The sequence below is a fragment of the Mobula birostris genome, chromosome 25, assembly GCF_030028105.1.
Source record: "Mobula birostris isolate sMobBir1 chromosome 25, sMobBir1.hap1, whole genome shotgun sequence".
Lineage (NCBI taxonomy): Eukaryota > Metazoa > Chordata > Chondrichthyes > Myliobatiformes > Myliobatidae > Mobula > Mobula birostris.
This window is the reverse complement of record NC_092394.1, coordinates 28,578,380-28,650,468: the sequence shown is the minus strand read 5'-3', so window position 1 is coordinate 28,650,468 and position 72,089 is coordinate 28,578,380. Positions and strand designations below refer to the sequence as shown.

The 72,089-nt window shown below is 42.1% G+C and overlaps 1 protein-coding gene across 2 annotated transcripts; it reads left to right on the top strand.

The window, feature by feature from the left end:
• The first annotated feature begins 19,623 nt into the window (after positions 1-19,623).
• Positions 19,624-68,922, top strand: LOC140187713 (protein ABHD15-like). Of its 2 annotated transcripts, XM_072243288.1 has the most exons (4): positions 19,624-20,776; positions 21,903-22,058; positions 64,031-64,383; positions 67,232-68,922. In XM_072243288.1, the coding sequence occupies exons 1-4, from the start codon at positions 20,318-20,320 to the stop codon at positions 67,764-67,766; spliced, it is 1,503 nt and encodes a 500-aa protein (XP_072099389.1). In that variant the 5' UTR covers positions 19,624-20,317; the 3' UTR covers positions 67,767-68,922. The 2 variants fall into 2 exon arrangements, with proteins under 2 accessions (XP_072099389.1, XP_072099391.1); XM_072243290.1 differs by lacking the exon at positions 21,903-22,058.
• Positions 68,923-72,089: the final 3,167 nt, after the last annotated feature.

Below are 72,089 nucleotides of genomic sequence, written 5' to 3'. Positions count from 1 at the left end.
ACGAAGATTATTTTTTAGCTAATCAGAACGATAATGTTCTCACCTGTTTGTTAATAAGGACAAGTACAATGAAAGTCATTGCCAGAATGACACAAGAACATAGGAATAGAAGAGCAGGAATAGACGAATAGCCTGTAATGCCTGCTCCAACATTCACCAATTCATTCAAAATCTTCTACCTTAACATCATTTTCCTGCACTATCCTTCAGTTTTCTTCCTATCCAAAAGTCTGTTGATCTCTGTTTCAAATGAACTCAATAACTGCGCTCCACAACTTCCTGGGGTAGATTCACAACCCTCTGAGTGAAGAAATTTCTCCTCATCTGACTTGTGAATGATTTGCCCCTTGTTCTGAGAGTGTGACTCCTCGCTTCTGGCTCAGTCCATGGAAAAAGATCCCCTGCATCTATTCTCTTGAGCCCCATAAAACTTTTTGGAAATTTTAATGAAATCTCTTCTCTCTCCAGAGTGCATGGTCCTGCTCTATCAAATTATCTTCATACTAGAACCAGTCAGTGAATCTCTGCTGCACACTCTTTATGTTAACTACTGTATATCCTTTCTTGGGATTGGTAACCTATATTGTATGCAGTACACTGCCTGCTTGCTGCACCTGCATAACTTGTGTACAAGGACACCAGAGTCCATTTCAGCATCAATTCTACACAATCCTTCACAACTTATAAAATACTCTGCCTATCTGTCATGTACACCAAAGTGGATGACTTTATATTTACCACATTATAGACTAGGATCCTTTGGAGTCTGCAGGCCTCTCCTTCAAATGTTCTACCAGTATGTTGTCACTAGTTCAACCTTCTATGCGGTGATGTGCTGAGGCAATGGCATCAACATGGATGATGCCAGCAGTCTCAATAAATTGATTAGAAAGACTGGCTCTCTTATAGGAGTCAAACTGGACACACTGGAGGCTGTGGTAGAACAAAGGACCATACGGAAAATCTAGGCAATTCTAAACAATGTTTCTTACCCTCTGCATGTCACCTTGGCTGAACACAGGAGCACTTTTAGTAATAGACTAAGACAACCTTGCTTCTCCAAAGAGCAATATATGAGGTCATTCATACCCTCAGCCATTAGGCTCTATAATGCATCAACCCATAGCCGGGGAAGTGATGATCCCCTCCTGTTAGACTGTTTGAGGTAACTTACTATTTTTAATTCTTTCTTACTTCTCTTCTAATATTTTTATATTTGTATATCTGTGCACTTGTAATGCTACTGTGACACCGTCATTTCGTTTGGTATCAGTAAAGTATCTATCTCTCTACCATGTTCTTGCCCAATTACTTCATTTGCCTATATCTCCTTGAAACCCTTCTATTTTCTCAATACTCAAAATTCTAACTATATCATCAGAAAACTAAGAAAAACATTATTTGGATTTCTCAGCCAAATTGTTGATACAGATCATGAATAATCAGAATCAGATTTAATATCAGTAGCATACAGTGGCATGCAAAAGTTTGGGCACTCCCGTCAAAATTTCTGTTACCGTGAATAGTTAAGTGAGTAGAAGATGAACTGATATCCAAAAATCATAAAGTTAATGATGAAACATTCTTTTCAACATCTTGAGCAAGATTAGTGTATTATTTTTGTTTTGTACAATTCTAGAGTGAAAAAAAGGAAAGGAGCATCATGCAAAAGTTTGGGCATCCCAAGAGATTTGAGCTCTCAGATAACTTTTACCAAGGTCTCAGACCTTAATTAGCTTGTTAGGGCTATGGCTTGTTCACAGTCATCGTTAGGAAAGGCTAGGTGATGCAAATTTCAAAGCTTTATAAATACTCTGACTCCTCAAACCTTGTCCCAACAATCAACAGCCATGGGCTCCTCTAAACAGCTGCCTAGCACTCTGAAAATTAAAATAGATGATGCCCACAAAGCAGGAGAAGGCTATAAGAAGATAGCAAAGTATTTTCAGGTAGCCACTTCCTCAGTTCGTAACGTAATTAAGAAATAGCAGTTAACAGGAACAGCGGAGGTCAAGTTGAGGTCTAGAAGACCAAGAAAACTTTCCGAGAGAACTGCTCGTAGGATTGCTGGAAAGGCAAATCAAAACCCCCATTTGACTGCAAAAGACCTTCAGGAAGATTTAGCAGACTCTGGAGTGGTGGTGCACTGTTCTACTGTTCAGCGACACCTGCACGAATATGACCTTCATGGAAGAGTCATCAGAAGAAAACCTTTCCTGCGTCCTCACCACAAAATTCAGTGTCAGAAGTTTGCAAAGGAACATCTAAACAAGCCTAATGCATTTTGGAAACAAGTCCTGTGAGCTGATGAAGTTAAAATAGAACTTTTTGGCTGCAATGAGCAAAGGTATATTTGGAGAAAAAAGGGTGCAGAATTTCATGAAAAGAACATCTCTCCAACTGTTAAGCACGGGAGTAGATAGATCATGCTTTGGGCTTGTGTTGCAGCCAGTGGCACGGGAAACATTTCACCGGTAGAGGGAAGAATGCATTCAATTAAATACCAGCAAATTCTGGAAGCAAACATCACACCATCTGTAAAAAAGCTGAAGATGAAAAGAAGATGGCTTCTACAATAGGATAATGATTCTAAACAAACCTCAAAATCCACAATGGACTACCTCAAGAGGCGCAAGCTGTAGGTTTTGCCATGGCCCTCACAGTCCCCCGACCTAAACATCATCGAGAATCTGTGGATAGATCTCAAAAGATCAGTGCATGCAAGACAGCCCAAGAATCTCACAGTACTGGAAGTCTTTTGCAAGGAAGGATGGGTGAAAAATCCCCCAAACAAGAATTGAAAGACTCTTAGCTGACTACAGAAAGCGTTTACAAGCTGTGATATTTGCTAAAGGGGGTGTTACTAAGTATTGACCATGCAGAGTGCTCAAACTTTTGCTTCGGGCCCTTTTCCGTTTCTGTTATTTTGAAACTGTAAAAGATGGAAATAAAAAAGTATTCTTGCTTAGAATATTAAAGAAATGTGTCATCTTTAGACCATAAGACCATAAGACAAAGGAGCAGAAGTCGGACATTCCGCCCATTGGGTCTGCTCCGCTATTTTATCATGAGTCGATCCATTCTCCCATTTAGTCCCACTCCCCCGCCTTCTCACCATAACCTTTGATGCCCTGGCTACTCAGATACCTATCTTTAACTTTATGCCTTTTGGAAATCAGGCCATCTTTTACTCGCTTAACTATTCACAGTAACAGAAATTTTGACCAGGAGTGCCCAAATTTTTGCATGCCACTGTAAGTGTGAAATTTGTTAACTTTGCAGCAGCAGTACAATGCAATATCTAATAATAGAGCAAAGTACTGAATTGCAGTAAGTATATACACATTAAATAATTAAATTATATAAGTAGTGCAAAAAATAGAAAAAAAAGTAGTGAGGTAGTGTTCATGGGTTCAATGACCATTCAGACATGGATTGGCAGAGGAGAAGAAGCTGCTCCTGATTTGTTGAGTGTCAGCTTTCATGCTTCTGTACCTCCTTCCTGAAGGTAGCTATGAGAAGAGGGCATGCCCTGGGTGATGGGGACACCGCCTTTTTGAGGCATCACTCCTCGAAGATGTCGGAGATGCTACGGAGGCTAGTACCCCCGATGGAACTGATCAAGTTTTTAACCCTCTGCAGCTTACTTCAATCCTGTGCTGTAGCTCGTGCATACCAGATAGTGATGCAGCCAGTTAGAACGCTTTTCACAGTACACCTGCAGAAAGTTGCAAGTGTTTTAGGTGACAAACCAAGTACAGGTTTCCCCCGCCATCCGAAGGTAGAGTGTTCTTATGAAACAGTTCGTAAGCCGGAATGTTGTAAAGTGAAGAAGTAATTACCATTTATTTATATGGGAAAAATTTGTGAGCGTTCGCAGACCCAAAAATAATCTACCAAATCATGCCAAATAACACATAAAACCTAAAATAACAGTAACATATAGTAAAAGCAGGAATGATATGATGAATACACAGCCTATATAAAGTAGAAATACTTTTCCACAGTAATTGCCTGCACTGTTCTCCTTAGCGAAAATCTCACGCAAGCGCTCTCGGCAAAAACACAGCGCAAGCGCTCTCGGCAAAAACACAGCGCAAGCGCTCTCCAGTAACCTTTAATCTATGAAGCTGCCAAATCATACCAAACAACACGTAAAAATACACAGCCTATATAAAGTAGAAATAATGTATGTACAGTGCAGTATCACTTACCGGAATCAGGAAGACAACACCGAGCACACTGGTGATGGTGTGTTAGGCTGAATCGTCAGAGGTTGGGTGGTGCAGTGGCCCCCACCCTCTGGGCAGCGAACCAATACCGATCCGCAAAGCATGCAGGGGTCCAGCGGTAGCCGGGAGGCACACAGCACATCTTTAAGAAAAAAGCCAAAATAAACAAGCTAATTAATTAGGTGCTGCCCGGCACATAAATGTCGGCCCAGGTCAGAGGAGATTGCCGATTGTGTTGCCTCTGATTTGGGCCAACAATTACATGTCGGGCAGCATCTAATTAATTAGCTTGTTTATTTCGGCTTTTTTCTTAAGGATGTGCTGGATGCCTCCCAGCTACCACTGCATTCTCCGCGAATCGGTATCTGTCCGCGGCCTGGGGTTTGGGATGGTGGGACATTGGGGTGTCATCTCATCATCTGTCTCCATGAGGGTAGGCAGGTCATCTTCTTCTACGTCTGCCTGCCTCGATGTCGAAGGTCGAGGTTCGTCGTCTGCTGTGGCTGATGTGGAAGGCTTGCTTGACTGCCTAGCCTCGTGCATTTTTAGATGATACAGTTCTTTGTAGCCATCCTGCAAATATGCCCTAAACCGACGTACCCTTTCAAAATTAAAGTCGTACTTTATCATTGCAGCGAAAATCTCAGGTAGTTGCCTCACGTTCAGTTATTGGACGACTTCACTTTCGCTCCGTTCGCTACTGCATTCGGTTTTGATTGTTATCCTTTCCTCTTCCAATTGCATCTGCTGCTCATCTATCAGTTCTTGGTCATGGGATGCCAATACCTCTTCAACATCATCTTCGTCAACTTCCACAAGCCAAACTCACTTTGTCCTTACTTCGTTCACCACAATCGAAACGCTTAATTATGTCTAGTTTTAGGCTAAGTGTAACACTCTTACGAGCTCTTTCAGGCTTTTCCAATACCTTAGAACTCACCTTGCTAATGGCTGCTCACAGGCACATGTTTAAGCAATGCCGTTCCGAATCCGGGGGAGAGCAGCTGTTCGGGGCACGCGTTGCTTTTTTTCTTAACAGTGAAAACACCTTCTGTTAGTGAAAACAGGTAACTAATGTAGGTCTTTCGTAACAGAGAGGTTTTGTAAAGCGAACGTTCGAAAAGCGGGGGACACCTGTATCCTCAAGCACCTAATGAAATATAGCCACTGTAATGTCTTCTTTGTAGCTGTGTCGATACATTGGGTTCAGGTTGGGTGCTCAAAGATATTGAAACCTCCGTGATATTACGACTTCTGGTCCCTCCATGAGGACTGGTGTGTGTTTCCTCGTCCTATCCTTTCTGAAGTCTGCAATCAGTTCTTTGGTCTTAATGACACTGAGCGCAAGGTTGTTGCCGCGACACCACTCAACTACTGGTATATCTCGTTCCTATGCACTCTCTCGTCACCATCTGGGATTCCGCCAACAATAGTTGTGTCATGAGCAAATTTATAGATGGCATTTGAGCTGTGCCTAGCCATACAGTCATGGGTGTAGAGAGAGCAGAGCAGTGGGCTAAGCACTCATCCCTGAGGTGCACCAGCATTGATTGTCAGCAAGGTGGAAATTTTATTTCTAATCCACACAGATTGTGGTCTTCCGGTTAGGAAGTCAAGATCCCTTTGGTTCTCCACTAGTTACACACCCCCAGCCCTACTCCCAGTCTTAGCTTTGAGTACAAACACTATTTCTCAATCCCTGCCAGTCAATTGTTCCCAATTCTGTGTAATCTAACCTTGCTGAATAGCTTCCTGTGCAGAATTTCAACAAAAGCCTTTTTAGAAGTCTAAATACACCATACCCACTCTATACATTATTCAGACATGACTTTTCTTACATTAATCCCTATTGACTATGTTTAATCATATCACTTTTTCAAAGTTTCCTGTTATTTCAATCTTCATTATATATTCCATTTTCTGTACTGCTGACATTGGGTTAATGTAAAATCTACTTTATACTTCATTGTCACCAAACAATTGGTACTAGAACGTACAATCGTCACAGTGATATTTGATTCTGCGCTTCCCACTCCCTGGATTACAAATATTAAATATCAAAAATAGTAAAAATTAGTAAATATTAAAAATTTAAATTATAAATCATAAATAGAAAATAGAAAAATGAAAAGTAAGGTAGTGCAAAAAAACCGAGAGGCAGGTCCGGATATTTGGAGGGTACGGCCCAGATTTGGGTCAGGATCCGTTCAGCAGTCTTATCACAGTTGGAAAGAAACTATTCCCAAATCTGGCCATACAAGTCTTCAAGCTCCTGAGCCTTCTCCCAGAGGGAGAAGTGTGTTGGCTGGGTGGATCGTGTCCTTGATTATCCTGGCAGCACTGCTCCGACAACGTGCGGTGTAAAGTGAGTCCAAGGACAGAAGATTGGTTTGTGTGATGTGCTGTGCCATGCTCACGATCTTCTGCAGCTTCTTTTGGTCTTGGACAGGACAACTTCCATACCAGCTTGTGATGCACCCTAGAAGAATGCTTTCTACTGTGCATCTATAAAAATTAGTGAGGGTTTTAGGGGATAGGCCAAATTTCTTTAGCTTTCTCAGGAAGGAAAGGCGCTAGTGGGCCTTCTTGGCAGTGGACTCCGCTTGGTTGGACCAAGTCAGGTCATTTGTGATATTGACCCCAAGGAACTTAAAGCTTTTGACCTGTTCCACTTGCGCACCGCGGATGTAAATTGGGTCGTGCGGTCCGCTACTCCTTCTGAAGTCAACAACCAATTCCTTCGTCTTGCTGATGTTGAGGGATAAGTTATTGTCATCGCACCATGCCACCAGGTTCTTAATTTCCTCTCTGTACTCAAACTCATCTTTACTCATGATACGGCCTACAATTGTTGTGTCATCAGCAAACTTATATATTGAGTTTGATGAAACTTTGCTGCACAATCATGGGTGTGCAGTGAGTACAGCAGGGGGCTGAGTACACAGCCTTGTGGGGCACCGGTGCTCAGAGTGATTGTAGAGGAGAGCTTGTCCCCTATTTTTACAACCTGGGTCCTGTCTGTGAGGAAGTTGAATATCCAGCTGCAGATCTGAATGCTAAGGCCCAGGTTCCAGAGCTTAGGAATCAGTTTATTTGGAATGATGGTATTAAAGGCAGAGCTATAGTCAATGAAAAGGAGCCTTACGTATGTGTCTTTATTCTCCAGGTGTTCTAAGGAGAAATGTAGGGCCAGAGAGATGGCATCTGCCGTTGACCTGTTGCTCCGGTAGGTGAATTGCAAAGCGTCAAGGTTGACCGGTAGGCTGTGGTTGATGTGTGCCATAACCAATCTCTCGAAGCACTTCATAGCAATTGATGTCAGAGCCACAGGTCGATAGTCATTCAGGCATGCCATCTATCTTATCTGTTCAAGATGAAGCAAAATCTATCAAGCTTTTCCAGAATTTTAAAGTCTTGCAACTAATTTGGAATTGCAGAGAAATGTATACAAGTACTTGTGATCTATCCTCACCATTGTAAACTCCAAACAAATATTTATACATGATGGGACAGTAACCCAAACTCTATGTGGTCCATATCTATTGCTTAGGAGATCATAATCAAAAGATTTATTTTATATTGGGTGAATATTTTAATTTATTTTTGCAGTGTATGACTTCACTAGGCCTTCATTAACATGGGAACACATTGACAAGGATTCTGTTTGTTCCTCGAAATATTCTGCTTTTATCAGGTAGGTCTTTAATTTGAAGGTTTGCTCTATTTCTCCATCCACAGACAATGTCTGCCTGGCCTGCTGTGTTTCACAACCTCTTTTGATTTTAATTCAGATTTCCAGCACCCACAATATTTTGTTTGATGATTTTTAGACATTGTGTCTTTATTTTCATTTGCACTGTTCATAGCATGTTTCATAATTATACCTTTGTTTTTCCCCTGGGTTTGGAGAACTCTCGATCATTTCACTCAGTCTGTCATAGCCCAGTCTTTCACTAACTCAAAGATCACATAAAATAGTGAAATAGTGACTACCTAGAAATCATTTGAATGATCTAAAATATATTTTCACTATAAGTGTGAATAAATATATATCAAGTACCAGCACATGAAAAATTGACCTTTATCAATTTGGTCTCAAGAGTTACTGACCATTCATATCAAGTTCCACATTCAGTAATATTCTCTAATGAGCAAATATCAAATTTGCTTATCTGTTCAAGATGAAGCAAAATCATGATTCCACCTACCCAATCTATTGTCCTGTCTGTCATACATTTCAAAGTTCAAAGTAAAATTTATTAGCAGAGTACATACATGTCACCAAGTACAATCCTGAGGTTCTTTATCGGCAGGCATACTCAACAAATCTATAGAATAGTAACTGTAAACAGGATCAATGAAAGAGCAAGAGCATAGAAGACAACAAACTGTACAAATGCAAATATAAATAAACAGCAATAAATAATGAGAGTATGAAATAACAAGATAAAGAGTCCTTAAAGTGAGCTCATTGGTCATCTATCTCAATAGAGGAGTGTATTTATCCCCTTTTGTTCAAGAACCTGATGGTTGAGAGGTAGTAACTGATCTTGAACCTGGCGGTGCGAGTCCCAGGGCACTGGCAGCAGCAAGTAAAGAGCATGGCCTGGGTGGTGAGGATCTTTGTTGATAGAGGCTGCTTTTCTACAGCAACGTTTCATGTAGATGTGCTCAGTGGTTGGAATGGCATTTATTGTGGATATTGGCCGCTTGTGACAGCACTCCCCATGGAATCTGCCATGACCTTATTAACTGAAGGAGCAAACTCAATCGGGCCACATGAACTTACCCTGCCTCTAATTTGTGTGTTCATAGGGATCATTATTGAATTTAAACCTTTTCTATTAATAACATAGCTTTATAAAACTTGTAAATTTTAATTTTGCTTTGCAAAATCAAAATACTGTTTCTCTTTAGGCTTGTTTTTGGTGGATTTTGGAAGATTTTTGGAGCTTTGTACAAAGATTGGTGTACTTTGTGTTGTTAAAAATCACTTTGAGTTGCAGCATCCTTTGAATTGCTATAAAGCACAAATAAATTGAAATCAACAATAATGACAATAGACAGATTAGTACAAATGTTAGTTTTAATTACTGCTTTGACACAATCACTGTTTTCTTTCCTGTAACTGCTAACAGCTGTTGCCTTTCAGCTTACCTCTGTTTAGTCTTCCAGCCCTTTGCCCCACCAGCACACCTCTGACCAGCTTTTCTTTCCAACAAATGGGAATGATCAGTATTCTGTATCCAATATGAGTATGTTGAAAACTTATTTAGCAGCCTTAACATAATGCAAATGGAAACGTAAAATCTAGGTGGTTGACTTTTTTTCACAGACACAATATTTATTCAGTGCAAAAAAAAATGATTTGCAGCTAAGCTTTGAAGATTTTTTTTAGATTAGATTATGAGGACACGCAGTCCCCTTTTATTGTCATTTAGTAATGCATGCATTAAGAAATGATACAATGTTTTTCCAGAATGATATCATGGAAACACATGACATATCGACTTAAAAACTAACAAAAACCACATAATTATAACATATAGTTACAACAGTGCAAATACCGTAATTTGATAAGAACAAACCATGGCACGGTAAAAGTCTCAGAGTCTCTCGAAAGTCCCATCATCTCACGCAGACGGTAAACCTCCAGTGCCGCTAACTTGCTGATGCAGCATACTGGAAGCATTCGACCACAGTCCGACTCCGAGTCCATCCGAAAACTCCGAGCCTCCGACCACCTCTCTGACACCGAACACCGAGCACCATCTCTGCCGATTGTTCCAACCCCGGCCCCGGCAACAGGCAATAGGCAAAGCCGAGGATTTGGGGCCTTTGTCTCTGGAGATTCTCGATCGCACAGTAGCAGCGGCAGCGAAGCAGGCATTTCAGAAGTTACTCCAGGTGTGCCTCCGCACTTCTCACGGCTGTCTCCATCAAATCCAGATCAAAAATCAATCACTAGCTATGATCTTAACATTACTTTAAACTTTCAATCAATGTGCATTTAGTTAAGAAGAGCTGCATGGACAAACCAGGGAACTACAGGCCAGTAAGCCCTACATCAGTGGGAAACTTGCCATAAGGGAGTCTGAGGAACAGGATATACTTACACTTGGAAAGGCAAGGACTGATTAGGGATGGTCAACATAGCTTTGTTCATGGGGGATTATGTCTTACAAACTTGATTGAATTTATTGAACAATAAGTACTCCTGCTTGAGTACTGTTGGGAGGGGGGAGGGCGGCCTACCTGTGGCTCAGAAGGGAAGGGAGAGGCAGACGGCAGCAGTGATAGGGAACTCTATAGTTAGGGGGTCCGACAGGCGATTTTGTAGACGCAGGAAAGGAACCTGGATGGTAGTTTGCCTCCCAGGTTCCAGGGTCCGGGATGTTTCTGATCGCGTCCACGATATCCTGAAGTGGGAAGGTGAACAGCCAGAGGTCGTGGTACACATTGGTACCAACGACATAGGTAGGAAAAGGGCGGAGGTCCTGAAAACAGACTACAGGGAGTTAGGAAGGAAGTTGAGAAGCAGGACCTCTAAGGTAGTAATCTTGGGATTACTGCCTGTGCCATACGACAGTGAGTATAGGAATTGAGTGAGGTGGAGGACAAATGCGTGGCTGAGGGGGCAGGGATTCAGATTTCTGGATTATTGGGACCTCTTTTGGGACAGACGTGAACTGTACAAGAAGAACGGGTTGCACTTGAATCCCAGGGGGCTAATATCCTGGCAAGGAGGTTTGCTAAGGCTATTGGGGAGAGTTTAAACTAGAATTGCTGAGGGGTGGGAACAGAACTGAAGAGATGGAGGAAGGGGCTGTTGGCTCACAAATAGAAAAAGCTTGGAGACAGTGCAAGAGGGAGGATAGGCAGGTGATAGAGCAGAGATGTGCTCAGACCAATGGTTTGAGATGTGTCTATCTTAATACAAGCATCCTGAACAAAGCAGATGAGCTTAGAGTGTGGAACAGTACTTGGAGCTATGATGTTGTGGTCATTGCAGAGACTTGGATGGCTCAGGGACAGGAATGGTTAATACAGTGCCAGGCTTTAGATGTTTCAGAAAAGAGAGGGAGGCAAAAGAGGTGGGGACGTGGCACTGCTGATCAGAGATAGTATCATGGCTGCACAAAAGGAGGAACTCATGGTTGGATTGTCTATTGAGTCTCTGTGGATGGAAGTTAGAAACAGGAAGGGGTCAATAACTCGACTGGATGTTTTTTATAAACACCCAATAGGAACAGGCACATCAAGGAGCAGATAGGGAGACAGATTCTGGAAAGGGGTAATAATAACAGGGTTGTCGTGGTGGGAGATTTTAATTTTCCAAATATTGATTGGCATCTCTCTAGAGTGAGGGGTTTAGATAGGGTAGAGATTGTTAGGTGTGTTCAGGAAGGTTTACTGACACAACATGTAGATAAGCCACAAAAGGAGAGGCTATACTTGATCTGGTATTGGGAAATGAACCTGGTCAGGTGTCAGGTCTCTCAGTGGGAGAGCATTTTGGAGATAGTTATCACAATTCTATCTCCTTTACCATAGCATTGGAGAGGGATAGGAACAGACAAGTTAGGAAAGTGTTTTTGGAGTAAGGGGAAATATGAAGTTATCAGGCAGGAACCTGGAAGCATAAATTGGGAACAGATGTTCTCAGGGAAATGTACGGAAGAAATGTAGCAAATGTTCAAGAGATATTTGCATGGTGTTCTGCACTGGTACGTTACAATGCGACAGGGAAAGGATGGTAGGGTACAGGAACCATGGTGTACAAAAGCTGTTGAAAATCTACTCAAGAAGAAAAGCTTACGAAAGGTTCAAAAAACTATTAATGATAGAGACCTAGAAGATTATAAGGCTAGCAAGAAGGAGCTTAATAATGAAATTAGGAGAACCAGAAGGGGCGATGAGAAGGCCCTGGCAAGCAGGTCTAAAGAAAGCCCCAAGGCATTCTACAAATATATGAAGAGCAAGGGGATAAGACATGAGAGAATAGGACCAATCATGTGTGACAGTGGAAAAGTGTGTATGGAACTGGAGGAGGTAGAAGAGAGACTTAATGAATACTTTGCTTCAGTATTCACTATGGAAAAGGATCTTGGCGATTGTAGGGATGACTTACAGTGGATTGAGCATATAGACATTAAGAAAGAGGATGTGCTGGCGCTTTTGGAAAGAATCAAGTTGGATAAGTCTCTGGGACTGGATGAGATGTACCCCAGGCTACTGTGGGAGGCAAGGGAGGAGATTGCTGAGCCCCTGGCAATGATCTTTGCATCTTCAGTGGGGACTGGAGAGGTTCCGGAGAATTGGAGGGTTGCAGATGTTATTCCCTTATTCAAGAAAGGGAGTAAAGGTAGCCCAGAAAATTATAGACCAGTGAGTCTTACTTCCGTGGTTGGTAATTTAATGGAAAAGATCCTGAGAGGCAGGATTTATGAACATTTGGAGAGGCATAATATGACTAGGAAGTGTCAGCATGGCTTTGTCAAAGGCAGGTCATGCCTTATGAGCCTGATTGAAATTTTTGAGGATGTAACTAAATTGATGAAGTTAGACCAGTAGATATAGTGTGTATGGATTTCAGCAAGGCATTTGATAAGGTACCCCACACAAGGCTTATTGAGAAAGTAAGGAGGCATGGGATCCAAGGGGACCTTGCTTTGTGGAACCAGAATTAGCTTGCTCACAGAAAGCAAAGAGTGGTTGTAGATGGGTCATACTCTGCATGGAGGTTGGTGACCAGTGGTGTGCCTCAGGGATCTGTTCTGGGACCCCTTCTCTTGGTGATTTTTATAAATGACCCAGATGAGGAAGTGGAGGGATGGGTTAGTAAATTTGCTGATGACACAAAGGTTGGGGGGTGTTGTGGATAGTGTGGAGGGCTGTCAGAGGTTACAGTGGGACGTTGATAGGATGCAAAGCTGGGCAGAGAAGTGGCAGATGGAGTTCAACTCAGATAAGTGTGAGGTGGTTCATTTTAGTAGGTCAAGTATGATGGCAGAATATAGTATGAATGGTAAGACTTTTGGCAGTGTGGAGGATTAGAGGTATCTTGGGATCTGAGTCCATAGGACACTCAAAGCTGCTGTGCAGGTTGATTCTGTGGTTAGAAAGGCATTCGGTGCATTGGCCTTCAATCGTGGGATTGAGTTCAAGAGCCGAGAGATAATGTTACAGCTATATAGGACCTTGGTCAGACCCCACCTGGAGTATTGCGCTCAGTTCTGGTCACCTCACTACAGGAAGGATGTGGAAACCATAGAAAGGGTACAGAGGAGATTTACAAAGATGTTGCCTGGTTTGAGGAGCATGCCTTATGAGAATGCCTTGGCCTTTTCTCCTTGGAGTGTCGGAGGATGAGAGGTGACCTGATAGAGGTGTATAAGATGACGAGAGGCATTGATCGTGTGGATAGTCAGAGGCTTTTTCCCAGGGTTGAAATGACTAGCACGAGAGGGCACGGTTTTAAGGTGCTTGGAAGTGGGTACAGAGGAGATGTCAGGGGTAAGTTTTTTTACGCAGCGAGTGGTGAGTGCGTGGAATGGGCTGCCGGCGACGGTGGTGGAGGCGGATACGATAGGGTCCTTTACGAGCCTCCTGGATAGGTACATGGATCTTAGAAAAATAGAGGGCTATGGGTAACCTTAGGTAATTTCTAAAGTAAGTACATGTTCAGCACAGTATCGTGGGCCGAAGGGCCTATATTGTGCTGTAGGTTTTCTAAGTTTTCTAAAAGATGACCGAGACAATTGACAACGGCAATGCAGTGGATGCTATTTTCATGGACTTTAAATTGGATCCATGAATACATTGGATCCATGGTAAAATAGCAAATTAGCTCTGTGGAAGGAGTCAGAGGAGTAGTGGACAATTGATTTTCAGAAGCCTCTGACCAGTGATACACTGCAGAGATCAGTCTTGATTCTCATGTTGTGCATCGGAAATATCAATAATTTGGAAGATAATGTACGTGGTAACTAAGATTATCAACTTTGCAGATGACACCAAAGTTAGTGGTATAGGGGACAGCGAATAAGCATGTCTAAGTTTACAATAGGTTCTAGATTAACAGGATGGACAATGGAATGGAGGACGGAATTTAACTCGGAGAAGAGTGAAGGGAAACATTTTGGGCAGTTAAATTAGGGCGGGACATACAGAGTGAATGGAAGGGCTCTGGGAAGTGTTATTGTTTAACAAGAACTAGGGGTAGAAGGTTTCCTTCACCATTCTGTCTACCTGTTTTACAAATTTCAGGGGTAGGGGTTTGTAAAACCTGTTTAAAACAGGTAGACAGAGTGGTGAAGGAAACGTATACTATTCTTGCCTTCATCAGCCAAGACTTTGGGATGCCATGTTACAGTTTCCAAATCATTGGATGGGCCACACTTGAGACTAGAGCAGGTGCAGAAAAACACTTACAAGAATATTGCCTGATCTGGAGTGCTTGAGTTATCAGGAGATTGGATAGGTTTGGACTATGTTCGCTGGAGCGAAGGAGGCATAGGACTGACTTCAGGGAGGTTTATAAAATTTTGAGAGTTATAGTAGGTTAGATAGTCACAGTCTTTTTTTTCTGGGTGGGGAGTCAAAGAACGAGTAGGTATAGGTTTCAGTTGAGAGGGGAAAGATTTAAAGAATCTGAGAGACAAGTTTTTCACACAAAGGGTGGGGGGAGGTTAGTGGAGGTGGTAGAAACGAGTACAATTACAACATTTAAAAAAAAACATTTGGACAGTTACATTGATGGTAAATGTTTGGAGGAATATGGGTCAAAGGCAGTCAAATGGGATTAGTGCAGACAGGCATCTTAGTTGCCACTGACAAATTGGGTTGAAGGAATATTCCTGTGCTGTATAACTCTATGAATTTATGAATATAATTTTATTGCCACTTTGTGCAATCATTGGCACTGCCTGCCTTTTATAGAAACATTTTGGTATTAAAATACAGAAATACTTGAGAGGAACTAACCACAGAGTTCAAACAGTATCCATTAATCATTCAAGCTTTGCTGTTGTTATATATGACAAGACAAATTCAGATAAATAAGGTTTAAAAATAAAAGTTTAAAATATTCTAATTTTTGGAAGTGAAGTATATTGATACTGTAAAATTTACTCATTGCCAGTCAACTTCCTGCTATGAGATAGTCACTGTCAAAAATAGAAAAAGAAACAACTGTCTCTGCTTGTGTCTACCTTCTTTTTAATATATATGCTCTACCTCCATCTCCCTCCACTGTCTCTCTGTTAGTATGACAGCTTTTATTTTGTTTCTTTCAATGCCTTTTCTTCACTATAAATTTCTATGATTCTTTTCTATCATTTCAATAGTCTATTGATCATCTTTTTCAAAATCATTTTAATGATTTAGGGACTGTGGTGAATTATAGAATTGTTACAGTATAGAAGGAGGGCATTTTGCCCACTAGTCTGTGTTAGTTCCTGTTACAGCAATTCCATCAATCCAATTCCCACTCTTTCTCCGTAACACTGCAAATCATTTTAAGTGCCTATTAAATTCACTTTTCCAGGTATCAATTGATTTCTCTTTTCACAGGCAATGAATTCCAGATAAATTTTCCCTCCCACCTCCTTGCATTCTTAGTCCAAGAATATTAATCTGTCCCTTCTGGTCCTTGTAGCTGTGTGGACTATCTTGGCAGCTGGAGAATTTAAATCGAAGTAATTAGGAAATTTTGGAATTGGGGTTAATCTTGATTGCACTAATCGTGAATTGATCATGTTGTTGTAAAAACCTCTTGGGTTCACCACTTCCCTTCAGGGAGGAAGTCTGCCATCTTTACCTGATCGGATCTATAAACAACACTAGACTCACTGATGTGGTTCAGCCTCTTCAGTGCATAGACAATTAAGGATTAACAATAAATGACAATACATGCCCTGTATGAATAAATAGGAAATCTGTTGCCTTCCCTTCTGTTATGCTATCTAAACTAGTTAGAATTTTGTACAGCTCCAACAAATCCCCTCCCTTTGTTCCAAGGTGAATAATACCATCTTCTTTATTGTTACCACAGAGCTTAAAAATCCCATTTTTTGGTGTCGTTGTATCAAGTGTTTTCTGTTTCCTCTCCAGGACTTCACACTCTTCCCAAGATATATTGAGCACAACTGGGTACAGGATGCAATATTCTAATTGTGGCTCAACCAGAACAGAAGGTGATGAGTGCAGGCATTAAATGGAACACTAGTCTGTTAGACAAAGAGCAAAGGGAACAGGTGGTGGCCTATTGGAAGCAACTGGATAGACAAAAAAATTAGGAATATCATTTGTGGGACTGGAAAAGGTTTGGAGCATTGGGTAACTGAAAGAGTTGACAATTCTGGAGCAGCTTCTGTGATACAAGACTGATGAGAACCAGAGGGAGAAATCTGAAGAGGCAGTCACAAAAGGAGCTTTTCAGGTTTTCCAAATGATACTCAAGTTTAACCTCCAAGGGGACCACCACCTCGCCATTGTTTGGAGGTTTGCATGTCCCAATGACCCTGTGAGCTATGTTGGCTGGAACCAGGGCTTTATCCTTTGGCTGTTGGTAGGGTCATCCATGTCAACTAGGTCAAAGGGTAGAGGCAAGACTAAGAGTGGTCCACTGGTCCTCCAGGTTTGGGGGTTCAGCTCAGGGCAGACAACCCTTACTGGAAAGGGTTACAAAACTGTTACAGAAACAGCAATAAAGAACTCTTCTGCATCTGAACGGCCAGGGACAGAAAGAAATGGAGGACTTTTACTGCTACCCTAAATGCCAGTGGCGTAACAAGCAATAAGTACTCAAGTTTTATAATAATTTGGACACAAACTTCAGTCACCTCAACACTGAACTGATTCCACAAACCACAAACTTGTGCTGTGTATGATTGTTGGTACTGTGTTTTGCACCTTGGCCCTGGCGGAATGCTGTTTTGTTTGGCTGTTTCATGTATGACTGAATGATAATTGAACTTGAACTTGAGACTCAATTTCAAGGGCTCTACAACTTGTTTGCTTAGTATTAATCATATTTGTTTTCACAATTTGTCATCTTTTGCACATTGGTTGTTTATCAGTCTTTATGTATAATATTTCATAAATTGGATTGTATTTATTTTCCTCTAAATGCCTGCAAGAAAATGGATCTCAAGGTAGTACATAGTGACATACTGTATATGTACCTTGATAATAAATTTACTTTGATTTTGACTATTATAATGAAAATCATTTTGTGAGAATTAATGATGAATAGTTAAAGTACTTGCAAATCAACTGAACTTGATTCCTCAATAGACTTGTGACCATGAAGTTACCACAGCAAATGGTGGGAAGTCACCTTGGACCTAGTGGTAGCAAGGACATCAAATACAAGGAATGGGGTATAAAAATAGAATGGAACTCCCAGAAGATCAGTTTTAATGAAAAGTTATATTGTAACTAACTGCTTTGAGTTTGGATTTCCTGCAAACATAACATAAACACGAGAAGGGCTGCAGATGCTGGAAATCCAAAGCAACACACAGAAAATGCTGGAGGAATTCAGCAGGTCAGGCGTGAAAACGAATAAACAGTTGATGTTTTGGGCTGAGACCCTTCCTGGGCTGAGAAGAAAGGGGGAAGATGCCAGAATAAAAAGGTGTGGTGGGGGCGGGGAAGGAGGCTAGCTGGAAGTTGATAGGTGGGTGGGAAAGGGCAAGGGTTGGAGAGGAAGGAATCTGTTAGAAAAAGAGAGTGGACCATAGGAGAAAGGGAAGGAGGAGGGGAACCAGGTGGAAGCAATAGGCATGTGTGAAGAGGTAAAAGGTCAGAGTGGAGGGGCAGTTCCTTTACTGGAAGAAGAAATCAATATTCATGCCATCAGGTTGGAGGCTACCTAGATGGAATGTAAGATGTTGCTCCTCCATCATGAGGGTGGCCTCATCTTGGCACAAGACGAGTCCATGGACTGACATGTTGTAACAGGAATGGAAATGAGAATTACAATGTTTGGCCACTGGGAACTTCTGCTTGTGGCAGATGGTGCAGAGCTGCTCGACGAAGCAGTCCCTCAATTTATGGTGGATCTCACCAATGTAGAGGAGGCTGCATGGGGAGCACTAGACACAACAGACAACCCTAGCAGATTCACAGGTGAAGTGTTGCCTCACCTGGAAGGACTGCCTGGGGCCCTGAATGGAGGTGAGGGAGGAGGTGTGTGGGCAGGTGTAGCACTTAGGCCTCTTGTAGGGCTTAAGTGCCGGGTGGGGGGGTGGAGATCAGTGGGGACGGACAAACGGACAAGGGGATCACGGAAGGGGCAATTTCTGCATAAACCTGAAGGGGGCACGATAAAGATAGGTTTAGTGGTAGGATCCCTTTGGAGATGGTGGAAGTGCTTATGATAATGTGTTGGAAGTGAAGGCTGATAGGGTGGTAGGTAAGGCCAAGAGGGACTATCACTTTTAAGGCAGCGGGAAGATGTGGTGACCGTGGATGTACAGGAAATGGAGGAGATGTGAGTGAGGGCAGCATCAATAGTGGAGGGAGGGAAACATCATTCATTAAAGAAGGAGGACACCTCCGGAGTGATATTTTTTGCTTTGGTAGGTTGATTAGTAAATTACTGGACACACTCAGCATCACAAGATAGAAGGGTTTAGGGAGGAGCTGGTGAGACAAGGCAGGGGGAGAATTGAAGACAGATTATTACAGGCAACATTGAAAAGATTTTGAGAACTTGAAGGCAGTGATAACTTGCATGATCTCAAGATCCTGAGGAGGTTTTCATTTGAGGGATGGGGAGAAGAGTCTGCATATGTTGGAAAATAGAGCTGGAAAGGCGAATAGAGGATGAGCTCAGTTTTGCTCTGAGCATCACCTACATTACCTAAACATCACAAGTGTTTATATATCACCCCCACTGTAACTGCTCATAAATCAAATTCTATTCTAAACCAACTTTCCCACATTTTTATTGTATCTCTGGATATATTTATAGAGCTAACCAGTATCTTTGCACTGTATAAAAAAGCAACGTTTTAAAATAAACTGTCGTTCAAACAAGATTCCTTTCCTATATTTTGCTGTTCCGTGAGGCTAGAATAAAAGCTACTGAAACTTCTACAGACTTAAAGCACACAACTACACCTTACAGCCTGAGAGAGAGGGAAAAAAAACCATTGACTAGAAAATGGAGGGGCACACTGGAAATTAGCTTACAAAGGGACTTGACCTAACATCATCTTTTAAACATGGTAGCAATTTGTGAAGGTGTATTTCTGTGAACTTTTTTTTTCCTATTCTCAAGTAAAACTCTTGATGTTACCTTTGTAACAGAACACCGCCTCGCCTCCACCTCCAGTAGTGTCGACTTTATAAGCTACTCTAGATGCGAGCCACTGTGTCGAGCTCCAGTCCGGGGCTGCACTTTCCCACACAACTTTTATCACGAACTGGCAGTCGGGAGACGAGCGAATGTTTGAAGAGCAGCGCTTGTATAAACAAATCGCCGGAGCTCAGTTAAGGACAGAAGGTAAACAGAAACAGTAAAGGATGGTGGTTTGAAGCTGGGAAGAGACATGGTTTAAATTTCAGTGAATCTAACGACAGCGGCGAGGCACCGCCAAACGTCACACATGTCAGTGAGGCTGGACTCTCACATGGAAAGATATGCAGTTGCATGCACTTTGCAAAGCGACGAACCGCACGTCCTGGGGACTGCGAGTGTAAATGTTTATTTCATCGGCCGGAGAAGTTAATCTGTTTTATGTGGAGGGACAAGACGTCAAGCATCGAATAGGAAAACGGCGCGAACGCAGCAACTTCCTCCTTTATTTCGTGTCTGTGTGCAAAAGGTTGTTGTTTTTTGCTTTTCGGTCTGTGGTCTTTCAGCAGCGCAGATGCATTTTGCTAACATTGGATTGATGCGTCCTAGTTTATGAAGATACTGTATATATGTCAGCGGATATCTGAAACTTGAAGACCCTCAATTCCAATTAATGGTTCTGCTCGATTCCACTCCCAGCAGCCGAACGGAAGGAAAATCCAGGGAAGGGACGAAGATTGCTTTATCTGTCTGAGACTAGTCTGGGCATTTTGCAATGCTGCTGTGGGCTCCCGCAATTTGCATTGTGTCGCTGGCTGTGCTCGGTCTGTTTGCGAGATTGTATTTCGGTCAATATTTCAAAGGCCGATTGGACCCGAACAGTCGATGCCACCGGGACGATGAGGTCAACGATGCCCCGAAGATGATCTGCAAACCTTCGGCCCTGGCCAAATACCTGCTCAAAACCTGCCTGACTGTCAGCGCGGGACCCCAGACCCGGTGGATCTGGAGGAAGTTTCCTCACCTGCAAACGGTCTGGAATGGAATCTGGCCCACAGGCTCGGCGATGCAGTTTACCCGGGACTACCTGCAGTTGTCGGACGAGGGTCTGGTGGCACTAGACTGGGCAGTGACAGCCAAAGGAGGCAGGAGAAGAGCCTCCAGCAACTCGCCAGCACCCATCGTCCTCGTCATCCCCAACTCCTTCGGGAAGATCACCAGGAATATTATCCAGGTGAGACCCAAGTTCTAAAGCCACGCCGGCGCTCTCCCGAACAGGTACAGAAATGATGATAAACGTGTAACTGAGCAGGACTGTAGAAAATTGCTCTTTTATTGAGCAAGGACTAAGGCTGAAGACACTTCTGTCCGCGTTGAATGTGTGTGTGTGTGTGTGTGGCGCGCGCACTTTGAGAAATAGATGCTTTATACCGTTGCCCGCTCGGTATATTTTCAGCGGTTTAATCTTGAATCGTGCCAAAACGACACCTTCACCCATCTGTAAACCTGCAAACAGCTCTGCTGTGGAGTCTTTGCGAAAAATCACCTGTAGCCCGGACTTTGCATTGGACTTACAACGATGAAGAATCTAATTTAAACAACCCCTCCCTCCCAAAACATTCCACCGCCCTTCAGCCCCAGAACACAGTTACACACATTTATTAAGAGCTCTTCCTTATATATCGGAATCAAAACAGGATTTAAGAGCACATATATTGAAAACAAGTTTATCCAAAATCAATGATAAAGACCAAATCAAAACTGAATAAAATAAAATGAAATAAAGGTGGTTTATATAGTTGTAAAACCCTGCAAGACACTTTTGCCTAGATGCCTGGTTCAATCCCAGCAGAGCCCCGGCTTCTGACGGTGAAAAGCCGATCAGTCTGCTCAGTATGAAGGTGGATCTTTGACTCGGTGCTATTAAATGCGATGTTCTGGTGTAATTTAAGATCAGTGGCTGCGTGTCAGCGGCGGGTGGTTGTTCCTCGCAGACTTGTTAATCGCCTATCTAAGGGCGTTGCACGGTTACAAGAGTCAGTCCAGCGGTGCAAATATTGACATGCTGAGTTCTCTGAACCAAAGTGAAACGGAAGCAAATCAAAGCAGTCCTGACCAACAGCGCTGCCCCATTCATTGAGTCCACTTAGTGAGCCAACGGTTAAGTGAGTGCTAGATCATAGATCCAAACACCGGCATCCAATTCCGGAAAGAAAGTTCTGCTCCGGGTGGAAGAACGTTTGAGTTCTGCACACACCTTTTGCCATCCACGGTGTTAAGAACAGCTTGGTTGGGATTTCCAGTTTTAACCGCTTCTGCTTACTGGGGAATTTGACACAATTGTTTTTCTGACCTTTAAGAAAATTGCTGGCAGGGAGTCTGGAGAATCCCAGTGTCCCCAGATCGAAACCATGAAGCGTTGCATTTACCGTCGAACGATTCGTGGGAGGAAGAGCTTTGCGGCCTGCCGGGAGGATGGGAGCATGAGAAGAAGAGATGGAGATTTGGCTCTTCAGGTCTGCGCTGTCATTCAGTACAATCCTAGATGATCTCTCTCGGCGCTACCTGCCTGCGCGGTTGTCCATTTACTTAGGAACTCGTCATCGACAATGCCCTTCGGTAGACGGTAACAAATGCTAACTGTCCTCTCGGTTAAGAAAAGTCTTCAAATCTCCATCCACTCTTTGTTTGCTGTCCTTAAAACAATCATTAATTCATTGCCCCCCCCCAATATTCATGGGCCTAATTTACTTTTTTAATCTCTTGTTTGGCACCTTATCAAAGCGCTACTGACCATCTAAGTTCCCCTTATCTGTTTTTCAAAGTATGACCTTTAAAACTCGTAACAGATTTGTCAAACGTGATTTCTTCTCATGAAACCCCGTTAACTCCCCTCAATCCAATAGTTCATCTGATTGCCCTGTTGTTGTCCTTAATAATAGGTTTAGCATTTTCCCCTCATACTGACTGCAAGTTTAGTTGCCTTTGGCTCTCTCCTTCCTTGCTTAAAATTTGCTGGATTTACACTAGCTACCATCCAATCTGAGGGAACTACTGTATATAGAATCAAGAAGCTGGAACACTTGCTAACAACACACAAACTTACAACAGTGTTAGCAAATTCTTCCTCAGAGTGTAATCACCCGAGGAATGGTTGATTATGTGAGTTATTATATGAATGACGACACTTGCGGGCTGCCCCCAGCACACCCTCGGGTGTGTTGGTTGTTAAACGCAAATGACACGTTTCACTGTATGTTTCAATGTGAGGCCCTCCATTGGCCGAGGTCGAGCATAGATGTTGCGTCTCAGCTGTCTACGTGATACACATGCCTGGCGAGTATGATATGGAGAGCAAGCTGTCTCTAAGTAGAAGGTTGCCCCTCTCCATGCAGCTGATGAATCTAAAGGAACAGTATGGACCAATACAGTTTGGCACCAATGGCATCGCAGAAGTTGCCAGTCAGCATTGAAGAACTTAACATAGTACCGTCTTAGGGACTTCAGCTCTGGGTTTTTCTTTGGGGTCTACTCCCAAAGCCTTCCCCACGAATGGGTATAACCACAAGCGAAGTTTGAGATCTCTCTAGATGGGCTGCCAACTACACCTGACAAGCCCCATCTGCCCGAAGTGACTGGTTTTAAGGCGCCAGAAACCTGTGTTTGGCCCTTCTTCTGCCAGTAGAAATGGTTCCGCCGGGCTTAGTAGCTAAGCCACTCATGAAGGGCAGGAGCTGGACTTGGTTGTTAGAGGCTATTTAAGACATACACTATTGGAAGCATTTAATGCATGGTGGGAGCTTATCTCCATACCAACCGCAGCTATAACAATCTAAAGGAATCAAGCACTGTGCTTTGATGTACATGTGATAAATAAATTTGAATCTTGAATCTTGAGTGGCCTCCCTCCATGTCCAGCAGCACAGCACTTGCCATCCAACCCATGAGCCTATTAGGGCTGACTTTTATGATCAGTAGATCAAAGTAGAACTGGTATTATACTGATAATATGTTTGAGGCACAGGACATCATGCCCACTAGATATATAACCCACAAGTTTTGACATCTATTTTTTTTTGGTGGGAGGAGGACGTTTTGGGCAAAGCCAACATGTATCACCCTTGAGAAGGTAGGAATAAACTACATATTAAACCACTGCGGTTCTTCTGATGAAGATAACCCATGGTGTTGATAGCTAGTTCCAGTACAGGTGAAGGAACAGTTATATGTTTCCTAGACTATTATGCAACAGCCACTAAATAGTTAAGATTCATGTTAATGCTACTTCAGACTGCCACCTCGTATAGTTCAGAAAATATTCCCATTGGCATAAATTCTGCTTCTCTTTGCAGGTGGTATAAAATATAACATGAAATAAATAACTTGCTATCACATTTGTCATACCAGCTAGGAGACAGATGGCAGGAAGGCAGGAACATTTTAATGTCTTACTTTGTCAAAGTAAAAACAATGAAATTGACATTGAAATATTGTGATTAAAATGTGATTTTCTTATTTCTTTATGAGATGCTTTCTCACATAATATTTTTATTGTTACCTGTGGTTCAGTCTCTGAGTTGAAAGATGATGATTTCTGATGTGATTGCAACGATTAAGAGAAGTTTGGGGAAGTACCTGGAGAGGAGGGTTATGGAGAGATATAGTCCAGCTGGAAGAGGATGGGACAACATGGTTTAGATGGGCCAAAGGGCCTGCTTCTGCACCACAGTGCTCTACAACTCTATGACTACAAGTTGATATCCAGTGATCTAAGCTCAGACATCCAGATTTACACTACAATGCATCAAAGAACGGATCTAACACTGTCTTTTGCATGAGATATTAAACCAAGGGTTGTCTGCTCTACCAGATGGATGCAGAGGGTACTTTGGCATTAAATCACAAAGAGTGGATATAACTCTTAACATGATGAAAAGATTATTTGATCATTATCACACTGTTTTGTGAACTGAAGTTCACTGGGAATAAATTGTCAATGAGTTTTCCTTCCTTTCAGTAATTAATAAGTGAAGGTTGTTTGAGCAGCAGCTCTTCCTGATACTGATCATTCTCTGTGGGAAGAAGTGGCTGTTATTGATCCATCATGACAAACAAGTTGTGTTCTAGCTACTCAATGATCTTAGGTGAAACAAATGTAAACCTTACTTACAGACTCAATGCAATTTATGCATCAGTGCTGTGAAATATCCTGAGGCCATGAAAGATGTGACATAACTGTAAGTCTTTCCTCTTTTCTTCAGCATGCTCATGGAGTCCGCTCAGGAAAGCAATTTTTCTTTAAGCTGAATTTGGTTTAATTGGGTTATCCATTTCCAGAACAATCAAGGATAAGGATCAAGGTTAAAAAAGAACTTACATAATGATTCATATTTGGGAAGCTGTGGATAACCATATCCATTTTTAATTTATATGGGAACGGTTGTGTGCCTCTGGGTGAAGAAGAAAAAACAGAGCTTCCCAATTGTATTTCCTCAAGAATGGTGCTAGAAATTTTCATGCATGTTAGACATCTGACCTGAACTAGGCTGAGCTAGTATTCCATAATGGTTTGCTGATACTTCTGCTTGGCATCAAAAGTGGTCGTCTTGTTATCAACATTGTTTGCGGCAACTGGAAACTAATATATTAAAATACCCCTGCCTTCAGGAGTATCAGAGAGAAAGTTGGGGAAGAAATTACCATAGGCTTGGTTCCACCCAGCAATCTCCGTAACAGTTATGTCTCTCCTTAAGTAGATCTCAGACAGCCTCGCGCTGCTGAGGGACACCATCGCCTACGTTCAGGACAGGGGGGTGGACGCCTGCCTGGTCAGCTTGGACCAGGAGAAAGCCTTCGACAGGATATCGCACACGTACATGGCGGACGTGCTCTCCAAAATGGGATTTGGGGAGGGAATCCGGAATTGGATTTGACTGCTCTACACAGACATCCGTAGTGCAGTCCAGGTCAACGGGTGGGAAACAGACAGCTTCCCCATCAGGTCTGCAGTCAGGCAGGGCTGTCCTCTCTCCCCTGTCTTGTTTGTCTGCTGCATAGAACCCTTTGCGGAAGCCATCAGGAGGGATGAGGGCATAAGAGGGGTGACTCTGCCAGGCAGTAGAGGGACCCAAGTGAAAACCTCCCTGTACATGGACGACGTCACCGTCTTCTGCTCTGATCTGAGGTCAGTTCACCGGTTGATTGGCACCTGTGAACAGTTCGAGCTAGCGTCGGGGGCCAGGGTCAACCGCACGAAGAGCGAAGCCATGCTCTTCGGCAACTGGCCCGACCGATCCAGCGTCCCCTTCACCATCGGGTCTGACCACGTGAAGGTGTTGGGGATCTGGTTCGGAGGGGCTGAGGCGTGCAACAAGAACTGGCAGGAGCGGACTGCCAAGCTGAAACAGAAACTGGGACTGTGGGGAGGGTGCTCCCTGTCGATAACGGGCAAGAACCTGGTCATCAGGTGTGAGGTGCTCTCAGGGCTGCTGTACTTGGCGCAGGTGTGGCCCGTCCCCCGCTCCTACAGCTCGGAAATCACTCGAGCTGTCTTCAGATTCGTCTGGGGATCCAAGATGGAGCGGGTGAGACGGACCGTCATGCACAAGTCCCTGGACAACGGGGGCAAGAACGTCCCCAATGTCGCCCTCACCCTGATGGCCAGCTTCGTATGTGGCTGCATCAGGTTGTGTGTAGAACCCAGGTATGTGGGCACCAAGTACCACTATGTGCCCAGGTTCTATCCGTCGCCCTGGCTACGAAGGATGGGTCTGGCCCCACCCCCGCGCAACGCCCCAGTCAGCTGGTCGTTGCCGGCATACCTGTCCTACGTAGCAAAGTTCTTCCAGGAGAACGCCTTTGACCACAGGGCCATCAGGCAGTGGTCGGCACGTAATGTCCTGCAGGCACTGCAGGAGAAGGACGTGATGGACACAGTGGGGTGGTTCCCTGAGCAGACTGTCCAGTTCATCTGGCAAAATGTCTCATCGCCAGATCTCACCAACAGGCACCAAGACCTCGCCTGGCTGGCGGTGAGAGGGGCCCTCCCAGTCAGAGCCCTCCTGTACGCCCGGAACGTCATCTCCGCACCCTACTGCCCACGGGAGGACTGCAGTGAGGAGGAGTCTGTGATCCACCTCTTTGCACACTGCCAGTTCGCAAAGAGGGTGTGGAGGAGGATAGATGGGCTAGTGTCACGTTTTATCCCCAGCAGCTGCGTAACAGAGGACTCTCTGATCTACGGGCTGTTCCCGGGGACGCACACGGAGACCAACATCCGGTGCTGCTGGCAGATCATCAACTCGGTGAAAGACGCTCTTTGGTCAGCCCGAAACTTGATGATCTACCAGCACATGGAGATGTCCGTGGGAGAATGCTGCCGACTGGCACATTCTCGGCTGCAGGAGTACGTGCTGAGGGACGCACTGAAACTCGGTGCAGCCACCGCAAGGGCCCGGTGGGGAAGGACCACAGTATAGGTTTCTCCACCCGTGGGAGTGGGAGGGGTCGGGGGGCGGGGAGTACACCCCTCAACAATGATATGGTAAGCTAAACTACTGGAGTGCCACGTGGGTGGCTATTAATACAGATATGTACTGAGTATAATGGAAACGTATGCAAAGGATGAAAAGTTATTGAATGGTTTATTGTATATATTTATTTTTGAATAAAGTATATTTTGAAATTTAAAAAAAATTTTCTCAAAGGTGGCAACGGTGGCAAGAACAGCATTCAATGCTCATCCCTAGATGTACTTAAGATGCAAGTATTGAGTCCCACTTTTTCAACTTCTTCCATTATTGTGAAGTACACGCAGAGTTCTCTTTGATAAAGGACCAGACTTTGTTCAGTGCTGTGGAAGATTCCAAGACCATTTGTTGATAGGTGGTAAACACTGGAGACTCTGTACCAGTGGCTTAAGGAATGGATGTTTCAGGTAATTGGTTACATAGTTCATATGTGTGTTACCATGGAGAGGTTTGAATTATAATGGTTTTTCTGCTTGCTGAATAAATTCAACACAAATGAATATCTTTGTAACATAGGAATGGGACTAGACTGGGTAATTACTGGCTTGTTTTACCATTTAGGAAGATCATGGGTGTTATGTGACCTAACTGCTTGTGTTGGCTTTTGCCATTAAAAGCTTTGGTCAATAAAATATATATAAATCTGAAATTTACAATTAGCAAATGACTCATTGCAAGAGTTCCAAACTTCTGCCACCCTCTTCATAAGTTTATGCAGAAAAGGCCAGATTCTAATTTTTAGATTTTGCCTCCCATACACCTGGTGTCTTAGATTGCACAAACAGAGAAAATAGTTTTTCTCTGCCTGCTCCATTAGATCCCTAAACATCTGGTAAACCTTACTTCAACTAACTTTTGATTGATGCATCATGTACAGCCTGGACTGTGTAAGATTAGATTAAGTTCTGAATTTCAACCAGATTAAGCTGTGGTAATAATCAAATAGGATAATATAAAACTATTTTAAAATTAAAGATAGAAACAACAACTATAATAATCCTGTACTCTATTTGATTATGTACGCCTGGAGGTAGTGCAGTGAGGCAGTAGACTAACAACTCTAAAATCTGAATGCAGAATAGGTTTAATTAATATAACCTGGAATTTTTAAAGGAACCGCAGTTTTCATAAAAGTGAGCAGAAAACTGTGAGATTGCCGGAAAGCCCATCCCTCATCAAAAGGGAGGAAATCTGTCACCCAGTCTGATATATACCCTGACGAAGGGTCTTGGCCCAAAACGTCGACTGTACCTCTTCCTATAGATACTGCCTGGCCTGCTGCGTTCACCAGCAATTTTTATGTGTGTTGCTTGAAATTCCAGCATCTGCAGATTTCCTCGTAAGAGCATTGATAAATTGTGTTTTTCTCGGAAGCCCCGCTCACTTCTGCCCTTACCAGAATTCTTTTGCTGAACTTGACACATATACCAGTACAAGGGTGTAGCAGGAGGTCAGATGTGGCCAGATCTAGCCTTAAGTGTGTTCCAGATTTGCATACTATAGAACTATTCATGAACCACTGGAGCCTTTAGGCTCATTAAACAAGTTGGAGGAACTAACTGTTAGCCCAATGAATTTCTGAGGAGGAAAATTTAGTTTGTTTGATGGATTGGATTTACGTTACTGACACCAAAACTGCAGTAATGTTATGTACTTGATCCACAGAGCTCTATATGATTTACAAGTAGCAACTGGTGGCTGCTTTGAGTGGCATAGAAAAAAGTTAAAGAAGAAGGCAGTTCCTTATGTTGACAATCCATTGTGGGAGGAAGAACCAGCTGTCACCAACCTATCATTATACACAAGATGTGAATCAGCTATTCAATCAATTTAGGTTGAATGCATGTAAGCTTTACTTCCAGATTCAATGCAGGATTAGTGCTGCATAATGTATCAGCCATTAGTGTTTTAGAACATTCCAAGGTTACAAAAGATACTACATATATAGAAGATTCCCTTCCACTCCTTAGGAAGTCTGCTCATAAAAAGCATTCCTCCTTTAAACTGAATCTACCTAAACCGGATTAACATTATATTATGAATCTCAGTAGAAAAATTAATCTATTTTAGGAAAATATCTTTTGGGATAGGTTAAGTCTGTTATTCAGAGTTCAAATTACTTGCTATAAAGCATCAACCCAAATAGACTAAACAGATATTGTTGGAAATAAAAAGCAAGATTGCACTTGTGCAGAGAGAAACATTTTCATTAGAACCGACCAGAAATGCCAATGGCTACCTGTTATGGTTTGTACAACACTTTGGTCAACTTGGGTTGTTTTTAAATGTGCTTTATAGATAAATTTGACTTGACTTAGTGTTTCTTACTACACATTTCCAGTTATTATTTCAGATATCTAGTTTATAATTTAGTTTATCTTTTGTCATATAGAAATATAATTCCTCTCAAGTTGAAAGTCTTGAATAATTAATGTCAGGGTAGGAATGGCATTTCCTGAATCTTTCAGGCAGGGCTGTTTTAGAGAATACTTAAACAATTTCACATTGTTTTTTCATCTCTTCAGAAATTAATCATCTGTGAGTTTGCATTTACACACTTAACATGAATAATGCCCAAATCAAATAGAGCTAAAATCAAAAAAGGCAAATAGATTTAATCCAACACAAATATGAATTGAAATCTAGACTCCCCATTATAAACGTAAACACGAGGAATTCTGCAGATGCTGGAAATTCAAGCAACACCCATTAAAGTTGCTGGTGAACGCAGCAGGCCAGGCAGCATCTCTAGGAAGAGGTACAGTCGACGTTTCAGGCCGAGACCCTTTGTCAGGACTCACGAAGGGTCTCAGCCCGAAACTTCGACTGTACCTCTTCCTAGAGATGCTGCCTTGCCTGCTGCGTTCACCAGCAACTTTGATGGGTGTTGGTCCCCATTATAAGTAGTTTCAATTGTCTATTGAATTGTAACAGGGGGAACCTGATTGTTCCTGATTCACAGCTGCATTTATTTATGCATTAATACATAGATTCTGATTTCACCTTCATTTACAATGTAGTTTAAACAATGAAAGTGTTTTAGTCACTTAAAAATATTTGGGAAATTTTTCCATTAAAAAATAAATTTTGCCCATTGGTGTTCAGAAGAGACCATTACAGAAGGGTTCCTGTGATTTATTTACAATGCCTATATAAAGTATTCAGCCCCCTTGGAAGTTTTCAAGTTTTATTATTTTACAACACTGAATCACTGTGGATTTAATTTGTTTTTCTTTAACACTGATCAACAGAAAAAGACTCATGTCAAAGTGAAAACAAATTTCTACAAATTGGTCTAAATTTAGTACAATTATAAAACACAAAAGAATTGATTACGTAATTACTCACCCCCTTCAAGTCAGTATTTAGTATATGCACCTCAATTAGAGCCTTGAGTCTGTGTGGATAGATCTCTATTAGCTTTGCACATCTGGACACTGCAATTTTTCCCCATTCATTTTTACAAAACTGCTCAAACTCTGTCAGATTGCATGGGGATCATGAGCGAACAGCCCTTTTCGAGTCCAGCCACAAACTCTCAATTGGATTGGGGTCTGGACTCTGACTTGGCTACTCCAGGACATTAACTTTGTTGTTTTTAAGCCATTCCTGTGTAGCTTTGACTTTATGCTTGGGGTCATGGTCTTGCTGTAAAACAAATCTTCTCCCAAGTTGCAGTTCTCTTACAGATTGCATGAAGTTTTCCTCAGACCATAGAACCTTCTTTCAGCTGACTTCAGAGTCTCCACATGCCTTCTGGCAAACTCTAGCCAAGAATTCATGTGAGTTTGTTTTAACAGTGGCTTTCTCTGTGCCACTCTCCCATAAAACTGCAACTGGTGAAGCAACCCGGCAACAGTTGTTATATGTGCAGTCTCTCTCATCTCAGCCACTGAAGCTTGTAACTCCTTCAGGTTTGTCATAGGTCTCTTGGTGGCCTCTCTCACTACACCCCTTCTTGTACAGTCACTCAGTTTTTGAGGACAGCCTGCTCTAGGCAGATTTACAGCTGTTGCATATTCTTTTCATTTCTTAATGATTGACCTGACTGTACTCTAAGGAGATTCAGTGACTTGGAAATGTTCTTGTATCCATTCCCTGGCTGGTGTGTTTCACTAACCTTTTCACGGAGTTACTTGGAGTGCTCTTTTGTCATCATGGTGTAGTTTTTGCCAGGATACTGACTCACCAGCAGTTGGACCTTCCAGATACAGGTGCATTTTTGCTACAATCAATTGAAACACCTTGACTGCACACAGTTCTCTAAAAACAGACCTCCATTTAACTAATTATGTGACTTTTAAAACCAATTGGCTGCATCAGTGATGATTTGGTGTGTCATATTAAAAGGGGTGAATATTAAAGCAATCAATTATTTTGTTTATATATTTGTAATTAGATAACTTTGTAGAGATCTGTTTTCACTGTGACACAAAAGAGTCAAAAAAAGCCAAAGATCCACTGTGGTTCAATGTTGCAAAGCAACAAAACAGGAAAACTTCCAAAGGGGGTTGGGGTGGGGGGGTGAATACTTTTTATAGGCACTGTATGTGCTCATGTCAAGTGGATGTAAGTTAAATTGGTGCATAGAACAACAAAATAGATTTTTACAAATTGATTTAAGCTATTGAGGGTTAGCTGAAATGGAATACCATTTTGCATAATTACATGAGTTATATACCTTCACTGCCAAATTTCTCTTAAGTTTTCAAGAATGTGCAAGCAGAATTCTCAGCAGAAAGTTAGCAGACAGTCGGGCCTGGACCCTAGGCACAGATGAGTACTTTTCTTTAAACTTAGACCTCCATGTCTTCCTTGGTGAAATTGTAATGAAGAAGTTCAGCAGCCAAACTGCAAGGTTGTCACTTGCGGGAGATGGCGGTGGCACAAAATGCAGTGTAGTAATGCCAAGGTTGCTGACTACAGGAGGTAAACCTGTGCTACAAGAAGTTAACCCATTGTAACTTTCTCAGTGCCATTATTGGCACACATTTGCACAGCTAAACCTCAAGAGAGTCAGAAGATGGCCAGCCTTTGATCTTTCCCTTTGGAGTATCAATCCAAACATATTCCCAAGCAAATCAAAAGCACAGGGCACAAGACAACTTTCCACTTGAAGGCAGCTGCTCTGAGATAAGGGTTATGTCTTATAAGCAGCCTACCTACCACCTTATGATCCTGACTGTTAAGTTGCATTCTGCTGAGACATTGGAATAACTGAATGAGGGCACACATGCAAGAACTCAAGGCAGGAATGTTATAAATAGTTCATTCATCATTCATTTCCATAGATGCTGCCTGATCTGGAGTTCCTCCAGCATTTTGTGTGTGTTGTGTGTGCGATAGTTGTTTGCCTTAGGAATGGCATCTCTTGAATCTTTCAAGTTGGGGCGGTTTTTGAGAACTTCACTTGAGCCTGTGTTGTGAAAGTTAATATGAAATGAAAATGCTCACAGCTTCACAACTTTGCCCAACAAAACGTAATAAGACAAGGGGATTTTCAAATTCAGCAAAGGATAACTAAGCCAAAGTTATCAGTGCATTCAGCCCAAACCAAAAAGCAAAGGAGGTCTTCTACCCTGACCTTTAAAAAAACAGTTTTGTTGAAAGGGTTAAGACTGATAAATCCTTGGACCTAGTGACGTGCACTCCTAGATTTTTAAATAGTAGTACTATAAATTGCACATTGCTCATTTAGATGAAGATGTAACGTAAAGATTTTTACTCCTCATGTATGTGAAAGATGTAAGAAATAAAGTCAATTCAATTCAAAATAGTCAGATTTTAGTATCTCCTGCAATGAAGACTACAAATGTAACCTCATCATTCAAGTACAATTGGGATAAGTAATTATTACAGGCTCCATTGCCTGATACCAGTAACAGGAAAATTGGTGGAATATACCATTTATGGTATAGTAGATTATTAAATTACTAGACACTATTATGAAAGGGAATCACATTTCATGAATTTGTTAGGAAGTTTTGAGGAAGTAACTAGCAGAGCTTTTCGAGATGAGAAAGTTATCCAACTAGGGAATTTTGATTATACAATCCCTGGAGCTTAGAAGAATGAGAGATGATTTGAAAGTAAATTTAATGAAGTGTGACATGGCTGATGTCAAGAAGATGAGTAGAATCTCAGAATAAAAGATCTGTCACTTAAGGACTGAATTTGGGGAATTGTGTATCTGTGAGATTCTCTTTCCTCAATGCTTGAAGAGGAAAAAAGAACCTTGTTGAAAATCTGAACTAAAAACAGAAAATGCTGCAGGTACTCAGCAGGCCAGATAACATCTGTCTCGAGAGGAATAGAGTAAATTTTCAGGTCAAGGGCCCTTTGTCTTAATTGGCAAATTGAGAAAAATAGATCACTTCCATTTGTAGAGAAGGCGTATAGGGAAGGGAGGAAATAAAGGAATGACTTTGATAGGATGGAGACTAAGACAATAAGATATAGGAGCAGAATTAGGCCATTTGGCCCATTGCTTCTGCATCATCCAATTTTCCTCTCATCCCCAATCTCCTGCCTTCTCCCCATATCCCTCAATGCCCTGACCAATCAAGAAAACCTCTGCCTTAAATATACATAAATACTTGGCCTCCACAGCTGCCTGTGGCAAAGAATTCCACAGATTCACCACTCTCTGGCTAAAGAAATTCCTCTTCATCTCTGTTCTAAAAAGGCACTCCTATATTCTGAGGCTGTGGTCTTATACTCTCCCACCATAGGAAACATCCTTTCCGCTTCTCCGTCTCCACTCTGTCAAGGCCTTTCACCATTTGATAAGTTTCAATGAGGTCACCCCTCATTCTTCTGAATTCTAATGAATTCAGGCCCAGAGCCATCAAAAGTTCTTCATATGACAAGCCATTTAAACCTGGGTCATTTTCATGAACCTCCTTTAAACCTTCTCCTGCTTCAGCACATCCTTTTTTAAGATAAGTGGCCCAAACCTGCTCACAATACTCCAAGTGAGGCCTCACCAGTGCTTTGTAAGGTCTCAAGATTACATCCTTACTTTTATCTTCTAGTCCTGTTGAAATGAATGGTAACATTGCATTTGCCTTCCTCACCACAGACTTGATCTGCTAAGTCTCTTTGCACCTCAGATTTTTGCATTTTCTCTCCATTTAGAAAATAGCCAACCCTTTCATTTCTTCTACCAAAATGCATGACCATACATTTCCCAACACAGTATTCCATCTTATATTTCTTTACCCATTTTCCTAATCTGTCTAGGTCCTTTTGTCGCCTCTGTACTTCCTCAAAACTATCTGCCTCTCCACCTATTGTTGTATCGTCTGCAAACTTTGCAACAAAGCTGTTAATTCCATCATTCAAATCATTGACATATAACGTAAAAAGAAGCGATCCCAACACAGACCCCTGTGGACCTCCATTAGTCACTGCCAGCAAGCCAGAAAATGGTCCCTTTATTCCCACTGTTTGCCTCCTACCAATCAGCCACAGCTTTACCCATGCTAGAATCTTTCCTGTAATACTTGTTAAGCAGCCTCATGTGCAGCGCCTTGACAAAGCCCTTCTGAAAATCCAAGTATACGACATCAACTGGTTCTCCTTTGTCTACGCTGCTTGTTATTTCTTCAAAGAATTCCAATAGATTTGCCAGGCAAGATTTTCCCTTGAGGAAACCATGCTGACTATTGCCTATTTTATCATGTGCATCCAAGAGCCCTGAGACCTCATACTTAATATTTGACTCCAACATCTTCCCAACCACTGTGGTCAGTTTAATTGGCCAAAAGTTTCTTTTCCTTTGTCTCTCTCCCTCCTTGAAGAGTGAAGTGACATTGGAAATTTTCCAGTCTTCTGGAACCATTCAGAATCTAGTGATTCTTGAAAGATCATTGCTAATGCCTCCATGATCTCTTCAGCCACCACTTTCAGAACTTTGGGGTGTACGCCAGCTGGTCCAGGTGACTTTTCTCCCTTCAGTCCTTTCAGTTTCCCAAGAAATTTCTCTCTAGTCGTGGTAACTTCACACACTTTATATCCCCTGACACCTGGAACTTCCACCATACATCTAGTATATTTGCTGATGCAAAATACTTATTCAGTTTGTCGGCCATTTTGTTGTCCCCCATTACTACTTCTCCAGTATTGTTTTCCAGTGGTCCAATATCCGCCCTTGCCTCTTTGTTGCACTTAATGTGTCTGAAGAAACTTTTGGTATCCTCTTCAATATTATGGGCTAGCTTACTTTCGTATTCCATCTTTACCTCCTTAATGACTTATTTAGTTGCCTTCTGTTGGCTTTTAAGAGCTTCCCAGTCCTCTAATTTCACACTAATTTTTGCTCTAAGGTGAATGCTTGTCTGTTACATATGTTAGAGAGAATGCAAACTAAAAAAATTAATGGAGCTGTGAATAGTGCAGAAAGGTGTTTGGGAAGAACATCAGAGAAGATTTTACTGAAGTTGAACAAGCCGAAAAACCTAATTGCCTGCAGCTGAACCTACTTCTTAGAGCCTATAACTTCTTTAATGGGATGCAGGCATGACTAACTAGGCCAGCATTTAATAGCTATTCCAAACACTGCAGTACCTGTGCTGAAGTTACTCCCTATGTACAGATAGTTGCCAGGTTCGAGGATTTTAACCCAGAGACAATGAAGGAACATCTGATGTACTACCAAGTCAGTATGATGTGCGGCATGAAGGAAAAAGTGTGGAGACGGTGGTGTTCCCATGTCCCAGTGCTTTTGTCAAGAGTTATACAGCTTGGAAATAGGCCTTTTGGCCCAACTTGCCCTTGCCAACCAATGTGTCTATCTGAGCCAGTCGCATTTGTCTGTCTTTGTCCCATATCCCTCTCAATCTTTTCTATCCATGTAGCTGTCTAAATATCTCTGGTATTTAGGCTGTTAGAATTTGGGAAGAGCTGTCAGACAAGGCTTGGCAAGATGTTGCACTGTATTTTGTAGATCTGCACACTAAAGCCATAGTGGTGGAGGGAGTGCATGTTCAACACAGTGTATGGCATCAGCCTTTCTCCCAGTTGGCTGCATCTTATTGGAGGGTAGTCCTTTGCACTTTGCCCTTATTGAAAAGTTTCTAGGAGCCAGGAAGTGAGTCACTGCCATAGAATACTCAGTTTTTGACTTGCTGTTGCAGTCAGAATATTTGGAGAGCCAGCCTACTTGAGTTTCTGGTTTATTGTGACCTCCCTAGGATTTCAAAGGTATAGCAGTGGCAGCACTTTGAAATCCAAGGGGAAATGACTGCATGTTCTCTTGCCCAGATGGTCATTACCTGGCACGGCATGGTAGGGTTGCAGTTAGCGCAATTGCTTTATAAATGAACCCTGATTATCACTGATCAGAGTTCATATCCTGCCTCTGACTGTAAGTAGTCTGTACATTTTCCCTTGACTGTGTGGCTTTCCTCCAGGTGCTCTGGTTTCCCCCCACAGTCCAAAGATATACGGTTAGTGTTAGTGAGTGGTAGGCTTGCTATGTTGGCACTGAAAGGGTGGCGATCTTTGCAGGCTGCCCTCCAGTACATCATAAAAAACAAATGACGGCATAAATGACACATTTCGCTGCATGTTTCAAAGTACATGTGACAAATAGAGCTAATCTTATCTCTCACATTACTTGCCACTTAGTATTCAGTACCTGGCTGTAGTCTGGATCCTGTTGAATTTGGACATGGTGTTACTTGATTATTTTGAATAGTTCTGAATGGAAGTAAACATTGCACGATTATCTGTAAATATGCCAATGTGGGCCCAGTGATTTTGAAAAGATCATTGATGAAGCAGCTAAAGGGCTTCAGAATTTGTGCTTTGATTTGCTGGAGCTGAGATGATTGCCCATAACCATCTTTTGTGACAGGTATAGTTATAGACAGTGGAGTGTTTTTCCCTTGATTTAAACTGATTTGTATTTTAGTATGACTTCTTCATGTCATACTCAGTGAAATGCTGCTTTGATGATAATGACAGCCATTATTATCTTGCTTTTGGAATTGTCCATATTCGGACCTGGGCTGTAATGAGGTTTGAAGCTGCCATTTCTGCCAGAATATAATGTGAGCATCAGTGAATGGGTTATTGTTAGTGAAGTTCTGATACACTGGTTTGGTGATGAGTGACTGTTGAGGCAAAATTTAGGCAGAACAGATACTTTCTCTTTTAAAAATTGTGTTTTTATGTACGAGGTATTGTCTAAATTACTCTGAGTGTGTCATAGATGGAATCATGTAGCATGCAAACTGGCTTTTTGGTTCAGCAAGTCTACACTGTCCAAGTCTGCATTAGTTTTACACTAATCGTATATAAATTTATTTTACTCTCAGATTTCCATCATCTTTTTGTAGTTTCTACACTTTTCCATGCACTCGGGGCAACTTACAATGGTCAGTTAGCCAACCAACCCACAATCTTTGGAATGTGAGACAAAACTAGACTCAGATGAGGAGAAATGTTTTCAGCCAGAAGCCGGTGAATTGATGGAATTCATTGCCGCAGGTGATGTCGGGTATATCTAAAATGGAGGTTAAGTCATCGGGTATATCTAAAATGGAGGTTCATTGGTTCTTGATTAGCAAGGGTGTCAAAGGTCAAGGGGAGAAGTTAGGAGAGTGGGGTTGAGACGGATAATAAATCAGCCATGATGGAATGGCAGAAATGGCTTGATGGGCTGAATGGCTTAATTTTGCTTCTGTGTCTTATGGTCTATGTGAGTGGGTGGGGTAGAGAGTTTGAACTAAGGTAGTAGTTCTACAAGTTGTACCACTGGGCCATCCAAATGAGTGTAAGACCAGGAGGCTCATGAGACCTTAAATGCATCTGGTTCCAAATCAGACCAGTAGAAATTTGGAAGGGTCAGAAAGTACAGGGAAACTTGATTATGTTATTGGGAACATGTGTGATTTTCCCATGCACTGAAGTGTCAAACATAATATTGTGGTGTCATTTCATGCCTCCTGCTGAAAAGATTAAAGTTTGCTATCTACTGCAAAGTTCAGGTCGCTCGTCTGTTCTCCAAATAATCATCAGCTCAGTGGAAGATGCCCTTTGGTTTACCCAGAACTTGTCAGTCTGCCAGCACATCGAGATGTCCGTGGAGGAATGGTCCCGACTGGCACATTCCAGGCTGTAGGAGAACACGCTGAGGGATGCACTGAAGCTTGGTGTAGCCAATGCAAGTGCTTAGCAGGTGGGGAAGGATCGCAGTGTAGGGTGCTTCTCCTACTGTAGAAGGAGGGGTTGGGTTGGGTGAGGAAGCCCCTCATTTATTTTAGTAACGTACTACCCCAGAGTGCCACATGAGTGAGAGAAGTGCGATAGATGTATATTGATGCAGTAAAATAATAGCGAAAGCATTGACTATGAAAGAATGAAAAGGCACTGAAAGTTTATTCTTGTAAATATTTTTTATTATGAGTAAAGTTTATTTTGTTAAAATTCTGTTCTCCATAAAATACAACTACATGATTTAGAGAAGGTGAAAATATAAAAAGTAGTCAAGAGCTGACATTGGAAGTCCAAGGAACACACACAAGTTGCTGGAGGAACTCAGCAGGCCAGGCAGCATCTATAGAAAAAAATACAGCCGTCGTTTCGGGTCAAAGCCCTTCAGTAGGACTGACGAAGGGTCTCAGCCGGAAACGTCAACTGTGCGTTTTTCCATAGATGCTGCCTCCCCAGCTGAGTACCTCCAGCATTTTGTGCGTGTTGCAAGAGCAACTTTGTGAAGTCTTTGCCGCTCTGACATAAATGATTTAAAATCATTTTGGCTTACACATTATTTGATTCTCAGAGTACATTGAACTCCCAGTTTGCCTCCAGAATTCTCTGGCACAACATTTATATAACGGGAGTATTTAAGCTTTTCTCTTTAAACTGGAGATGATGGACATTAAAAGGTCAAGGCAAAGAAACAGTTTTCCTTTAATAACTAACTTACATTTTTTTACTAATTACACTGGGAAGTATTAGTGATGAAATGCACCATTGTCCTTGGAGCATCTGAGGAAAGGACAGTTTAAAGATGAAGACCTGAAACCTGGCAGAAATTCGTAGTCCACAGGGCAGCAGTACTCTCTGTCCTACTGAATGCTCCAAAGATCTAGACGAGCTACATCAGGAACTTCAAAGTACTGGAGAGGTACCAGTTTTCTCTCTGCAAAAGCTTCCAAATGCACAGACAAAATAAGCCAGCCATTGCTTGTGTCCTTACTCATGCCAACATCTCCAGCATCAGGACCCTGATTACACCCAGCATCTCCAGTGAGTACGCCATGTCACTCACATGTCTAACACCAAACTTCCGAAGCAAGCTCTCTCAGGGCAAGTTGATTATCAGATGGACAGAGTAAACAGTTCAAGGATGTTTTTATAGACTCCTTGTGAAAGAGACAGTCCTAGTAGGTGCATGGGGATCCTTGGTCATAACCATTTTGACCAAAGGAAGAGCATTTGGATAGCGCAGAGAACCTTATATTCATTTGGTAGGAACATACAGAAGTCTAGTGTAAAGTTCTAATGGAGTAGTACCTCCCAAGTAGCACCCCAGTCCATCCTATCAAGCACCTCCTGCACCATCTATGGCAATTTGTAGGCGCCATATTAGCTTCCTCAGTCACTGTAGAATCCACCTCATGGGATTGTCGAAGAGTGAGGAGGAGGAAAAAATGAGTATAAAAAGGCTGATAGGGCAGGTCCCAGAGTGTTAAATGGCGACCTGGATAAATGTTTGCGCGGTGTAATCGAATTTGGTAAATTGGTTTATTATTTATTTTGAAAACTTATTCGGAGATGCCGTGTGGAACGAGCTGCACCACCCAGCAACTTAACTATTTGACATTAGCCTAATCACAGGATAGTTTACAATGATGAATTAACTTACTAACCGGTACATCTTTGGAATGTAGGGAAAAGCTGGAGCTCCCAAAGGAAACCCATGCAGTCAACGGGGAGAATATTCAAACTCCTGACAGATGTTGCTGGAATTGAACCTCAAATCCTGGAATACCCCAAGCTGCATTAGCGTCACACTAATTGCTATGCTGTCTGTGCTGCCAGTTGTCATATGTACCGAGGTAGAGTGAAAAACTTGTCTTGCATATTGTCCATTCAGATCAATTCATTGCAACAGTGTAAAATTGTACAAGATAAAAAAAGATAGTGCAGAATAAAGTTTTTCATACAGCGAAAGTGCAATTCAGGTAGACTGTAAAGTGCAAAGTCACAACGAAGTAGATTTTGAGATTAAGAGTCCATCTTATTGTACCAGGATATCATTCAATAGTCTGATAATGGTCCTCCTGGGCCTGGTGGTACATGCTTTCAAGCTTTTGTATTTTTTGCCTTTTGGGAAGGGAGTGACGAGAGAATGTCTGGGATGAGTGGGACCTTTGCTAATACTGGCTGTTTTACTGAGGTTGTGGGAAGTGTGGACAGAGTCTGGTTTCCGTGATGTGTTGATCTGTGTCCATAGCTCCTGGCAGTTTCTTGTGATCTCGGGCAGAGCAGTTGCTATATCATGCCGTAATGCATCCGGATAGGGTGCTTTTTATGGTGTATTGATAAAATTTGTGAGGGTCATAGGGGACATGCCAAATTTCTTTATTTCCCCTCCCCCCCCAGAAGAAATAGATGAGTTGGTAACATTTCTTGTCCATGACATCAATGTGGTTACTGGAAACTTGAAACTCTCGACCCTCTTGACCTCAGCACTGTTGACAGAAACAGGAGCATGTGCACTGCCCCTCCTGAAGTCAGTGACAAGCTCACTTGCTGGCAGTGACAGAAAGGTTGTTGTCATGACACCCAGTCACTGGACGTTCTATTTCCGTGCAACACGTTTCCAGCATCTACAGATGTTCTCACCTTTGTGCTCTGTCTCCTTGGTCATCATCCCAACTCATCACTGAGATTTGGTCCACTACATTGGTTTCACCTGCAAACTGATAGATGGAGTCAGAGCAGAACCTGACTATGCTGTCATGAATGTATTGGGAGTCGAGTAGGGGGCTGAGTTTGCAGCATTCTGAGGCGCCGGTGCTGAGAATAATTGTGGCAGAGCTATTGGTGCCTATTACAGCACTGAAGCAGAGCTGTTGTCAATAAACAACAGCTAGGCATTATTGATTAGTGAAATAATCATATTAGGTGTTACATTTTGACAGGATGGTGGTTATCAGAAGATGTGCACTTCATCAGTATTGACAGACAAATACTGTATTTGTAAAACCAGACCATGTGAAAACTAAGTGTAAGTGTCATACAATGAAGATGGCAGGAAGATAATAACATTGCTTCATCTCTCAGCCCTTTCAATTCTGCAACTTGTACATGAAGCTGTGTAACCTTTTACCTTCAGTTTGATAAAGCAGTCTGAAAGATCCACATCTGGGACACAATTGCATAAAACCGCATCAGCTTGAGAAACCACTACCAGGATTACAGCAGATATACGCTCAGTAGCCACCTTAATGGGAATCTCCTGTACCTAATTAAGTGGCCACGGAGTGTATGTTTGTGGTCTTCTGCTGCTATAGTCCATCCATTTCAAAGCTCGACATGTTGTGCGCTTAGAGTTGCTCTTCTGCACACTACTGTTTTAATGTGTGTTTATTTGAGTTATTTTCAGCCTACCTATCAGTGTAAATCAGTCTGGACATTCTCCTCTGTCCTCTCTCATTAACAAGGCATTTTCACCCACAGAACTGCCACTCACTAGATGATTTTTGGTTTTTGTGGCATTCTCTACAAATTCTAGAGATTGTCATGCATGAAAATCCCGGGATTTCGGCAGTTTCTGAGATACTCAAACCACCCTGTCTGGCACCAACAAAGTCACTGAAGTGACATTTCTTCTCCACCCTAATGTTTGGTCTGAATAAGTCAACCTCTTGACCATGTCTGCATGCCTTTATGCATTGAGTTGCTGCCACGTGATGGGCTGATTGGATACCTGTACTAAAGAGCAGGTATACAAATGCACCTCATAAAGTGACCACTGAGGTATTGGGAGGTTGCTCTGTGGATAATTAACATTATTGGGAGGTTGCTCTGTGGATAATTAACATTATGTATTTTCTTTAGCCCCAAATGACCATAATATATGTAATACATATATGATTAAAATTACAATCCCAAGCAGACATTTTGAAAACTCACTAGTTTAATATTTCAGAAGTTGTAGTTTATCATTACCACTGAAACATTTGGTATGATTTTTGAAAATATTACAAGTTACCGAATCTGTAGAAATACAGCACTGGTTTGACGTGCTTCAGTGAAATAACCCCATTAGATGTTAAACTTTGACGGTGTGGTGGTTATCAGAGGATGTATAGTACAACAGTAATGACAACCAGATAAACACTTGCAGAATCTGACCACATGAAAACACATTCATTTCAGATGACAGGAAGCTACTGATCTGGGCTCCTTGGTTATTTTTTCTGGTGCATTTTCCATTTTACTAGAAATTTGTCACTTGATGTATTTTTTACCGTTTGTGACATGAATTTTATCTCGAAATAACTTCAGTGAAGTTGCGAATTATTTTGCATTGTCCCGTTTTTCTTATTTGCAGTCTAGTTTAACTTGCCCAAATGGCAGATTTAATTAGTATCAAGAAGCCGTTTACGGTAGCCATATTAGAACCTAACGTATTTTAGGATGGGGTTGTCCAGTTTTGAAAGTGACTCTCTTTCACTTCCCTGAGTTCAGCCTGAATCTGCACAGGTGGGGAAAATCTGGTCAAGGTTCACAGAACACAACTCAGAGCTCTAAAATAGTTTAATAAAGCTGAGCAAGACAGCACAGATAACATACTCTAAAGACAAACACTACAAATAATGTGACATGAAGCTACTGTTATATGAAATAATTGATATGATGTAAAACATGTCAATTGTTGTTTGTTAGTATGCCCTTTGAATTCTGTACCTCCCACAGCTTTGACCATTAACTGTAATCTATAGCATTCAACAGTAACAGGCAGACAAACACTTGTAAAATCAGACCACATGAAAGCTGAATCTAAGCATCATGCAAATCAGGTGACGGGAAGTAAAATTAAAAATGCTCATTTCTCAACCCTTTCAATTCTGCAACATGTAACTGAAACTGTACAGTATAACTACATACAGCATTCTTAGGTGAAGTATTCTTTATGTTTAAGCAATGTTCACTCTTTAAAGTTACAGCTGGTCAATTTGCATATCCCTTGCAAGAAGTTGAAACTGTCCTGAACTCTCTTTGTTTTGTGATCCCACTATCGCACTGTGACAGTTTGATTGGCATAGCCTTCTTTTAATTGTCCTACCCTCATCTTGTTTGCCTGCTACAAGGAATGTTTGATGACCAACCATTAGCACAACAAAGATACTTTGATCAGTGGTTCAATTTAATATCAGAGAAACCTGATACTCTTACTCTTTGCAGACATCCATGAAACAGAAGAAAAATCTGAAAGAATGAATGACAGAAAAGGTTAGAACCTCATTCATGTCATTCATAGAGCCTCACAGTTAGATAGGGTAGTTAAGAAAGCTTATGGAGTGTTAGCTTTCATAAGTCAAGGGACAGAGTTTAAGAGTCACGAGGTAATGATGCAGCTCTATAAAACTCTGGTTGGGTCACACTTGGAGTACTGTGTCCAGTTCTGGTCGCCTCACTATAGGAAGTATGTGGAAGCATTGGAAAGGGTACAGAGGAGGTTTACCAGGATGCTGCCTGGTTTAGAAAGTATGCATTATGATCAGAGATTAAGGGAGCTAGGGCTTTACTCTTTGGAGAGAAGGAGGATGAGAGGAGACATGATAGAGGTATACAAGATATTAAGAGGAATAGATAGAGTGGCTAGCCAGCGCCCCTTCCCCAGGGCACCACTGCTCAATACAAGGGGCATGGCTTTAAGGTAAGGGGTGGGAAGTTCAAGGGGGATATTAGAGGAAGGTTTTTTACTCAGAGAGTGTTGGTGCGTGGAATCAGTAATGGAGGCAGATACACTAGTGAAATTTAAGAGACTACTAGACAGGTATATGGAGGAATTTAAGGTGGGGGGTTATATGGGAGACAGGGTTTGAGGGTCGGCACAACAATGTGGGCCAAAGGGCCTGTACTGTGCTGTACTGTTCTGTGTTCTATGTTCTTAACCCCAAAGCACCCCCATGCACAGACAGCAGCCCTCCCAACACTTGCTTCAGCAAAAGCATTGACCTTCTGCCACTCACCATGCAAACAACAGCAAAGCCCCCAGAGACCATCATCTAGAGTCCATCAAAGAACACTGTTCACCCAACAGTTCAACATGCCACAGGCTCTCTCTCTCACTAATGCTGTTTCGATGTTACAACCAACAGCATTGCCTAGTTCGACAGCAGCATTCACTGCTGTCTCGACGTTTTAATCTCCTGTGACACTTCCGTTGGCGACACTGACGAGGAATCGGGTCATCCTCAAAGGCATATCTCTTCCTGGCCGCTCCTGGAGATATTGGAAATGCTAGTTCGCTTGGCAACCTCCGTGAGAGAGAACCTACCTACAAATGTAAAGAACCGTAGTTTGAATGTGGCTGTAGATCACAGTCTCTGACAGGACCCCAGCCACCTTGAAAAGAAAAGAAATTAAACTGTTTTGTGGATGAACTAGAAGGAGTTGCCCTTTGGCACCATCTTTAGCTCTTCTTCTTGAGCTTATCATCACTCTTAAAGGTTGTTAGTTAAAGTTGAAGTCAATTTTATTGTCATATGCACGTATTTCATTATACCTTATTTCCAGGTATAGTGAAAATCTTGCAATAGCACCATAGGCACATAGTATCGTAAAAACAGAACTCACAGGAAAATATGAAATAGACATAAGGTATACACTTTGTTTTTTTGTTCTAATTGTGTTATTTTGTAAAATAAAGTCAATTTTAGTGCAAGGTGGTCAAAGTGTTTGTAATGTTGTGATTAAGGTTTTACTGTTCGGTTCAGCAATCAAGTGGTTGAAGGGAAGTAGCCGTTCTTGAACCTGCTGGAGTGTACTTCCTCTCACACGCTGGCTGTGAAAAGATGGCATGGCCAGGCTGGTGGGGGCCTTTGGTGATAGATGTTGCATTTTCGAGGCAGCACCCCCCGTAAGTATTACCAGTGGTGGGGAGGGATGTGTCCAGGGTGTATGAGGTAGTGTCCACTACCTTCCAGGACCTTTGAGTTGCTGTACAAAACCTTGTTGCCAACAGTTAGAATACGTTCAATAGCACATGTGTGGCAGCTTGTTAGAGCGTTTGATGACAAACCAAACTTCCTTGACCTCCTAAGAAAGTAAATGCTGGTGTCCTTTCCTTATGATTACATCTACATACTGGGCCCAGGACATGGTATCAAATATGTTAACACCCAGGAATTTAATACTTTTGACTTCCCCCACTGCTGCTTCCCCAATGTAAACTAGCACTTCCCTATCCTGAAGTGGACAATCGGCTCTTTAGTTTTGGTGACGTTGAGCAATGGGTTGTTTCTGCGGCACCACTCAACCAGGTAACCTGTCAGCATCTGTGATTCACCGAACAATGGTTGTGCTGTGAGCAAATTTGATAATGGCATTAGAATTGTTCTTAGCCACATGGCTATGTGTGTATACAGAGTAGAGCAGGGGGCTAATCACACACCCTTGAAGTGCATCTGCGTTGATGGTCAGTAAGAAGGAGGTGTTACTGTTCCTCACTGATTCAGGTCTGCTGATAAAGTTGAGTATCCAGTTGCAGAGTTAGGCACAGAGGCCCAGGCCTTGAAGCTTCATGATGAGTTTAGTTGTAATCATGGTGTTGAATGCCAAATTGTGGTCAATGAATAGAAGCCTAACATGTGAGTTCCAGTTGTCCAGTTGGTCTAGAGCACATTGAAGAGACAGAGAAACTGCATCTGCTGTTGACCTGTTGTGGAGGTAGGCAAATTGGAGTGGAGGCAGCATTTGTTTTGTACCAAAACCATAAGTTTATTATGGTTGATGTACGTAGGTGCTACTAGATGGTAGTCATTGGGACAGGTCACCACACTCTTCCTGGGCACTGGTACAACACCTGCCTTTTTGGAGCAGCTGGAAACGTCAGACCACAGAAGCGAGAGTTCTGTTTGTAAATACTACAGACAGTTTGTGTGCGCAGATCTTTAGTACTCAGCCTGGTACGCCATATAGATCCATCCTCTTGAAGGATGCCTGGACATCGCCCACAGTGACTGATACTGCAGGGTATTCTGGAGATATGGGGGCTTGTGTAGATGCGTCAGGCTCTTCTCATCAAGGCATACATAAAAGGTATTGAGCTGATTCTGGAGCGATGGGTCATTGCCACTTAAACTACCCGAGCTTGCCTCGTGGGAAGCCCTGCCATGGCTGTCGGGTATTCATCTGTGTTTCCAGTTAGTCCATAAGTGCTGCTTTGTACTCCCACTGGCTTCCAAAGATCATACCAGGATTTCTTATGTAACACTAGGTTGTCAGCCAGCTCAGTCTAATGATGTTTACCACTTTCAAACATTGCTGGGGCCGGAGAGAGCTGCACCATATCCATTTTGCTATTTATACCATGGCTTGTTTGTCCTGATAACATCAACGCAGCAGGGGATCCTGAAGAAAAGCTTGTGCTTAAATAGACAAAAACTCCAACATTTCATTTCAGTTTTGTTTGAAGAATCCTGCACTGGCACTGAGTTTCCCAGAGTATCTTGGGATAGAAATTTTAATTATTTCATCCACCAAGAGTTAAGCATTCCTGCTGAAATCACCTGACAATTTCTCCAGCAACATTTTACAAAATGGCACAGCATGGCACTCAGATCGCAAATGTAAAGCTAATGCAATATAATTTCACTGATACCTTGCAAATTATATTGCTTGGGCTTATTCAGACCTTCGGCTCTTGCAAATAATTCCTAACTTAGGTAAGGGCATGCATCACAGCTTTTCCCTCTGTGTCTGCGTTGCACATTAGAATAGAGAATGCTTAGGTTTTTTATGGTTTAAACTGTGGAGAGCATCTCTTTTGAAGTTAAACGTAGGGGAAATGGAACATCATTTGCTGTCTAAGTATGATCCATTTCCTTACAAAAGTTTCAGAACCTACCAAATTAATAATTTGAGTTCAAGGCAAACATCTGTCATTAATTGACATTTTATGTTTTCAGTCTGAAAGCAGCAAAAAGATGGTAGCTGCTACACTGTTTTGCTGTGCAGAAGAGAATATCTATTATTGTGAACAAAATTGTCTTGCTGTGAAGGCTGCATATCCGACTCATAGCTCTCACTAAATAGATTGTGGATTCAAGCAGAGACTAGCACAAAGTGTCAAGGTCAGTACTGAGGGAGCTATTCTGATGAAAGGTTAATCCGAGGCCTCTTCTGATAAGTAGAGTGCATGTAAAAGATCTTGTAATATTACCAGGAAAAATAGCAGGAGATCCTGCCAGTGGACTTCAGAATGTGATATGCTTATTCTTCTGATGTTCCCGGTGACGTGAAGCTCGCAGCTGAAGTGCAGCACGGGATCTTAGAGAATGCTTCTGCTCAAGGCATCAGCTAGTTCGCAATATTCCCTACTGACCCTGCCAAGTTTCACAAAGGAAAGGACTTGTCCCTTTAATTGAATAGGCCTGTGTGGCCTAGGCACAAACATTGATCAAAGCTGCTACAAGTCATGGAGGAAGTGGCTCCTTGCATCCCCTTCCCATCAACGGAAGGAACTTTGACTTCTCTCCTCAGAAGTTTATTGACTTATTGAGTAGAGGCTCATGTAACTATTCATCAACATAGTCATAGTCACAGTCATACTTTATTGATCCCAGGGGAAATTGGTTTTCGTTACAGTTGCACCATAAATAATAAATAGTAATAAAACCATAAATAGTTAAATAGTAATATGTAAATATGTAAATTGTGCCAGGAAATAAGTCCGGGACCAGCCTATTGGTTAAGGGTGTCTGACCCTCCAAGGGAGGAGTTGTAAAGTTCGATGGCAACAGGCAGGAATGACTTCCTATGACGCTCAGTGTTGCATCTCGGTGGATTGAGTCTCTGGCTGAATGTACTCCTGTGCCCACCCAGTACATTATGTAGTGGATGGGAGACATTGTCCAAGAAGGCATGCAACTTGGACAGCATCCTCTTTTCAGACACCACCATCAGAGAGTCCAGTTCCATCCCCACAACATCACTGGCCTTACGAATGAGTTTGTTGATTCTGTTGGTGTCTGCTACCCTCAGCCTGCTGCCCCAGCACACAACAGCAAACATGATAGCACTGGCCACCACAGACTCGTAGAACATCCTCAGCATCGTCCGGCAGATGTTAGAGGACCTCAGTCTTCTCAGGAAATAGAGACGGCTCTGACCCTTCCTGTAGACAGCCTCAGTGTTCCTTGACCAGTCCATTTTATTGTCAATTCGTATCCCCAGGTATTTGTAATCCTCCACCATGTCCACACTGACCCCCTGGATGGAAACAGGGGTCACTGTACCTTAGCTCTCCTCAGGTCTACAACCAGCTCCTTAGTCTTTTTCACATTAAGCTGTAGATAATTCTGCTCACACCATGTGACAAAGTTTCCTATCGTAACCCTGTACTCAGCCTCATCTCCCTTGCTGATGCATCCAACTATGGCAGAGTCATCAGAAAACTTCTGAAGATGACAAGATTCTGTGCAGTAGTTGAAGTCCGAGGTGTAAATGGTGAAGAGAAAGGGAGACAAGACAGTCCCCTGTGGAGCCCCAGTGCTGCTGATCACTCTGTCGGACACACAGTGTTGCAAGCACATGTACTGTGGTCTGCCAGTCAGGTATTCCATGATACCAGGGAGGCATCCACCTGCATCGCTGTCAGCTTCTCCCCCAGCAGAGCAGGGTGGATGGTGTTGAACGCACTGGAGAAGTCAAAAAACATGACCCTCACAGTGCTCGCTTGCTTGTCCAGGTGGGCGTAGACACGGTTCAGCAGGTAGACGATGGCATCTCCAATTCCTAGTTGGGGCTGGTAGGCGAACTGGAGGGGATCTAAGTGTGGCCTGAACAAAGGCTGGAGCAGCTCCAGAACAAGTCTCTCCAGGGTCTTCATGATGTGGGAGGTCAATGCCACCGGTCTGTAGTCATTGAGGCCACTGGGGCACGGCGTCTTCGACACAGGGACTATTAGCATGAACTATTACCAGTGCCATGCCAGAACCAATCATATGGGAAGTCTTAAGAATTAGGAGGACCAATCTTATCCAATAATAATATAAAAATAGATCTCAACTATCCTAAAGCTATTGGCAGTGGCTGACCCCCAGGGTGTGATTATATTAGCGTATCAGACACAAATTGCTGGAGGAACTCTACAGGTCAGGCAGCATCTATGGAAATGAATAAACAGTCAGAGTTTTGGGCTGAGACCCTTCAACAGGACTGGAAATGAGGAGGGAAGATGCCAGAATAAAGAAGTGGGGAGAGGGGAAGGAGGACAAGCTAGAAGATGATAGGTAAAAGCAGGTGGGAGGAGAGAGGTAAAGGGCTGGAGAAGAAGGAATCTGTTAGGAGAGAAGAGTGGGTCATGGGAGAAAGGAAGAAGGTGGGGCACCAGAGGGAGATGATAGGAAGGTGAGAAGAAGCCATAAGAGGCGAGAGTGGGGAATGGGAGAAGAGAGAAGTAGGAGGGATATTTATGTTTTTAACCGGAAGGAGAAATCAATGTTCATGCTATCATGTTGAAAAGCAAAGCCACATACAGTGCTGGGAACAGATGAAGGAACTAAGAAAAGGATATAGCATTTTTACAGGAGCCAGGGTGGGAAGATGTATAGTCAAGATAACTGTGGGATAACTATGCAGGTGCTCAAGCCTACTCCTTGAGTCTGGAGAAAGTAGGATGAGTTAAAGGAGAAATTGTTGAGCTTGAGAACCAGTTCTGCCAGACGGAGGAGAGTGCTGGTGGAGGGGAACTGGTTGGGTCTTTTGTTGAGAAAGAAGCAGAGAGCTTTAAGGGCTTCTTGTTGGGGTATAGAATACTGGGCATCCATGGTACTTATATTCCCCATCAAGAAGGCCTTAAAGACTTCTACCCCCCATGAAGAAGGGCTTAAAGCCACGGATGTCTAGTCCCTTTACACTTCTTTGTCTTCTCAAGAGGGTCTTAAAGCAATGGATGTCCAGTACTGCTCTGGATTTTTAGCATCTGCAGAATCTCTTGTGTTAATACTAGGTTATGATTAACCACAGGAAGAACCTAATGGGTTCATGCAGTAGCAATGTGAGAGAGCCTTTACTGGCCAATTCTGCGTCAAAGGAAGCATTTGAACTCTTCCCATATAAAGTTGCGCTAGATTTACAGAATTTATTGGCAAGGCTGAAATTTGATTGTTGTCAAAGCAACTTGGCAATGTTAGTTTTCAAATAAGCAGTTATATTGCACTCTGCCCAGAATAACATATCACGGCCCACAAGTAAACTTAAACATCACATTTAAAGAGAATAATTTACATTTTGCTTTTCACCAACCATCTGTTATAATGTCAATGTAAAATCTAATGCACCGAGCATATTTACTAAAGCAACGTGTAATCTTATAACGACAGAGGGTCTGTATTTCAATTCACATGTTCACATTCAATTTAAATTGAATTTACTATGTCATTTCCTTTGCATGCTGTGATTCACAAAATAATCAGAAAAAAATCAAATGCTATGATGTTCCTTCAAAGGCTCCTGAAATGTGCCTGCATTGGTATGACTCATTTCCCATCTGCTTTTTGTACAGTCTCTTTGATTTGACATGTTGTAACATGGTGCTTTTTAAGACAGTAATTAAATAGAAGGTGGGTCTTTGTTTTTCTGGATGTTGGCAACATTGCCCATTGAGCTTTCATTGCTCTTCCCTAATTGCCCACAAGAAGGCAGTGGTGAGCTATCTTTTTGAGATGCTGCAGTCTTTCAGATGAATTTATTTTCCTAATACAGTTGAATGGGTAGGGCCAAGATTACACTCGATGCAGTCATAATGAAGAAACAGTTTTATATCTACAAGTTATGAAATTGTACAACTCAGAGCAGTATCAGCATATATGTAAAACCCTTGCTATTTTTTGTGGTAATGGCTGACAGTTTGTGAAGCGTTGCAGGAGGATCTTAAGCGAGTAACTGCTGTGGAATTTTTGGGTGATTCACATTTTACCCAGTTTGTGCCGGTGGAGGAGGGAATGAATATTGTCAGGTTATACCAGCCAGTTTTGTGGTGCATGATGTCGAGCTTCTTGATACTTATTGTAAATTGCCCAATTCCAGGTGGAGAACATTCCGGCTTCTAGAGTGTGGAAAGGCTTTGAGATGTGAGGAGTGATTTAATCATTGAAGTATAACTTGTGTATGAGCAACTCTAGTAGCTTTGGTATTCATGGGGGCTGGTTCAGTTTGAGTTTCTGGCTCATAACATCAGGGGTATGAATAGCATGGTCATGCCATTGCCAAAGGTTGGTGGCTAGACTCTATACCTGTAGTTGGATTTGGTGTGGCGCACACGTTGCTGAGATCTTGCTACGTGTAGGTGTGAACTTTTCTGCCTGCTGTGCCATTCAGTAAGAACTTAGTTCATTCCTACCTTTAAGTACACTTTCTCACCCAAGCCTTGTGTTCCTTCAAGGGAATTTAAAAAATACTAGCATGAATAATCTTGATTATACTCAATGACAAATCATTCACATCCGTCTGGGGAAGAAAACGAAGATTCTCAATCCTATGAGCCACAAAGAATCTCCTGTTCTGTGGTTTTTAAGGCTTACACTTTATCCTGAGACCATGTAACCTAGTTTTGTCACAGCACCCAAAGAAAGCAGCCTCTCAGTATTGAACTTCTCAAAGTCACTCAAATGTTACGTTTCAGTGAGATTACTTCTCATTCTTCCAAATTACAAGGCTGTAGGCCTATATCAGTTAATATATCTCTGCAGCACAAGTCATTCAGCCCTGGTGTATAGAACTCTGCTCTGTACACTAGACATGGACAGCCATAAAGCTAATGGGGCAGATATGAAGTATATCCAGTACTTTGCTGAACAACAGATCTGATATCTTCTTAGTAGTGGCTCCAACAGATGACTAGAAGGTCAGACATGCTGAAGCTCGCCTCCAGTGCGTGTAGAACAACTACTAGGACGGTAAACCATATGGGTGCAATGGTACACTGCCAACATAGAGAGTGTCCTCACATCAGCCATTACTATCTGGTTTGGTGCAGGATCCTCTCATTGTACACCAAACCTAGAGCGAACTGTCAGGTAGGCTGAAAAGGTCATAGGCTACAGTCTACCAACTCTGCAGGAGTTGTCCAGGACAAAGAAGTGGGCAACAAAAAACATTGCAGACAGACGTCGTCGTGGCTATCCCTCGAGGTCGAGGATGATGGTCTTCGATCTGTTGATCTACCTATGGGCTCTCAAGTGGCCTATGAGTCCAATCTTGGCTTTGAAAATTCTTCCGCATTCAGGACAGGTTGTTCCAGGTGGCAGATCGGGCTTTGGTTGTTGCTGCCTCTCTTTCCATTTTCCTCTCTTTTCTTCTAATTCTGCACATCTGTTGGCTTCGAAAGTTGCTGTTCCTTCTCGGATGATGGCTTGCCAGAGTTTCCTGTCCTTGGCATTGGTTTCCCAGTTGTTGATGTTACATTTCTTCATGTTGGCTTTTAAGACGTCTTTGAGTCTCTTCTGTTGTCCGCCTCTTTTATGTTTGCCTTCATTGCAGACAGTATACACCCATCGAATTGCTTTTGCTGAAAGTGCCCTTTTGGAAAGTGCTAAAGGGCTATTAGAATAAAAAACGTCACGCCATCTTGAAAGTTTTGTCCCCCAGGCAGCTAATCTGATCAACCATTCTAGTTAGCTCCCCGCCCCCCTCTATCTATTACTTCAGTCAATGCACTGCACCCTAAAACACTTTAAACCACTTTTCATAAAGCTGTTTAATTTGTAAATACATGCTGGCTCATACGCATTTTGCACATTTATTCTGTATCTCTACTTCCAACTTCATGGATATATAATTCTTTAATCTTCGTCATTGTTGAAAGTTGTTTTTCTGTAGCATGTCATGCCACAACACCACAGGAAATGCCTAATACATGTAAATGTAGATGGTAAATAAGTTGATCCTTTGCAGTATGGAGAGGCGGAGAGGCAGAAAGGCAGGAAAGTGCTGTTAGCAAGCCATCCCCTATCCAATGACCACCTTGTAGTTCAATCTGGGTCATTAATCCAGATTGTAATTAGCTGTTTTCCCACTGTTGAACCTGCAAGCTTAAGAAGGACAGGCTTAGTTCTAAATCTTGCATTATGGAAGATTTTCAGGAAAGACAGCAAAGGATACAAAGAAGGAGAGAGGAAGGGTGGTGGTAGCATTTGCTTATGAGACAGCTGCCAAGTTGGAGAGAGCTGATTTCATGGAATGATCAAGGACTGAAGCTGTTTGTTCAGAATAAACAAAGAATAGAGAGAAGCATCAATATGTTAGATTAGATTAGATTATGAGGACACTCAGTCCTCATTTATTGTCATTTAGAAATGCATGCATTAAAAAATGATACAAAGTTCCTCCAGTATGATATCACAGAAACACAAGACAGACCAAGACTAAAACTGACAAAAACCACATAAATATAACATATAGTTACAACAGTGCAAAGCAATACCGTAATTTGATAAGAGCAGACCATGGGCACGGTAACAAAAAGTCTCAAAGTCCCGATAGCCCCAACATCTCACGTAGACAGTAGAAGGGAGAAACTCTCCCTGCCATGAGCTTCCAGCGCCACAAACTTGCCGATGCAGCACCCTGGAAGCACCTGACCACAGCCGGCTCTGAGTCCGTCAGAAAACGTCGAGCTTCTGACCAGCCCTCCGACATTGAGCACTATCTCTGCCGAGTGCTTCAACCCCAGCTCCAGCCACCAAGCAACAGGCAAAGCCAAGGATTGGAGATTTCGGATCGCACAGTAGCAGCGGTAGCGAAACAGACGTTTCAGAAGTTTCACCAGATGTTCCTCCGCGCTCTCACGTCCGCCTCCATCAAATCAGAATTGTGCACGGCCTCCTACTTGACAGATTACAGATATTCATCACCGGAGAGGCCATGCGCGCTGTGTTAGAGAGAATTCTATCAGCTGCGAACCACTCGGGAGGATATTGAGGACTGAATTTGCCTGTAAATTGGAGAGATGTGCAAAAGGCACTCAGGAGTAAAGGTGTAGCCTTTAACTCTGACCAAACTCATTGACAGAAGCGACCCGATGACAAATTCATGTTAGATCAATATAATATAAGCAGATTTATTGAGATATGGTGCAGAATAGGGCATTCCAGCCCTTTGAGCCATGTCGCCCAGCAACTCCCCCAATTTAATCCCAGTCTAATCACAGGACTATTTACAATGACCAGTTAACCTACCAACCAGTAGGTCTTTGGACTGTGGGAGGAAACCGGAGCACCAGGAGGAAACCCACACGGTCATGGGGAGAACATACAAACTCCCTATAGGCAGTGGTGGAGTTGAACCCTGGTAGCTGGTACTGTAGAGCAGGGGTCCCCAACCTTTTTTGCGCTGCGGACCGGTTTAATATTGACAATATTCTTGCGGACCGGCCGACCTGCGGGTGGGGGGTGGTAGGGTTGCCAATGGACAAGAGTAGCAGTCAAAAAATACGTTGTGTTTATCCCGAGAAAGACTACATTGACCATGAAGCCTTGCGCGGGCACCAGTGCACATGCGTGACCTGTGCATGTGTGTACCTGCCGATATTATTCTCTGTAAATCTTTTTTGGCGATTCTGTTCAGGGGGCGGGGTGGGGGTTGTTAATCACGACTGGAATATTGGTAATAAGGGGCTAATACACTCAATTTCGTTTCTAAAAGGGTTTATCTAACGAATTTAATATTAAACACACAGCGCTTATTTTCCTCGCATGAATATAGTGATAAGTCAATCATCAGGGGAGGACAGGAGAGCTTGAAGTAAGTGCTGAAAGAACTTCCAGTAGACGTGGTGGAGGCAGGTTCGATATTATTTAAAGAAATATTGGATAGGTATATGGACAGGAAAGGAATGCAGGGTTATGGGCTGAGTGCAGGTCGGTGGGACTAGGTGAGAGTAGCTTTCGGCACGGACTAGAAGGGCCGAGATCGCCTGTTTCCATGCTGTAATTGTTATATGGTTATATAAGTCACTTATCAGTCAATAGCATCATAACATTTTAAGTAATGTTTGGATACTAAACACGGCACATATTTTCCCCGTATGAACATATAAAATCATTGCAACACACTAATATCGCAGAATCAGTGGGAGCCCTGGGATTGTTTTCCTGCAACAAGACGGTCCTATCGAGGGATGATGGGAGACAGCGATACTCGAAGGAGGTTCCTTATGTCCAGTCTATTCCGCAATTTAGTTTTCGTTGCATTCATTGCAGAGATATGTTGGAAATGGAAGCAATGTTTTCAGTGCTTTCGTGGTTATCTCAGGATATTTGGCCTTTACTTTGATCCAGAATGCCGGCAGAGATGTTATGTCCAACATACTTTTCAGCCCGCCGTCATTTGCAAGCTCGAGGAGTTGATCTTCTTCCCGCGCTCACATGGATGACGCGCTGTGAATGACCTCGCGTGTGTTCAAGCTCAACAGTGGGCGTGACAGGGAATGAGGAAAGGTGCAGCTGACTCATATCGCCAAATCATATCGTTTCCTCGCGGCCCGGTAGCAAATGCTCTGCGGCCCAGTACCGGTCCGCGGCCCGGTGGTTGGGGACCGCTGCTGTAGAGCGTTGTAGAGCGCTAACCACTACACTACTCTGCTGCCCCTGGTGCAGTACAATACCTATAGCAGTGGTTTGTGGCAAAATAGAAACAATTTTATTGAAGTTTTTAAAGGTGCCATTCTGCTTAAATACTATATTGAAACACGTCTTTGCATTTTTCTTCAACTATAGTCATATTATATTGCACACCAAGCCAATATAGTAAAAGTCTGTTCCAAAAATCAAAACAATAGCCAACATTCTAGAAGATTCTTCTTTATGATTTTTTGTAAACTAAATATTTTAACTGACTAAAATCACTAAGTTAAATACAATAATTTTTTAAAAAATTTTCACTGAATTGGTAATGTTTAAACTTACGTCTATTGCTAGTTTGTACAAAACTACTAATATTTATCATATTATATTTAGTAGGTAATGCTATTCTCTCTGTGTTGTATATGTTCAACTTCCCACTCTATATTAGTGCTCAGGAGCAAAAACATAACGATATTGTGGAATGCTCTTACCACTTTAATGATTTAATTGAGCATCATTCACCATTTTAGTTAAAAGTTTCTAATACATAAATCTGTTCATTATCCTAGAATTCAGATGTGGCAGAATTGTGTCTCACGACAGACAATTTCTCTTTATCAGATCATGTCCAATATTTCTGGCGTATGTCGTGAAATTTATCTCCACAGAGATAATTGCAATTGCTTCAGAGGCCCAAAGGTCAGAAGCTTGCATTTATGTGGTGCATCCACGTTGTAAATGATAGCAGAGGCACATTGTCAAACAAAAGTAAACACGAGGTCACAAAAACAGTTACAAGAGTTCATGTTTGCTGAAGGGGTAAAAAAGCAAATTCTTAAAGGAGGATTTGGATAATAGAGTGCTTAGATTCAAGGAAAAAACATCAGGTACTCTATAATTAAAAATGAAAGTCATCATTAGTTAGCAATTTAAATTGCTGAATAAGAAGGAACCCAGCACTGAAGGAACATGGATACGTATTTAGGAAAACGATATATCTGGAGATGCTTACTAAGATATTTTGCCGATGTGCCTTTGAGAGCATACTGACTGCGCGATGGTATAGTACACTGCAGCAAGATTGACCAGAAAACACTTCCTTGAGAGATCAGGGCTGGACAGAACATCATTGGGGCACAACTCTCAGACATTACAACTCACACTGTCTACAGTGGGTTCACAACATCCTGATGGACTCAGCCAACCCCAGTGAACTCCTATTCAAGCTCCTACCATCTGGCAGGAGATATAGAAACATCTCTACCCAGATATCCCAACTTTTATCCCAGGGCTGTCATGCAACTGAAAATGCAACCCCCCCCCCCACCCACCCATAGTCTCAAAGTGCAATACCTAGGCATGTGGGGTTAAATGGGCAGATAGCCCTCCTTGATTTAGAAACTCTTTGCTTTCTTTAATTTCAGTTTTAATTCTGATCACCCCGCTATAGGAGGCTTTGAGGCTTTGGAGAAGGGGCAGAAATGGTTTACCAGGAGGGCATGTGCCATCACGAGAGATAACCTTGGGTTGTTTTCTCTGGAGCGGTAGGGGCTGAGAGAAGATCCGATTGAGGCTTATAAGAGGCATAGACAGAGTAGATGGAGAGTATCTGTTTTGCAGGGTTGAAATGGCTAATACCAGAGGACATGCGTTGAAGGTGAGAGGTGGTAGGTTTAAGGGGGATGTGAGGGGTAAGGTTTTGACTCAGAGAGTGGTGGATGCCTGGAAATGCACTGCCTGCACAGCACTGTCTGTGGTGGCCAGTGCGATCATGTTTGCTGTTGTGTGCTGGGGCAGAAGGCTGAGGGTCGCAGATACCAACAGAATCAACAAACTCATTCGTAAGGCCAGTGATGTTGTGGGGATGGAACTGGACTCTCTGATAGTGGTGTCTGAAAAGAGGATGCCATCTTGGACAATGTCTCCCATCCACTACATAATGGACTGGTTGGGCACAGGAGTACATTCAGCCAGAGACTCATTCCACTGAGATGCAACACTGAGCGTCATAGGAAGTCATTCTTGCCTGTAGCCATCAAACTTTACAACTCCTCCCTTGGAGGGTCAGACACCCTGAGCCAATAGGCTGGTCCTGGATTTATTTCCTGGCATAATTTACATATTACCATTTAATTATTTATGGTTTTATTACTATTTAATTATTTATGGTGCAACTGTAACGAAAACCAATTTCCCTCGGGATCAATAAAGTATGACTATGACTATGGTGTGGTGGTAGAGGCAAATATATTGGAGGCTCTTAAGAGACATTTAGATAGGCACATGGATGTAAGGAATATGGAGGGATATGGACATTGTGTAGATAGGAGGGATTAGTACTTGGATGTTTTTCATTTGATTTTTAGCTGATTCAGCACAATGTCATGGCCCAAAGAACCTGTTCTTGTGCTATACTGTTCTATGTTCTATGTTAATTCTTGATGCTAGTTACAACACTTAAACCGGACAGCCACTGTTAATTTAAATTGTAGATATGTTTGTTTTTAATTCAATTGTAACTTAGATGTCATTCTAAGTAACTCGGACGTTATTTTAAATTTAGTCATTGTGTTTTTAGTAATTGAATTGCCAGTCTGCTGTTTTGTACTAAATGGAGTCCTCACCATTGACAGTTAAGCTCTAACAAGGGTTAGAGATCAGCCTATGAAAGGTTGAAAACAAGGATAAGAATTTTAAAATTAAGGTATCGCTTCATTATGTAAAATCTTACCTTACTTTAGCTGTGAACTTGTAATTTTAGACCATAAGACCATAAGACAAAGGAGCAGAAGTAGGCCATTCGGCCCATCGAGTCTGCTCCGCCATTTTATCATGAGCTGATCCATTCTCCTGTTTAGTCCCACTCCCCTGCCTTCTCACCATAACCTTTGATGCCCTGGCTACTCAGATACCTATCAATCTCTGCCTTAAATACATCCAATGACTTGGCCTCCACTGCTGCCCGTGGCAACAAATTCCATAGATTCACCACCCTCTAACTAAAAAAATTTCTTCGCATTTCTGTTCTGAATGGGCGCCCTTCAATCCTTAAGTCATGCCCTCTCATACTAGACTCCCCCATCATGGGAAACAACTTTGCCACATCCACTCTGTCCATGCCTTTTAACATTCGAAATGTTTCTATGAGGTCTCCCCTCATTCTTCTAAACTCCAAGGAATACAGTCCAAGAGCGGACAAAGGTTCCTCATATGTTAACCCTCTCATTCCCGGAATCATTCTAGTGACTCTTCTCTGAACCCTCTCCAACGTCAGCACATCCTTTCTTAAATAAGGAGACCAAAACTGCTCACAGTAGTCCAAGTGAGGTCTCACCAGTTCCTTATAGAGCCTCAACATCACATCCCTGCTCCTATACTCTATTCCTCTAGAAATGAATGCCAACATTGCATTCGCCTTCTTCACTACTGACTCAACCTGGAGGTTAACTTTAAGGGTATCCTGTACGAGGACTCCCAAGTCACGTTGCATCTCAGAACTTTGAATTCTTTCCCCATTTAAATAATAGTCTGCCCGTTTATTTTTTCTGCCAAAGTGCATAACCATACACTTTCCAACATTGTACTTCATTTGCCACTTCTCTGCCCATTCTTCCAATCTATCCAAGTCTCTCTGCAGACTCTCCATTTCCTGAGCATTACCGGCCCCTCCACCTATCTTCGTATCATCAGCAAACTTAGCCACAAAGCTATCTATTCCATAATCCAAATCGTTGATGTACAATGTAAAAAGAAGCGGCCCCAACACTGATCCCTGTGGAACACCACTGGTAACCGGCAGCCAACCAGAATAGGATCCCTTTATTCCCATTCTCTGTTTCCTGCCAATCAGCCAATGCTCTATCCACGTCTGTAACTTTCCCGTAATTCCATGGGCTGTTATCTTGTTAAGTAGCCTCATGTGTGGCACCTTGTCAAAGGCCTTCTGAAAATCCAAATATACAACATCACTGCATCTCCCTTGTCTAGCCTACTGGTAATTTGCTCAAAAAATTGTAATAGGTTTGTGAGGCAGGATTTTCCTTTAAGGAATCCATGCTGAGTTCTGCCTATCTTGTCATATGCCTCCAGGTACTCTGTAACCTCATCCTTGACAATCGACTCCAACAATTTCCCAACCACCGATGTCAAGCTAACAGGTCTATAATTTCCTTTTTGCTTCCTTGCCTCCTTCTTAAATAGCGGAGTGACATTTGCAATCTTCCAGTCTTCCGGAACCATGCCAGAATCTATCGACTTTTGAAAGATCATCGCTAATGCCTCCGTAATCTCCACAGCTACTTCCTTCAGAACACGAGAGTGCATTCCATCTGATCCAGGAGATTTATCTACCTTTAGTCTATTCAACTTCCTGAGTACTTTCTCTGTCGTAATTGTGACTGCGCACACTTCTCTTCCCTGCCACCCTTGAGTGTCCGGTATACTGCTGATGTCTTCCTCAGTGAAGACTGATGCAAAATACTCGTTCAGTTACTCTGTCATCTCCTTATCTCCCATTACAATTTCTCCAGCATCATTTTCTATCGGTCCTATATCTACTCTCACCTGTCTTTTGCTCTTTATATACTTGAAAAAGCTTTTAATATCCTCTTTGATATTATTTGCTAGCTTCCTTTCATAGTTAATCTTTTCTCTCTTAATGACCTTCTTGGTTTCCTTTTGTAAGGTTTTAAAAATTTCCCAATCCTCTGCCTTCCCACTAATTTTTGCTTCCTTGTATGCCCTCTCCTTTGCTTTAACTTTGGCTTTGACTTCTCTTGTCAACCATGTTTGCATCCTTTTTCCACTCGAAAATTTCTTCTTTTTTGGAATATACCTGTCTTGCACATTCCTCATTTCTCGCATAAACTCCAGCCTCTGCTGCTCTGCTGTCTTTCCCACCAGTGTCCCTTTCCAGTCAACTTTGGCCAGTTCCTCTCTCATGCCACTGTAATTTCCTTTACTCCACTGAAATACCGACACATCAGATTTCGGCTTCTCTTTTTCAAATTTCACAGTGAACTCAATCATGTTATGATCATTGTCTCCTAAGGGTTCCTTCACCTCAATCTCGCTAATCACCTCCGGTTCATTACACAATACCCAATCTGTACAGCCGATCCCCTAGTGGGCTCAACAACAAGCTGTTCTAAAAAGTCATCTCGCAGATATTCTACAAGTTCTCTCTCTTGAGATCCAGTGCTGACCTGATTTTCCCAATCTACTCGCATGTTAAAATCCCCCACAATTATCATAACACTGCCCTTCTGACAAGCCTTTTCTATTTCTAGTTGTAATTTGTAGTCCACATCCCTGCAGCTGTTTGGAGGCCTATAAATAACTGCCATCAGGGTCCTTTTACCCCTGCTATTTCTTAGCTCAACCCATAAAGATTCTGCACCTTCCGATCCTATATCACCTCTTTCTAATGATTTAATATCATTTCTTACCAATAAAGCTACGCCTCCCCCTCGGCTTACCTTCCTATCCTTCCGATACACTATGTATCCTTGGACGTTCAGCTCCCAGAGACATGCATCCTTTAGCCAGGTCTCAGTGATGGCCACAATATCATACCTGCCAATCTGTAGCTGTACAACAAGATCATCCGCCTTATTCTTTATGCTGCGTGCATTTAAGTACAACACCTTAAGACCAGTATTTGATACTTTTTGCTTTGATTTCACTGCAACTTTATTGCATTGCAACTCATCCCAATGGCTACAAATTTGCCCCATCACCTGCCTGTCTTTCCTGACATCTTTGCTGCTCACTATCTTAGATTTATTTCTGTTTTCCCCTTCCTCCGCTCTATCATTCCGATTCCCATCCCCCTGCCAAATTATTTTAAACCCTCCCTAACAGCTCTATTAAACTTTCCCGCCAGGATATTGGTCCCCTTCGGGTTCAGGTGTAACCTGTCCTTTTTGAACAGGTCATACTTCCCCCAGAAGAGATCCCAATTATCCAAGAATCTGAAGCCCTGCCCCTACACCAGTCACTCAGCCGTGCATTCATCTGCCTGATCCTACTATTCTTGCCCTCGCTAGCACGTGGCGCAGGTATCAATCCCGAGATTACTACCCTGGAGGTCCTGCTTCTCAGCTTTCTTCCTAACTCCTGGAAATCTCTCTTCAGGACGTCCTCCTTTGTCCTATCTATGTCATTGGTACCCACATGTACCAAGACAACTGGCTGCTCACCCTCCCCCTTTAGAATATTCAGGACCCGATCCGAGACATCCCGTGCCCTGGCACCTGGGAGGCAACACGCCATGCGGGTATCTCTGTCAGGCTCACAGAATCTCCTGTCTGTTCCCCTGACTATGGAATCCCCACGACTACCGCATTTCTCTTCTCCCTCCTTCTCTCCTGCACAACAGCGCCAGGCTCAGAAATTTTTTCCAGAAATATGCTGCATGGTTCTTGAAACAGTGAGAGAGATTAGTTCTTTTTATTACCTGTAAAATGCCATTCAATTGTGTTTTGTGAAAAAAATTAAAATACTCTCATTTCTCTATTTAAATGATTACCATGTAACTTGGGATTTAATTATCGCTTAAAACACTTATAAATTGAAATGATGAGGATACCAAAAGAATCCGAATTGTAGAATAGTTTTCTTTGCTCTAACACAATTTCAAGATGTCGGTCATGATGTCATGTGATTGTTAGGCAGATTGGATAAATTCTTCCCTTCTTGCTTTGCCACATCAGCCTAGTCAAGTGCTGGCACGTTTTAATACAGCACAGTTATGCAGAAAAAATTTAATGACAGATAATGGACAAACAGTTTAGTGACCTGCACTAATGAGCTAGACATCTGATTCAGATCCCCCCACGTCAGCGGGAAGACTAACATCAATTATTTAAATTTTAAAAACGGTAGCTATGACCTTGAATGTGCCATATAACCTACAACTCCAATAAACTAGCATAGGGGTTTCCAGACTGACAAAGTTTCTCGATTGTTGGAATACCCCCAGCATGCATTTAATTCACTTTTGTCAAATGTTGCACACTAATATAAATTTTCCAGTGAACTCAGTAGGCATGAGAAACAAGACCCAACTTGCCCAGAAGGACACTTGAGAATTAAGAAGGAGGTATGCAGCATTTTAATAAGGACGTTCAAAGATGGCCATTATATAATGTCCTTCGTAGCATTGCACATGTTTGTGAATGAATAATCAGAGAAGTAATGAGTACAAAGTGTGGACTGTGAGGAAAGTATAGGAATACTCACTTCAAGTAAGATGTTAGTAAATACAATTACAAAGCTGTTACTTTGTTAAACCTTCAGAAACAGATTAATTTTAGGAATTGTGAAATAGAAAAATTCTGAGTAAAAACGAGCATGTGTAAGCTGGCAACACATGAGTGGATGAACCAAACCTTGTTGTTAATGTTTTTCTAACGCAATTTCAACTGCCCTTTAAGAGTGCCATCTTGCTGAAATTATCTAAGAGAGGAATAATGAAGAAGAACCTGTGATTCTTAATGGTCTCTAACACTTGTGTAAACAGCAAAATAAACTTCTTGACAGTGTTTATTTATTTATTTCTTGACATACGGCCCTTCGATCCACACCGCCCAGCGATCCGCCAATTGGCGATCCTGGGACAATTTACAATGACCAATTAACCCTCCAAGAAGTAGGTCTTTGGAATGTGGGAGGAAACCCAAATGGTCATGGGAAGTACATATAAACTCCTTACAGACCGTGGCAGGAATTGAACCCGGGTCCGTGGTACTGTAAAGCGTTGTGCTAACCACTTACAGACCGTGGCAGGAATTGAACCCGGGTCCGTGGTACTGTAAAGCGTTGTGCTAACCACTTACAGACCGTGGCAGGAATTGAACCCGGGTCCGTGGTACTGTAAAGCGTTGTGCTAACCACTTACAGACCGTGGCAGGAATTGAACCCGGGTCCGTGGTACTGTAAAGCATTGTGCTAACCACTTACAGACCGTGGCGGGAATTGAACCCATACTGTAAAGTGTTGTGCTAACTGCTGCGCTGCATTCCCCCTGTAATATTAGAAGCAACGTACAGCTCAGCTGCATACACCATCACGCTGTTTGGAAACGTGTTGTTCAACTAAATTATATTGTAAGTTGTGCTCATTCTTATTTTGTCTTTGAAGCTTTGTGCCTCAGCCCTGGAATGTGGTCATCGCCCAGTGATATTTAACAGAAGGTGCCAGAATGGATGTCTTTTAACTACACTGAAGCTGCAGCAGTTTGGTGATCCATCTGATCTGAGAGAAGCAGTCAGATACATTCGATACAAACATCCAAACGCCAGGCTGTTCACTGTAAGTGAGAGCACAGGGGCTGGGCTGTTGCTCTCCTATCTCGGCGAGTGTGGATCATCCAGTTACGTGACCTGCGCTGCCTGCATCTCACCCATCTTCAGATGCCAGGAATGGTTTGAGACAGGACCTCCCTGGCTTTATCATTGGCTTTTGCTCCTTTATCAAAAAACTTGGCTGAGCAGGTGAGTGTAACCTGACTTGCAAAGTATTTTTTATTTTACAGAGAACTGGTGTGAGATAGACAATGCTACATAATCAATATTCTTTCCTCAATATTGGAGTAGTCTGTTGGTTGTCAATACAAATGATACATTTCCCATGATAAATTAACTTGAATCTTGGATTTTGAATTTTCTCCTCTGTTCTGGAAGTGGCTTTTCTTTTTCGACCAGGGCAGATTCAGATTCAGATTAATTTCATTTAATCACATATACATCAAAACTTGCTGTGAAATCTGCCGTTCGTGTTAACAACCAACACAGCTGAGGATAAGCTGGGGGCAGCCCTGAAGTGTCACTACACATTGCGGCCTCAACATAGCATGCTCACAGTGCTCAGTAGAATAACGCAGAACACACAACAGGTTGTCCTATTCCATTGTGCCTAGTCAGTGGCAAACAACTTACAAACGTAGCCATGGCTCCAGCAAAATTGAAAAGACACTTAACTATAAATCACAGCCGTATGACATGTAAAATGCTGATTATTTTAACTGACTATTGGAATTTCAAAACAAACAGATTAAAGCACAGTCAGTAAAAAGATCCAGGAAGCAAGTTATTTAGTAGCTTTAAGACCAGTTCACACAAGAATGTTTAAAAACTTGTGTGAAAACCTGGACAAAAAGCACGCAGTCTTTTGCTACATACAGAAATCCGGTGGCTTAACAGAGGAAGAGTTCTGAACAGGGTGTTTGAGCTGAAAAGTGAATTGCAGGAGTAGGTTCGAGAAAATAGTAGACTAGATTTTGCTGAGTGCTTTGGTGATGAAGAATGGCTGCAGAAACTAGCCTACTTATCAGACATTATTCATCATCTGAACCAGTTGAACAAGTCTCTGCAAGGCCCTGGAGAAAACGTTTTGACTTCAAATGACAAAATTCTTGGATGTAAAAGGAAACTGAATCTTTGGAAAAACCATGTTGCAAAAGGAAATCTTGAAATGTTTCCACTACTGCTTGGGCTTGAGAGTGAGGAAGGATATCAGAAAGTCTCAAGTCTTATTGAAAACCACCTAGAGGAACTGCAGAACAAAACTGAACAGTACTTTTCCTCCCTTTCAACACAAGTGCATGACTGGGTGAGGAACCCTTTCTCTGAATCTTCTGCTCAGTCTGAGAAGTGACTTTGAGAGAAGAGGAAGAACTTTGTGAGCTGCACTCTGTTCATGCACTCAGGATGAGATTTACTGCCCTGGACAAGTTCTGGATTTCTGTGAAGGAAGAGTATTCTGCCATTCATGGGAAAGCAGTGAGCATTTTGCTGCAGTTTTCAATTTATTACAAGTGTGAGCAAACTTTCTTGTTTAACAAGCATCAAGAGCAAGGATAAAAATCGTCTCATTTCATTTGAAGGTGAAATCTGTATACTTATCTCAAGTTCAATCTCCAGAATTGAGAATTTGATTATGTTTGCCTCATGGGTTTTTAAAATTTATGAAAGGGAAAGAAAGAGATTAACTTCAAGAAAGATAAGCTAAAAATCATTCTCTACTCAAAAGAGCATTGACAATTATTTTTGGATTATTATATCTGCAACTTACTGGTCACACTATCGTATCGTGAGCTGTAGATATAATTATTTTTACACCTGAAAATTATTTCAAGGTTTCTTCCAGGGCAAAAGGTTGAGAAAGGCCGGATTAGAGTATAAAACTGTTAGTTTTCTTCTAGAAACATAGAACATAGAAAACACAGAAAACCTACAGCACAATACAGGCCCTTCGGCCCAGAAAGCTGTGCCAAACATATCCTTACCTTAGAAATTACCTAGGGTTACCCGTAGCCCTCTATTTTTCTGATCTCCATGTACCTGTCCAGGAGTCTCTTAAAAGACCCTATCGTATCCACCTCCACCGCCGTCACTGGCAGCCCATTCCATGCACTCACCACTCTTTGCGTAAAAAAACTTACCCCTGACATCTCCTCTGTACCTACTTCCAAGCACCTTAAAACTGTGCCCTCTCGTGCTAGCCATTTAGCCCTGGGAAAAAGCCTCTGACTATCCACACGATCAATGCCTCTCATCATCTTATACACCTCTATCAGGTCACCTCTCATCCTCCGTCTCTCCAAGGAAAAAAGGCCGAGTTCACTCAACCTATTCTCATAACGCATGCTCCCCAATCCAGGCAACATCCTTGTAAATCTCCTCTACAACCTTTCTATGGTTTCTACATTCTAGTCTATCTTTAGTGTACTTATAAGTGTATATGATTACCTATATGTATGGGATAGTTCAGTGAATTTTCAATAATTGCAGTTTATCAGTCTGTGTGTCCAGCCCCTGAATCTGACAATTTCAAAGGTTACCTCTTATCATTGGAATGTGCTTTATCTCTGTACTGAGCTAGTTTTTAGTGCAAGATGACCACAACTTCCTTGTTCTTTGTCTTCTCCTTGTCCCCCACCCCCTGCCTTCGCTTTTGTGCTCTCATACAGTAGAATGAGTTGGTTACTGTTATGTTTTATAGTTATGAGCATCTAATAAAACAGGTATAATTACAAGATTTATACCTTATTCTTAACGTCTGAAGAACCCGTGGGTCAATATCACCAAGTCCAACACAAGAAAAGGAGGTTGAGTAAATGGGCTGAAGTTTTCTCAATTGTTTGCTCTGTGAATGTTAACGTTCAGGGTGATAAGATAGAATTGTGCATTTGATTTAAGGTTATCTCTAATTGTCATGCGTACGATATCCAGATCTTAGTGTGGACTTGAGAATATTTCATAACTCTGCAAAGTAGTGAAGTTTAAATTAACTGTGGAGTGGTATTAAAAGCCTAAATATGAATTTCCTTGCCCTCTCCAGGTACACCACTGTGCTAGGAGAGATCGTTGACATGGATAAGTTGTTTGCCACTCAGACGTTGAAGGAATTTGAGGAGGTGCTCTTCTGTCAAACAAAGAAGAGCAGCTTGTGCTGGGACACGTACTGGGAGAAGAATGACCCTTTACGAGATGTAGATGAGGTCGCAGTGCCAGTGCTGTGTATTTGCAGCGAGGATGACCCCTGCCGAGGGGAGCCAGACACAACCGTGCCATTCGAACTCTTTGAAACTAACCCACATTTTTTCCTACTGCTGACGAAACATGGTGGCCACTGTGGCTTCTTGAAGAGCAGGTCCTCTGTGTGGAGCCATGAGGTATTACTGGAATATTTTAAATCTGTCAGTGAATTCTTTGCGACAGAGGAAAGAACAAAAAGCTTTTCAAAAAGAAAATATGCAGTGGCTGTAAACTCCATGCCTTATAAATGTGGCAGAGGCAACAGCTTCAAAGGCAACTCATTTTGCTCCCACAATATTCATGAAATTTTCAGCTGGCAGAGGTCCTACACCAGATGATTAACAATTGGGACTTGTGAGAAAATTATTGTTCTTGTTAATTAATACAGCTCGTTTTTGTCTGGACTATAAAATAACATTCCATTAACATGGACATGAGAGCAGCAATTTTAACTGTCCTTGAGGTTTAAACTTTTTACCTGGCAACATAATTTCAAAGGTTCAAAAAAAATTCAGAGTTTGAAAGGTTAGTTTTATTGTCAAAGTATGCATGTACAATACAACTTTGATATTTGTCTTCTCCAGATAGCCGTGAAATACACATGAAAAGACAAAGAAACAAAACTTGTTGGCCTCAGATACCCCCACTCTCTCCCCACAGAGAAAAAAAAAACAGCAACTATAACAATTCCCAACCCCCTCACCTGCAGAAGGAAAATATCAACAATACAATCCCTGACCCCTTAATCACAGAAAAATATGACGGCGACAAAAACAACACATCCCTAACCCCTCCCCTGCAGAAAATAAAACATCAACAATAAGAATCCCTGACCCCGTCACTCGCAAATAAGAACTGCAACAGTAGCACAAAAGAAACCTTCATCCCACTCACACAAAAAGAACTAACAGATCACCCACCCGCCAATCCAAGAAAATGACAAAAAACTGAAGGAAACCAATATAAAGTACGACAACTTCCAGGCAGCTTGGTAAAGAAGAACTTACCTGTTCTTTTTGATTATTTGATGGAAATGCTGTACAGCATTTCAATACTTTAAGCTACAATGTAATTTATATAACTAGGCGAGGATGATTGTAAGTTATAGAACTTGTCAATGTCTTTGTGAGTCTATTCCATAGTTTAAGATTTCTTCCAGGAATGGGATACAGTTTGCTATAGCAACGGCTCCTTGTAAATAGCTTTGACTTTTATACTCCATCCTAGGATGGAAACTGTAGTTGGCAATTAGCCTATTAACCTTCAATGAAACATCAAACAAGACTGCCAAGATCCAAAGGACAAGTTAGCCTTAGTTTTTATATTACCTGCAATCTATTTATTGAATTAAAAGTATCTGTGGGTTACTGATTATTTGTGGCTTATTATGGTTGAGAAAATATGTATGTTTTCAATGATCTTATTTTGAGATTTAACAAACTTAACTATAAGTTCAAGGCACTGATATTGTTCTTATAAAATAAAGGTGTTACTTATATGAAAAAATATGTTTGCTTGTTAGAAACAACACAGAAATTTGTACATTTTATCTGTTTTTGTAAAAAAAAATGTAGCTATCTTGTTTCATACATCTTGTAGTTTTCTAACTATATTTGTTGTATCTGTGCAATGTGCTTAAACATTAATTTATTTCTAGGCATCAAATGTCCCTTTTTGAGGCAAAGTCTACATAGAAAGAAGTTTCCTTTACCATTTATTTTTCATCCTTGAAATAACATTATCAGTACCACCGGCATTCTAGCACTGACTACTTAAGAAAAAACTAACAATCAACTGGCAAAAACTGGCTGTAAATATTCATATTACAAGAGAATTAGTAATATTATTTTAACTCCCAAGTAAACTGCAATCAAGTATAATTTTTATAGATTACGTATATAAATACACACAAATATATATATAATGTTTGGATAAACAATCATAATCATTGCAACTGTAAAACAAATTTGCTTTGTTTTCAACCAGAACAGGCATCTTGTAAACCATCCAGAAACAATAAGTCCTGGTTTTAGATTCCCCATCATTTGGAAACATGCTTTACTAAACCATGTGCAATCTTCATTATGCAAGTAGCCCATAATTAAATGCAAAATTTTGGATATGTTCTTACGAAAGGTTTATATGATATGGCAAGATTTCCTCACACTTATATTCCTACTTGTAGGCAATTAAGTCTGATATGCCACCTGTACTGTTACTTGTTCACTGTACCTACATGTTAATCTTCTTTAGCAACACCCTGCTGGAGAAATTCAGAGGGTCAGGGGCAGTGGAGAGCAATTGTTGACATTTTGGGTCAAAATCCTGCATCATGTCCAAGAGTGGAGAAAGGAGCCATCCAGTATAAAGAGAAGAAGGGGAGTGGTGAGACGGGTGCCAGAGGTGAACAATGAACTGAGGGGAAGGGGGTGAATGAAGACAAGGAGATCAAGCCAGGCTGGGGAGGGGATGGGAGAAATGGGAGATGACCTTCTGTCTTGTTTTTGAACAATTGGTCACTCATTTGTCATACCTGTGTAGCTTTCTATTGCAGAATAATGCTTTTCAGATGTACAAGTGTAACTAATACAACTGGCTGAAACGCATTTCATAAATTTTCTGTACTGTTACAAGTAGCACTCTAGTCCAAGAAAGGTAAGACTGGAAGGTAGAAATGGACCCACATTACTACAATCAGGAAAGAGGTGGTGTTCATGAACCCATGATCACAACCTGTCTCTTTTTGTTTATATAGAATGTGTATTATTGTAATCTATAGTATATTAAATGTATTGCACTACACTGCTGCCACAAAACAACAAAATTTCATGACAGATGTTGGTGATAATAAACCTGATGCAGAGTCTTAGAGGGGAAGATTACAATCACCAGGGAGGAAGTATAAGAGCCTAAAAATACACTCACAATGTTTTAGAAAACAGCATCTTTCATTCCACCATCAGATTTTGAATGGCCCATGAAACCATGCACACTACCTCACTATTTCAAGATACATTTGTTATCAAAGAATGTATAAATTATACAACCTTACAGGCAGCCACAAGCAAGAAACCCAAATGAACCCAATTAAGTAAAAGACAAACACACAATGTGCAGAGAAAGAGAAAAGAAACACAAATCATGCAAAGTATAGAAGCTAGCGCAGCATTCTGAAGCAAGTTGAGTCCTTAGATCCGAATCCCCAGAGTAGGCCCAAAGCCTCCGTCTCAGTTCATCATATTAGTGGGGCAAATCATCGCAATGCTCACAGTCATGAAGCACAGCAGCTGGTGCCGTCTCACAGTCTCAGCATCGTGGAGACAGTAGTGAACATGACATTAGGAGCAATCAAAATTGGCCCAACTGCCACCTCCGGTCCTGACACCCTGCCTTTCCAGTCCATCTGGGCTGGTGCTTAAATTGTCCAAACAGCGGATCGTGCCACGCATTAGGACCTCGGCCCTGTGCAGCAAAACACTCCCGGCCTAAACCACACTGCCCAACCCGTAGCTGCTCTTCGCCTCTCCAAATCGGCTTAGGACGATCCAACCTCACACCTGGATTAGTTGGACATGTATCGAAACTCCTGTGCCTCGACGGCTCCTCTTTGGATCGCTCGCTCCAACTTCATCTGCGTCAATTTTGCAACGCACCAGCACAGTTCATCCCTCGAATTCGCTCATCTCTTCATTATCTGCTGTGATAGTTTACCACAATTTATTTCAGAAAAGGCGTTATTCAGAATTTTTAGTCGCATTTCTCGGCTTTCGAACTATCAATAAGCTGTCACCCGCCTTCAGCAGCACCATCTTAAATCTTGTTTGTTGTAAATGATGATGTATGTCAGTGATAATAGACCTGGTTCTGATTCCAATTCTCAGAGGGGAAGGGAGAGCTTGGGGAGTTTGATATTGGCTTAACGTTATGAAGGATATAGCAAAAAATGTTGAAATGGAAAAAATAGAGAAGAGGAAGTAGGCAAGGAAGGGACAACAACAGAAACAAGAGAAAGGTAAGGTGAAGGAGAAGGGTTGTGTAATGCTCTTCTATATTGGCTTGTATATATCCAGGGGAAAACCCATCCGCCGCCCAACTTGTCTCCGGATTACGTCGGTTGCTGTGTAATGCCACCTGATTCGGCTTCAAACATCAATCATCAGCCAGCACACAATGTACATTTTACAAATTACACTTTATAAATCTTACTAGCACTATGAGATTAATGGAGGTACAATGAAAAATGTGCCAAATTTATCAAAGTTCAATTTCTTCATGCACACAGTTGGAGCTCGAGACCTTCTTTCTTCCCCCTGCGATCCACTCCGACCCCTCGACTCGCAGCTCGGGACACCCAAAGTGATGGACCAGAGCACTCCCAGCACATCCGTCGTCCTCCCAGTCTCTCCTCCAACTCCCCGCCAAAACCCCCATTTCCCAGCCATATGAGACAGCATATCACCCCAAGAAAGAATAACACGGACACCCATTGGTTCATTCCCTCTATTATCACTAATATAACCCAAGCAAGCTACTAGCGAGAAAACTTCCTCAGCATTTAACATAACAAAGAAGCCATTTTGATTAACATATGCAGTAACATAAAAGAAGAAACTCCTTACAGTTTGAATTGGTTCATAAGAACACATAAACTGGCTGGCCTG

What these genes read in the sequence shown, in the direction of transcription:
- LOC140187713 (XM_072243288.1), top strand. Translation starts at nt 20,318, where the DNA reads ATGCTGCTGTGGGCTCCCGCAATTTGCATTGTGTCGCTGGCTGTGCTC. An exon ending in TCACCAGGAATATTATCCAG is followed by an intron (nt 20,777 to 21,902) that starts GTGAGACCCAAG and finishes CTGACCTTTAAG; the next exon opens with AAAATTGCTGGCAGGGAGTC. An exon ending in CAAAAAACTTGGCTGAGCAG is followed by an intron (nt 64,384 to 67,231) that starts GTGAGTGTAACC and finishes TGCCCTCTCCAG; the next exon opens with GTACACCACTGTGCTAGGAG.